Source organism: Pyxicephalus adspersus, chromosome 8 (assembly GCF_032062135.1).
Source record: "Pyxicephalus adspersus chromosome 8, UCB_Pads_2.0, whole genome shotgun sequence".
NCBI lineage: Eukaryota > Metazoa > Chordata > Amphibia > Anura > Pyxicephalidae > Pyxicephalus > Pyxicephalus adspersus.
The window spans coordinates 69,091,021-69,155,955 of NC_092865.1; the positions used below are offsets into that span (position 1 = coordinate 69,091,021).

Sequence of the window (64,935 nt, forward strand, 5' to 3'; positions counted from 1 at the left end):
GCACCAGTGAAAAAGCTTGCTTCTGCCACTGACGGTTAAAGGAGTATTTTTTGCTTTCATAGTGGCAAAAATGGCAGCACTTGTGCACCTAATATTCCAGTATCATTTTGGCAATTTTTTTTGCAATAACTTACTCTAAATGGGAATGTTTTTTTTTTTTTTTTTTAATGTGTACCAGATTCTGTGTAGCTTAACCTCCCTGGCAGTCTGAGTATATGAGTCGTTTTGAATGTCAAACCATGTACATTCTATTTAAATTTCCTATCTGGTCATGCCCCTCAGCACACCGCCGCTGGAAGCTCACAAGTCCCATTAATCACACCGGGGATGCGAGGCCAGGGGATACAGATGCCATGCGGACATCGCGGGAGGACACCACTGGCTATTTGGGACCAGGTAAGTCCTTTACAATACTATCCCGAGTGTGGCTCGGGGTTACCGCTTTTGGTACTGAAATTAACCTTTAGCCACTGTTAGCCCTGCGGGTCGTGCCGGCGCCACTGCTGCTAATTGCAGGCACGGGTGCCAGGTCCTATCTTCAGGTAGGGTAACCCCAGTACATGTGTTCCATGCCAGTTTCCTCCCTGCTGGAGACTTGGTCTGGTGTTTGAGCTGGCGTGGGTGTGTATCTCTTCATCCATGAGGCAACACATACACGCCCTCTGGTTCTACAGCCTATGGCTGGATCTCTGCTGGTATTTAAAGGCATTTCCTACTACAGGAAGGTGCCTGGGCAATCTTATGGTTTTAGCTTGTCTAACTCCTAGTGCAAAGGTGCTTCTTTTGTCTGCTTTGCTGTGTACCAGACCTTGATTATTGAACCCTTGGACTTTGCCTGTTTGTCGCCTGACCCTGACTTCGGATTATGTTTATGGACTTTTGCCTGATTGCCGCCTGACCCTGACCTCGGATTATGTTTATGGACTTTTGCCTGATTGCCGCCTGACCCTGACCTCGGATCTTGTTTTTGGACTTTGGCTGATTGCCACCTCCCTCTTGGCCACGCAAGACCCCTCGGTGCTTGCACCGAGTACCCTGACCCCTCTGGTCAGCTGCCACTGACCCGGGGATCGCTCTGGAGTGGCACCTGGCAGCTACCCTGCGGCCCCAGCCTATCCTCACCATCAAAGGCTCTAGTGAAGACCAGGTAGCGGCTTAGTTACCCCCCTCCGGAGCATACCCAGTCAGTGGCACAGTGGGTCCACACTGGCATGCATTACAGCCACAGTCAGGAATACCACCAGGAAGGTTAGGCCCCTCTCAACTCACACTTAGGCCCCTTTCAGACAAAACCGGAGAGGTAGCCATTACTAGGCAAACTGCTGTTATGCATAAAGGTGCAGCACGTGCATTGTAGGGCAACATCTTTGGACATGTGTGGTCCTTCCTCTGAAGGAGGAAAAGCATCCACAGAACCAGAAGCAAAATGTCACTTCCAGGAACCATGCTTCCGTGAAAACGCAATTGTGTGCCAACACTTTCGCAAAGTGTTTCCCAACTTCCCCCATATAAATTAATAGGGGTGGGTGGAAGTGCAGGTAATGCCATATAACATTACAATTTACTGCAAGTCTGAAAGGGCCTGCATCTTTTTTCAGTGTACTACTGGTTAGTTGACTTAATCTTAGCATGCAATATTCTAGATTGTTATTCAATGGACTTGGACAGCTGCTAGGGAATAAGCAGTGAGTAATATATCATATAGCACAGTAATCAATAAATATCTTGTCCGTTAGTGAATTATACCTTCACAATTTTTTGTTCTGTCAAACATTTTAGTGCTGTCGGAGATCAGGTAATGAAAAAACTGATTACAAAAGATCCGAGACTTCTGACGACGATAACAGTTCAGATTTTGATATAATTAATATTTTATTGTTTTTATCCACAGATAGTTAACACCATAAACATCACAATATAAAACAAGACAGTTAGGAGACTTTTGCATTGATTAAAAATAGAATGCTATGAAATGGAATTTCCTCTGATCTGATGTATGTCAAAATGCGGATGCACTTATACATAAAGCATCACAATACTAAAGATTCTTTTTCTGGATTAAATCCTTGTTCCCTACAAATCGTCAAAGATAAGGTTTTTCTTCCATAGTCCAAAATGAATTGCACATATTTATTTAAAAAAGGTCCTGTTCATAAGAATCTTTGTGTTATGTTCCAGGATTTCCAAGATGTAGGATCCCATTGCTATACAACCACCCAGTGCCAGAGCATAAACCTGGAAGTGTATTCAGTGAGGGCAACATGTCTACCGAGGCTGATCTCTAGGTCCTTCAGATTTTTCCAGACCAGCATTTATTGTCTATTGGAATACATATAATAGTTCTGTGTATTCAATGGTCTTTTTTCATTGATGATATTCTCTTCTGTATAGAGACCTGCTCATAAAAAGGATTCCAAGAAATGCTGGATCTGGAAAAGAAAAACAAAGCTTTCTGGTTGGAGTTTCTTAAAAGAAAGAAAAAGATGGATAGCGATACAAAGATATATAGCAGGGGTCCTCAAACTACGGCCCGCGGGACGAATACGGCCCGCTGAGGTTGTCCATCCGGCCCGCCGGCTGCTGAGGCTGCTTCTCCTGCCTGAGTTCTGGCTGCCTGCCATCTGCACTCCAGGGAACCCGGTCACTTGACACCACTGTTGCCGGGTTCACGCTGGAGCTGTCGGGCGGAAGCCATCAGGCAGAGAAGGTATGAGCAGAGACTCACTGCTGCCTTCATTCCCTGGCTGGTTCTCACTGCAGCATAATCAATGTACATTTGTAAATAGTATAAACATTCTATGCACATTGATCATGTACACATGTGCTGCAGTGTGATCCAGCCAATGTATGAAGGCAGCAGTGAGTGACAGGTAGCAGACACTGACAAAGTTTTTTTAGCAGCCCTTTTTTAATTAATAAAAAGTGTGGGGTAGTGTTGGGTGTAGGGTAGGGTGTATAAAAAAGAAGCAAATTAATGAATTGCTTGAGATTATTCATTTGCATGGAAAATGCAAGATAAATTTGCATTTTCAATACACACAGTGAAAATTCAAATTTAGCTGTGCATTTTCCATGCAAAGGAATAATCTCAAGCAATTTTAAAGCCAAAGTAAATGCCACTTTTTTTTTTAATGATCGGCAAGTGTGCTGTGCATATAGTATTGTTCTTTCATGTTTTTTATACAATAAATACGTTTTGTGCAGTGTGCATAAGAATCTTCTCCTGTTTTTTTTCAAACTATAGTACGGCCCCCCCACAGTCTGAGGGACCGTGAACCGGCCCCCTGTTTAAAAAGTTTGAGGACCCCTGATATATAGTAATACAAATCAGTTAGGATACATTGACTTGTAGTTGGTGGTTCTTAGTCTGACACATGCCATCAACATATGGTAAAGTTTTAAAATCTAAAAAAATATTCAGGAATACAATCTTAAATGTATGTATTTATCAACCAATAAAAGAAACTAAATCTAATAATAATAATAATATTCAGTGATCGGTTATCAGCCTTGATGCTACTGTACAGCAGAGATCGGGAGAAAGAACATGAGCAAGCTTTGCATATGAGAGATTGGAGTTACATAGGAATAAACTCTCCTTTAACTGAACAGTAACAGGCTTTAAGAGGGACAGGACCTGTAAATGGTACTAAACTGCAATAGAGAAAAGTCATGTGGCAGGGCTTCATTAAACCTAATGGGTAGATTGATAGAAGATCCTTTACCATATTGGCATATATGCTTCCATATTTTATTAACTAATTTATCTGTGGGCCTGTTGACCTCCAAGCATGTTTGTGTTACTGTAGAGAGAAGGGCTGGTGTTCCATCCATTTTTATCAATAGTGAGCCTAATAACGTTTTCCTGATTTAGTAGATTATGGCCAGATAGGGAACATACTATGTATATGTTAATGTCAGATCAATTTCACTGGGTGACCCTGATTAAGAAAAAGTTAATTGGAACTGATTTTTTTCCAGTTATTAATTATTAAAAATGGCTTCCTTTTCCCAAAGAACAAACATCACAACAAATTCACCTGATACAAACTAAATGTCACATAAAAGAAATCTTTAGTTAGAATGAGTGACCGGGTCATTCATAAAAATATTATTTGTACATGCAAGTGACAGGTCATCTTTAAAGTTCCAAGTTCCAAGTTAGATCTTTTATTATTTAAAAGCTGTGACATGGGCATGAACTATAATTCATTTATAAATATATAAATATTTTTTATGGTAAAGGATAGGCAAGATGGGTTTTACCTTACTGTTACTTTACATACTTAGTCAAAGTCACACTCCAAGTTAAATAGACAAAGATGGCCATTATTTTTATAAAAGGCCAATAATGGCAATTTTCCTATCCATTGTACAACAGGCATTCTGTAAATGGATACGTTTTAATTTGCTTGTTCAGTTACTTGCCCAATAATTTCTGCACTGACCTGAGACTCTGTACCCAGCTCTCCCTTTCTTCTTCATTGCTAGCAGACAAGCGATAAGATTGGTGATTTCCTTGCACTTTCTTCCCATCTGCTTGTGTCTTGCAAGCCTTGACAGTTTGGCCTCTTGCATGTAGGTCAAAGCAGTGCTAGGGAACCAAAGAAGAGAAAAAAGTACTGTAATTACTTTTACTTTGCACCTCCATTCTTTTCAGAAGAACAATTGTTACATGAACATCAACGTCTATCTTGGCCAAGTGTTTGGTCATGTATTGTGTAGACGTATCTGGTACCAGCCTTAGCTCAGGAAAGCAACAGGGACTGTTTGGGACTCCTGGCTAATTGAGCATTTTCTTCTAATCAATTAGTAAGCCTTGGGGTGTCCAGTCAAGTAATGCCCATAGTCACACAACCATTTCACAACTTCAATTACACTCCTATTCCACATATGAGTAGCTCTTGTGTCATTATGTGGTTGATAGCTACCATATAAGATTACAAAACAACTTACATCCTCCTTTCATTTTCACATGTAAATTCAGAGAAATAGGTAATTGCCTATGGAGGAGAACTGCTGAATTTACACATCACATAACCATTAGACCAGGGAGACAGAAGGAACATAGGTGACTCAACATTTCAGCGTTGGTTTATATCAACTTGGAGTGTGTAGGGCCAGAAACATAAAACCAATAGGTTATTTCTAAATTCTCAACAAAGTTGAGAGAACAATATCAGTTAATCATAAACCACCATAACCTACAACAACTACTTGGATCCTTCTCAAATAGTTCTATGGGTACATTGTAACTTTTTCATCAGACTCCACTTTGATTTGGCCTGTCGGAAACCTGGGCAAGTTAAACTAAGCATATAATAAATGGAGATACATTCAGGTCAAAATGATTTGTTGGGATATAGGCTGCTGAAGATATACAGTGGGGAAAATAAATAATGAACATCAACATCAATGTTTTTTTCTGTAAATATATTTCAATTAGGGCTATTGACGCGCAATGTAAATCAGATGTTGGTAACAACCCAAGTAATCCACATTTACAATGAATTAAAAACAAATATGCCCATAAATACATTATGTGTAATAAAGTGGAATGTCACAGGGAATAAATATTGAACTCACTTACTAAAATGTATTTAATACTTAGTAGAAAAGACTATGTTGGTAATGACAGCTTCAAGACGCCTCCGGTATGAAGAAACTAATCGTATGCATTGCTCAGATGTGAATTTAGCCCATTCTTCTACACAAACTCTCTAAATTCTTCAGGGTTTCCGGGGGCTTCTTCAATGAACTCTGATCTTTAGTTCTTTTAATAGATTTTCAATTGTATTAAAGTCAGATAATTGACTGGGCTAGCAGCTTCTTTCTCTGAAACCAAATGAGAGTTTCATTGGCTGTGTGTTTCAGATCAAGGCTGAAGAGGATACACTTTTATCAGTGAAGCTGGGTAATCCAGCAAACCTGGAATAGATGTCTTCAAACTAATTTTCTAGCAAATGTCTTGAATCCTGGACCAGATCCATTCCAGGTTTGCTTGGTCACCCAGCTGCACTGATGAAAGTGTATCCACTCCAGCCTTGGAGAGCTTTAACCACCTGGGCGTTACACTGACAGGTAAGTGATCGATAAACCCGAACTTTTCTCACTGTATTTTCATACAGTGAGAAAAGTTTGGGTTTATCGAAAATAGTAACTTTTTTTAGCCCGTACCAAGGTCGGGCTTATCGGTCAGGTGGTTAATAAATCAGGCCTAATGTGTTTCTGAAATGTCCACCTTTGCTTCATCTTCAGCATCCTGGCAGATGACAGGAGATTCTTATAAAGAATGTCCTGGTATATTTCTCCGTTCATCCATCCTTGAATTCTGCCAGTATTATAAGCTGTAAACAGCCCTGCATCATGATGTTCCCACCACCAAACTTCATTGTTTGTATTGTGTTTTTTGGGTGATGTGCAGTGCCATTTCTCCTCTAAACACGGTGTATGCAAAGACATCCAGGGAGTTTAATTTTGGTCTCATCTGACCGGACTATATTTTTCCAATATTACACTGGCTTGTCCAAATGTTGTTCAGCAGACTTTATTGAGTTTCAACATGCTTTTTCTTCGCAGAGGAGTCTTGCACAGTGGTCTTGCATAAAGGCCGATGTCAGTTGAGTGCATTACTTATTGATTTCTTTAAAACAGCTGTACCTGCTATTCCAGGTCTTTCTGAAGCTCTCCATGAGTTATCCTTGGTTCTTGGACAACTCTTCTGATTATTAGTTTGGAATTATATTCTTTCCACTTTACTGGAGCATTTGGAAGCTTAGAAATACGTCATTTGCATTTTTGCAACTACATGTGTTCAACGTGTTCCCTGTGCCATTCCACTTTATTACACATAACTTAATTTACTTAATTTGTTTTGATTTCTTTGTATATGTGGATTACTTACAGTATTTACTGAGAAAAAGTGTTCAATACTTATTTCCCCCACAGTCTGTAGATTTTATGTAAAAAACTCAGCTTGGCCCCTCATACTCCTCCTGCCTCTGAGTTTGGTCCCTCTATATTGGCCATGCTAGTCTCTCATGATGGTCTCAGTTTGCACTTGGTATTTATGTCACAAATTATATATAGATCTGACCAGCTTTAACCAGATTGAAAATCTATTTCCATGTCCTTAAATAACTGCTAACCTAATTAAAATTAATTAATGACCATTGCTGAAAATTTAAGCTAATTGCTTTTCTTTCCATTGAAAGCTGGCATGTTTTTTCTGTTTTCCGTTTCCCCATCCAATACATGCCAGATCATTCTGATATCTATGGTTAGCTTACAATGTGCCTGTACCCATATTTAAACAGTCTTAGCAGGCAGCAAAAGAGCTCCAAGCCATTTCTTTATAGCTGCATATAAATCTTGAAAGATCCACAAAGATCATAGAGACTCTCGTCAGGTTTTAGAAGGTTTCCGGCAGCCCAAAAAACCTTGTGCTTGATCACATTAGAAATCTAGCAAGCTACCGAGATTCTGCTATCATAAAAATCAATTGTGATATTTGATGACGTATTTCTTCACAATGTCTATAGCTTGTTTTAAATTGCTTTTACTGCTTGTTCAGATTATGTAAATATTGGCAATACTTATGCAAGTTAGAGATACCCTTAAAATTAGTAACTTAAATTGCACTAAATAAAACATATTCATCCCTAAACATCTAAAAATTCAGTTTTATAGTCAAAGATATCATATTGTTTTTTTATTGTTCCTAAATTTTTAACTAAAATGTCTGTTTCCATTCTATTGGTGGTTTATTTCCTTTTGTTCTGATCAGTGAGTCGTTTATTCTTCTGCTTTAAAATGCCTGGGGAGTTTTATATAGTGGCGGACATACAAAAGTACAACAGGGTCATATGAGAAGATTGGTTCTAATAAAAGCCAGACAGCATGATCAAACAATATAGATTGGAATCTTTCAAGGATAAATGGAGTCATGTCGGGGACTTTTGGCCATAAGGGACCTTTAGATCGTTCTGATTGTAAAGTCTTAGAGCTTCTAGTAAATGCTTGTGTTAGAAGTCTTTGGTGGTGGTGTATACTGAACATTATATGTTTGGGATGAAGGATGGTTTATGGTTGCTCTGAAGTTCATTTTGCTTTTGGACGATGGGAATATGCTAATTTAATCTAGTTTGGAATATAGAGTATATGCCATTTATTATATGCAATATGGATTATTATTATTAATATTAAACAATATTCATATAGCGCCAACATATTACACAGCGCTGTACATTAAATAGGGGTTGAAAATGACAGACAGATACAGACAGTGACACAGGTAGATGAGAGGACCCTGCCCAGAAGAGCTTACAATCTAGGGTGTGGGGGAAGCAGCACACACTAGGAAGGAGGAATTATTGTTTCATAAAGCAAAATAACTTTATATTATTTACATGTATCATTATATAGTGCCATATGTTGTACTGTAATATCTTAGGAAATATCCTATGATATCCCTATACCATTCACTCATACTCTTTTTATTTAGTCTTACATTTAAAACTATATTTTAGAATAACAGCTATGACTGATATCAGGCCACATGTATGTTTCACACTTCTTTCCATAATTATGTACTTAACCCGATGTACTTAGATATCGTAGGTTTATTATACTGATACACTTTTATACATTATAATGACACCAATTTTCTTGTACTACTCAGTCATTGCTACTTGGGTCTCCCTTCAATAAATTGAATGGCGAAACATGTCAGAACTGAGAATAACTTCATTCCATGAGTATTCCCCAACTAGCTGGAAAAAAAAAGCTATCAATGAATAAACTTTTTTCATGAATGTACCAATTGAAATATGTATAGCAGGTGATTTTTCTTGGGTAGAATGTTGTGCCATTTCACTCATTTTACTGTTATCTTTCAAAGATGCATTTCTCAATAAATAATTGCATTCAAAACTGCACTATATTACGGGTTCTGTGTCATACATATAAATAAGTTATTATGACTTACTGCCTATCCTTTTGAAAGGAAAAATGGATGATCCTAGGAGGAGTGCAGAGCCAAATCATAAGGGCATGAAATATTTTTCCAGCCAGAGTTTTGCATATGGTATGCTCCATTTTCATATACATAACATAACATCGCTATAAATACAATCTGTAAAACCTTCAGATTAAACACGATGAATAAATACACATTTCTCCCTTTATAGTTACCGGCTTTTTTGGGTCTTCCGCTAGTTCAACACACAGGTTTTCCAGAGGAATTATTCCTAGTGGATCTTTGTCCTGAAATAACATGAAACGCAACAAATTATATAATGTTACTATGATCATTTGAATCTTGTTTTGTGTGCTTCACTCACCGTTGTATATTCAAAATAGTACAGACAGTTATCTTTGAGAATGAACCATCGCTTTTTCCAAGTCTTAACTCGGCCACCTGTAACAATAAAAAAGCAAAATGCTGTTAGATACCTAAAGGGGTATATTTATAAAAACGCTGCTGAGCAAACATTGCAATATTCAATATTTCAACATTATTTTTTTAGAGTGATAGTAGGGCAAAATTACCACCAGTAAAATGAATATTTTACATTACAAAGGGCCAACAGGAGGTGAAAATATAATATATATATATATATATATATAATATAAATATAAATAATACTTACTGTAAACTTTGGCTTTATAGACGGTTAATTAGATAAAAAGGGGAATGCTCCTATTGGTTATCACAACCACCATACGATTTGCTCACAAAGTTTATTTGCCCATCACTGGGTAATATCTTTCACCCATTTCTACTTTATACCCTTCAAATACATTTAATTTTGCTGTTCACAACACTTAATCATCTCCATTTGCACAATTTCAAATGAATTATGCATTGCCCTTGACGTAGAATCATTAATGTGTAATTCTTTTGCACAAATAAACATTTTTTGCAGGGTATAATTTACAAAAATACCCTATAATGTTTCCATGTATTATAACTAGATATCATAGATATGGTATTAATTACAACTTTTCTATCCAGTAATAGAAAAAAAACATTGTATGTTATAAAACAATATAATTAGGTATAAAATAATATAAATACCATTGCCTTCAGTAATGGAAGTATATAAGAAAAGCAAATGGCACTTAATTTAAAATTTTAAAGTAGTAATGGCTATATGTAACAAAAGAATGGGATGGCGCTTACATGAAATATAGGAACACTAACAAGATAGGAGTAGGGCATTTGCCCCCTGGGGCAGTACTAATAAGAAATAGATTGGTGGTCCTGAGTAAAGATACTTTATCATTTAGATATTGATTAGAGAAGGACATGTAGTCGATGACACATGGTGGGCATTATATAGCTGTCAGAAGGAAGTCTTTCCTTTGTAGCTAGAGATGTCATGTGGCAAAATGATGATGGGAAATGAGAACGTGTGTTATAATAAGCCATGGCCTTTAGGTGTACCCAATTTTCACTATGACCATGTCAATAATGTGGATATTGACTTTTTAATGAATGTTTGTTACTCTAAAATACTGAGAACTAAGCCTTTAATACCAAACTCCAGTAATTTTTTCCAGTTCTGATATGGTAACTGACCCAAGGGTCAGTCCTTGGACCGGTCCTCTTTTCTCTGTACACCTCCTCTCTCGGTAGTCTCATATCCTTCTTTGGTTTACAGTACCATCTGTATGCTGATGACACTCGGATTTATCTGTCCACCCCTGACCTGTCTCCCTCAGTCCTGGATAAGGTCTCATGCTGCCTGTCGGCCATCTCATCATGGATGTCTGACCCATTCCTGAAACTCAACCTGGATAAAACAGAACTCATCATCATCCCCCCCTCAAATTCCAAATCCCCCCCTGACATATATCTAACTGTTATAACACTGTTATTCGGCCCTCCCCTCAGGCACGTTGTCTTGGTGTCACCTTTGACTCGGCCCTCTCATTTACCCCCCCATATTCAGAACATTTCCAGGTCCTGTCACTTTCACCTACGCAACATCTCCAAAATCCGCCCCTACCTGTCCCCTGAGACCACCAAACTCCTTGTACATGCTCTTATCATCTCTCGTCTGGACTACTGTAACCTCCTCCTCTCTGGTATTCCACTAACCCGACTCTCTCCTCTACAATCTATTATGAATGCTGCAGCCAGACTCATCCATCCTTCCCTCCGCTCCTCTTCTGCTGCATCTCGTTGTAGTTCTCTCCATTGGCTTCCATTTCACCTTAGAATCAATATCATCTCCTGTGCTTTGCCTTCAAATCCCTACACAGCTCCTGTCCAATCTACCTTTCTGACCTGGTAGAAAAATACTTCCCCAACTGCTTTCTTTGGTCTTCCAATGACCTACTAATGACTTCCTCACTCATAACCTCATCACACGCACGGCTCCAAGACTTTTCCAGAGCTGCCCCCATTCTCTGGAATGGTCTTCCTCGTCCAATTCGGCTTGCTCCTAAATTCCACTAATTTAAAGGAGCACTCAAAACACACTTTTTCACAATTGCCTACATGTCTTCTTCCGTCTCTTAAAACATTCACTACTTCCCATCACTCCATATCTATTGTGTGAGACTTCCCCCACCGCCTAGATTGTAAGCTCTTTGGGGCGAGATCCTCTTCTCCGCCTGTGTCACTGTGTGTAACTGTCTGTTATTTGCTACCCCTATCTTATGTACAGCGCTGCCTAATATGTTGACGCTATAAAACTCCTGTTTATTAATAATAATAAAATTAGGGTTATTTCAAGAAATATAGGCTAATGACTCAGCTAAATGAAATATTACTTTGTAAGAGAAGTTTCACTTAGATTAGTGAATGAGCTTAGTGAGTTAATCTTTGATAACTTCAACTTCCACTTGTTTGCAAACCAAAATCATCTTTTCTTGAATGTGTTTGGGTCATTTTTTGCAGAGCAAATTTTTACCACGTTCACTCAGCTAAGTAAAAATTCCCTTACTAAGTAGTAATTTCCATTGTTAACTCAGCCTAAACTTTTTGGGTATTAAACCTCATTGCTATTGCAGTAAAGATAAGTCTGAAAATGTTGTGTTAAATGGTTACAAACATTCAACCAACCAATCCAACTTACTGGATCCTCTTTAAAAGTAGAGAACAAACAGGCTATATGAATTTTTTACATAAAGCGGACCCAAACTCAACATTTTTACTTTACATAGAAGGATAGACAACTGTTCTATATAAAGATAAAATCTTGGAATCTTTAAATGCCTTTAACCTTTTTTTTAAGCAGCACCGCCCCTTTAATGGGAGCACCGAGCCTCCCAGGATACCTACGTCACGCATCCTGGGAGGCTCTGGCTGCACCTTCTGCGCATGCTCTAATCTCAGGCAGAAGGGGTATTTTTTCCTCCTACGGGAAAAAGATTCGGATCTCACTCATGGACAGTGAGATCGGCTCTCTTTTTTTCTCCCTTCACAGCAGCTATGTCACCCAATCTCACACCTGCGCAGTGCAAGATTGGGTGACGAAGAAAGAATAATGAAAGAGAAGTCGGAAGATGGCAGCCCCTGGCGCTTACTCCGCGCTGGGACGAAGGGGAATCCCAGGACACCACGGGACCGGATTGTCGGAGGGACCAGTGCCATTGAGGGACCTGTGGAATTAGAGGTCAGTGTAGTTTTTTTGTTTTTAGTTTAGTTCCGAGTTTGGAGATGACAGACAGAATAAGTTCTTTCCATCTCATTAGAAAGTGTGAAGCAAGCACATTAGCTGGTCAGTATTACAGAATGTAAGTACATTTAATTTAAATCTATTTTGCATACTTTGTAAAACCACAAGCTCAGGCTAGGAAATGGTTGAAAAAAAATAAAAATTGCATCATTTCTACTTTTCCCTTTCTACAAATTGTTTCCCTCCCCTCCTCCATCCACTAGTGAGAGAACATGACGGAATACTTCTCTTTTTCTGAGGCAAACTTCCCTAAACACTTTATCTCAGTCACATAAATATAAGTTTTTATTTTTATTCAAACCTTAAAATCAGGGGCTATAATTTTGCCTATTGGAAAGATTATTTGTTCATTTGACTTGGATAATACTCTAAAGTCTATAAAGAACAAGTCAATGCCAATTTATATCAAATTGGTGTCAATCCATTATATTCTATTGGCCCCTGTAAATTTATATTTATGTAAAAATAATATGCTTGTGTTATTCCTGCAATGTATATTACACAAAATATTTATATTATTGATAAGGTTAAATAAATTTCAGAGCACATGGAAAGGTATAATCCCTTCACTGTGCATCTGCAGAATTTACAAAGTACAACATTTTGTTTTACCCATCAAAAAGCCATGTCCAGCTGTGATATGCATCATGCCTGACTATATAGCACGGCGATCAATACATAATGAGAGTGCAGAGCCTCCCGGGATACCTACGTCCCGCATCCCAGAAGGCTTTGGCTGCTCCTTCTGCACATTTCTTGATTTCGGGGTATTTTTCCTCCTAGAGGAAAGTTGCCGATCTCACGCACATGCAGGGAGATCCGCTCTCTTTTTTCCCCTTCAGAGCGGCTATGTCACCCTATGTCACAGCTGTGCAGTGCAAGATCGGGTGACGAAGAAAGAAGACAGAAGTGAAGACCGAAGATGGCAGCCCCGGCGCTTTCCCAGGGCTGGAAAGAAGAGGAGTTTCCGGACGACTTGGGACCAGATCGTGGGAAGGACCAGTGCCATTGAGGGACCTGCAGGAATAAAAGTAAGTGTAATTTTTTTATTTTAGTTTAGTTCTGCCTTTAGGCAACCAGTATTTTGTGAATATGTTGCATATTTCTTTCTTCTTTTCCAGCAGACAGGAAAGCAAGCGCCACAGGGCACTGGAGTTCTTCTTCACATCATCCATTCTTAGACTGCACAGACACAAGATTGGGTGATGTTTCTTCAAATGTAAGAAAAAGTGCCAATCTCACTGACCAATCATGAGTTCTGCATTTTTTATTTTATTTTCTGGGACAGCATTTTCTTTCCATGCCTGATCTCAAGGATTAGCCGGAAGCCTCCTGAGATGTTTGATATAGGTATCTAATAGGCTGCAGATATACCCTAGTAAAGAAGGAATGGGAGGGGTCCTCCTCAAAAAAATGTATTCAATTTAAATGTAAAATAAGGGTTGGCCACCCTTTTATATAATGTTAAAAATGTCATGATAGGTCCACTTTAGGCAACAATGTAGTCAACCTGGCATGCCTGCTTCTTCGGGTGGTTGTTACGTCTGCAGAAAGCATGTGGAGAACTGACAAGCATCCCAATGTCAGCTGGAGGAGTGCACACGGGAGACAGACAACCCTGATCTAAAAGCAAAGCAATGACCTTGTTTTTAAATACCAATGCAATAGATTAACAAAAAATAAATCTAAGAAAATGGTATACAGTGAGACATGGACATGGGAATGATATTGAGTAAAATGTATTATTATTTTTTCCTAAACATTAGGTATCACATTTGTACATATGTCTTATACCTGTTCCTTTTATAAACTTACATATAAAATAATATACATATATGGGTTTGAAAATTTCCATTTAGTTACTTTCTGTATTACTCTGCATTCACACAGCCCACCTAATCCACAAAAACAGAATTCACACCACACAGTCTGATATGAAGCGGAAAGTACAATATATATATAGAGTATGAAATAAGTAGGCAAAAATAACAATACAAAGAATACAACAAGTGAAAGTTGCAGTAAAGAATAATTATTTCAGAGTAAAATGTCCAAGATGGTAGCTTGGTATAGATGATGGAATGTCCTCAAGAAAAACAGATGGCATGATAACAAGCAAGCTCTCTAAAGTAAAGAAAACCTCAGCAAGGAAGCCCTAAATTCCAGATTTTCCTTCATTTACTGTCCAAAGGACAATAGTCACCAGTAGTATGGCTGAATGTTGCCAAGCAGAACATTAGGATCAGAATATCCAAATGTGTAATGTAATTCACCTTCCCAAACGGTCAGCTGCTGTGTATAAAAAATGTAGCTAAATGACATTATCTTAAACAACGGGTTTGAGATAATTATTATTATACTATATTTATACTATACTATTAATATTTTAGTGTGTTTATAAAGCGCCAACATATTATGCAGTGTTCTAGAATAAATAGGGTTTGCAAATGATGATGACACAAGAGGAGAAGAGGATCCTGCCCAAAACAACTTACAATCTAAGAGGATAAATAAAGAGGCGCTCAGTCACCCTTTTTCTAAAAAAATAAAATCAAATGTAAGTTTTGGTTAATGTAAACTTTTATTATTCCCTGCAGATGTTCACTTGCCATTTGTCACATACAAATATTTAAAGCAAAGTGTCTGAACCTGCTTCTGTAGAAAGTGAAATATAGTGACAAAATGATCCACAAGATACTGTCAGTATGTACTGTACATCAATCTTCACAAAACTTTTCCAATTCCAGTGTGGCAGCAAATGGTTGAGGCCCTGTGACATAATGTCTGAAGCTAAAGTTGCAGACAGATTTAGTACAACAATTTTCTAGTTAAAAGTGGTAAATCCATCACTGTAGTCAGCTACAAAGAATTTAATAATAAAAAAGCAATCAAACATTTGAACTTTCTAATATTGTGTATCAAACACTGACAATCACGTTCAATTGGGAACTCCACCAACAGCTATGGCGGAAAGAGTTCAATACGAAAAGTTTTTTGATTTCCACTACTGAGAATGAATTTTATGCTGTTTTAATTTATCCAAACTGCAGTTGTTCCTTTAGAAATAAATGCTAAACTTTTGTGAATTGATGACAAACTGAACCCGATGGGCCCTGTGCTGGCTTAGCTTCTGTAAGGAACTTACCTGTCCTGCGAGCCCGCGGCGTCCCTGGGGATCCCAGCCGCAGAGGGAGGGAAGCGTGTCTCTCTCTGGAGGCGGAGGGATCCGTCCTGGCCAAACTACTGTTCGACCAGGCGGCATCCCTTGCATCTCTAAAGACGTGATTACAGAAACTCCTGTTCTCAGCACTCCTGTGGAGGTGCAAATTAGGGCACGTCCCAGGGGTGCTGTGGGAAGAGGTGCTCGTGCTACCACGCGTGCCTCTTGTACCCCCCGAGGGGCGGGACATAGTTTGAATTCCTTGCGGCCAATCGGCCTCAGGGGATTCAGTTACCATTCAATCAAATGGCGCCAGGTGGCGCAAGGTTATTGGTCACTCTGGCCATTTAAGGAGAACCTGTCCTGAACACCATTGCCCGGTATAAGCCTGTGTGTATGCAGTGTGCTTGGGTGGATTCTTTGTCTTGGTTAATGTTTCTGTAATTTGTCATTAAAATAGTGACCCGGTCTGATACCTGACTCTTGCCTGAACTCTGCCAGTCCTGGCCTCGGATTGTTTGTGACCTCCCTTGTCTGCTGCCTGCCCTGACCTCGGATTGTTCCTGACCTGCCTTTGCCTTACCCTCCTGTACTACGCTTATTGGACTTGATATCTGTAAATACCCCTGTCTTGTTTTATGACTTTAATAAAACTCGATACTAGGACTTTTGGAGTTGGCTGTGGTTTGTGTGCCCAGGCGCATTACAGCTTCCCTCTTCTTTCTGATGCTTGTTGTTCCATGTGGTGCCACCATCTTCTTTCATCTGTTTTTCATGTCACCTAAACTCATTCACTCAAGTAAGAGACCGGGAGACATCCTAAAAATGTAATTTTACTCTGTAATGAAGTTACAATATATCCTATTATATCCTATTATCGATTAAAGTTTTGAAGTTCCAGATTGCATTTAACAAAGTCAGAAAGCCAAATTAAAATGTTAATGGTGCATTTTTGTGGTTTGCATTTGGACTGCATTTCTAATTGATTCGGAGAGAAGAGGACCAAAGGCTGTGCCCGATTACCAGTACCACCATCTTCTCTCCCTCCATTGTAGTACAAGGTAACATTTTAAAAGCTGTTTTTTGGCACCATCATCAAGTTTCCCAAACTGAGGCTAATCTCAGACATACAGTTGACCGAAGTGGTTATCCACATGTTCAGCCACAACTACTCCTAATAAACTGAATGTGAGGGGTTGGAACCATTTTGTGCATTCATTTGAGTGTAGTTGCATTCGTATTGTGACGTGGTTGTGATGCAACTCCTTAACACAACATGTTGTTTCTAGCCACAAGGTTGCTTTTCCTCCTCTGGAGCAAGAATCGCACTGCCACTGCAAACACAAGGGCCACACATGCAAACATGCAGACCTAGGGTGCAGTTTGCCACTTCTGGTAGCAGAGCAGAAGTATGCTTCGTACTCCAGAGGGGCAATTTGTGCTTCTAAAAGAGGTTTAAAAACCTGGAATGGATCTTAATCAGGATTCAAAACATTTGCTAACAAATAGCAAAAGACATTGAAAAAGTACAATCCAGGTTTGCTGGATCACCCAGCTTTGCTGATGAAAGTGTATCCTCTCCATCCTTAGAGAGCTTTATTAAATCAGGGCCATGGACTCTGGTTCAGATTTCAATTGCCTTCAATGATATTTCATTTTAGATGTCATGCCTAATGTTATTTTTGTTCATATTTTGTTTTCAAGCCATACCTGATCAAACATTTTTGCAGTTCTATTGATTAAATTTATATAATGCAGATATAATAGCCACCACCTTACAGAGCACATTAAACTCTTCCTCATTTCTTGTACACCCAACAGCTAACATACTGATATAAATTAATTAGTAAATATGAGCAAATATGACCATAGCTATAAATCTTCAGCTCTAAAAAGAACATTATATTAAACGCTGATTAATCAGTGCTGCTCAAATTTGCATTTTTTTAATATTAACTTGTGCTTGGTCCATGCAGATCAATATTGCACTTTAATCTTTTTTTATACATGTTTAAATTACCATGTTACATAGAAAGAATACTTGATGGCTTCCGCAACACTATCATGATATATTACAGGAATGTTCTTGTGAAATCTAATTGCACATCCTTGTTTGCAAACAAAGGTATAGAAAACACATAGCGGTAATGTCCAAAATTGGCTAATAACCACGTTTGCTATAGAAACCAGCAACTTCACATTAAACATTTGTCACAGGAAGAACCCAAAGTTTTAGTCATTTCCCATATCCAGTATAGATTAAAGATATGGCTTCCCATTCAAGGTGGGCTAAAGAGGAAAAGGAAAATGTAAATTAAATGTTGGTAGGAGGTGGTAAGAGAGAGAAAAGGAGACCAGGGGGGGTAAAGGGAATGTCAATGTGTTGCTGGGGAGCCAGGCTACAACACATACAGAAGGTATGGAATTTGCCATTGTTGACTTCTCTTCTGGAACATGTTAGGTACATGATTTCAAATGTATAAAACTACCGGCCTATAATAAATACGATGAAGTCCTGGCCTCATGTTTACTTTTCAGACTTAAATGTCTGAGACAACCAAGCAGCCAGCATTTTCAGAATCAGCAACAGCAGCCTATGTGCTTCTATTAGTACTACGTGAGCTGTTTTTCCTGCCATAAAACTGGTATTTCTGTCCATCCAGATCCTAGATCTACAAAGCTGTGGTAAATGGATTATCAGTCTATCACATAGGACTGGACAGTAAGGATGAGCGAGTGAGATTTTAAAATTCAATCTCGAGGCGAATCGCTTACGGAACATGTAAGCGAGAACGGCGTGTGTAAATTCGGCCATCGAGATTGAATCTTTTGGGACCTGCAAGACCAATCAGGGGAGCGGAGCTGACAGTTCCGCTCCCCTGATTGCTCTTGCAGCCCTGTAGTATGTGTTCTTGGATGGAGATCCTCTATCCAAGAACACAGGAGTACTTGCGGCTGTGTTCATCATGAATGCAGCCAAGGGAATCCTCCTGTGTACGATCCCAGAGCACTGAAGGTTAAAAAAGGGCAAGACCTCTAGTGTTGGGGATCGCACACAGGAGGATCTTGTAATGATTTTCTCTTCCGATGGGCCCACGAAATCGGTTCAACGAAATTTCGCTGACCCATCGGAAGTTAGGGGAAGTTTTTGCGAGAATGTCAGAGGCATTCTCGCTCGTCCCTACTGTACAGTAAAAAGTAAAGAAGCAGAATGACAAGCTCATTGCTTTGTTACTTTGTTCTCCAAGCCTGGAAGTACATTACCACTGCAGCACAACTGTTTGATGCCTTGTGCTGGTATTACTACTTCTAGTGTGATTTCTGATGTACTTGGGATTACTGGAGGCAGATACCAGCTCAGATTCAGGTACTTGCACTGTCTGATCAGTCTGTATGCTTATCTGTATTTTTTTATTTGTTTAGCTTGAAATAGGAACTAAAAATAAGAATATAGAAAAAATTGCAAACAGGCGGGTCCAAAACCCAAATGAGGGCTGGATGAAGATATCAGTAGCTGCAACTGAGCCAGGGCAGATGAGTTTAATTTATTTAATAAAAAAAAACTTTTCCCTTATGCAATAAAATAAACTCACCTATTAGATTGCTATTCTTTACCTAAACACACCAGTCCTGTAGGTTCCAGAATTGTCACCTGGCCTTTTTTCAGGTTCTGGATCTTTGGCCATGAGCTATAGAAGGATTGTACACTTAGCTGTCCATGTGCAACTCAGAGTACATAACACATAAAGAATGGATTGCAAACAAGCCGTTAAAGCGGAAATAAACCCAAAATAAAAAAAACACACTTACTTTTAATCCTGCAGACCTGTCGAGCTGTCTGGAGGTTCCTTCGATTGGGTCCCACGTCATCCTGGTATCTGGGCACCGACATCTTCTTCTTCCTGTGTCACCGGATCTTGCATTGCGCAGGCGTGAGATCGGGTGGCGCATGCGTGAGATCGGCAATTTTTTTCCCATTTTCGAAATAAGGGAGAGATCAGGGCATGCGCAGAAGGAGCAGCCAAGAGTATCCCGGGATGCTTGACGTATGTATTTCCAGGGACTTTGCGTTCCATTCTGTCTTAAATGCCGCAGTGAAAAAAAAAAGTGTTGCACTTTTTAAAAGGGTTTTTATTTAAAGTGAAAATTTCGAGTTTAGGACCGCTTTAAGCTTGTTCAATTGCCTGTCGTGTTACAATAAATAATCTGCTACAATGTTTTTATATTTAGTTCTGCTTTAGGACCCATACTAAATGAAAGTAATATTTCTGATTCTACCATTACTCACAATAGGATTGTAAGAAGCAAGCAGACAATTTCTACTTGAATTAATCTTACTCCTGGCGGATTCAGAAAGAAAAATAAAGATCTGTTACTCTGATTTCTACAAGTACTAAGGGACATGACAGTGTAATATTCTCGGCTCCGTAATCTCAGTCCTGTACTAAATCATTCTATAATACAAAAAAGTCATCTAGGATTAAAGACATCCCTATTTTATAATGCCATGAAAAACAAACAGAGACATTCCGGTCAGGTTTGCATAATGAATAATATAGAACTATAATATAGAGATGTTGTGACGAAGAAGAACAAGTCAGTGTGGAAGTGGAGCATTTGCAGACCCATGAAGAAATGAGAAGTGAGAAATGTATTGCTGGAATGCAGAATTATTTATAAAAAGGGAACTGACCCATGAAAAAATGCCAGGGGTATGCTATGTTGTTTCTCAATGATTCATATTCTTGATTACATGTTATGAGTGATTTTTTTCAAAAAAATAGACATAGCAAAAAAGTCATAGACCTCGCCCAATGTAATAATTTTTGTTGGAAATGTTTGAATTCAGATTGACACGACACGAAAAACACGGGATTCAATTTTGCAAATTCGTGTGTAAAAAAATGTGTTAAAAAGGAGTTAAAGTAATGTATTGAATGTGCGTGATTTCTGTAACTAACTTTTATTTTTTTACAGGTTATCCCACAATGACAGGAGTGAATCCTCCTGTTATAATTTCCTCGATCTACCCAAGGGTTTCGCAAAGTCATTTTCGCCGGAATTTCGCAGAACCATCGGAAGTTCGAGGAAATTTTCACAAGGCATTCTCGCTCATCCCTATTCCTGGATAGAGTTTCTCCATCCAGGAACACAGAACTCCTGTGTTCTTGGATAGAGAAACTCTATCCAAAAACAAATACAACTGGTAAAGGGCTGCAAGAGCAATCAGGGGAGTGGAGCTGACAGCTCTGCTCCCCTGATTGCTCTTGCTGTTCTACACAGTCCCCAAAAAATTACCCCAAATTTTCCCCCAATTGACTTTAATGGTGTTCGAATTCAACGTTCGATCACCTGAACAATATCTCCCTATTCGATCGAATAACTGTCGAATCAAATAGTGAGATATTCGACCAACACTACTCACAGCTATACATCATCACATGTTTATAGGAACTGCTTAGCACTACAAAAAGTAATAAACATAAAGAAACTTTAGAACCCCTTTAAACCTATAACAGGCATTACTCTTCGTATTGGTCATTCATTATGAATGTGAAAAAGAGGGGAAAACACAACTGATCTAGCGCAATGAAAACACATTTAAGAATACAATGGATACTTGCCATGCCTGTCTGCATGTGAGTGCAATTAAAAGGAAAAAGCGCAATCACATGAGTACAGGCTTGCTAAGTAGCAGGTAGGCAGCTATGGTCTGTATGTAGCTGCTACATGATCCAATCCCAACTTAGACCTCATCAAGCATCCAACATTTCCGAATATGATGGATGGTGGCTCTACCACTGCACATTGGAGTTCCATCTGCTGACCCCTACATTATTACAGAACCCAAAAGCAGAGAGGGATAGAAGTATTCACAGCATACAATGGGGAACAATGCACCTGACACACTGGAAGTGAGTTGGGTATGAATATCCTGCCAAAATCCATAGCTCTCGAAGAGAGCAAAGTGACGACTCTCCACCCGTTAGAGAGGCTGTGGGCAACCATATTTTACATTTTTTTTTTGTAGTAGATTTTAAGATTTTTTTTTAAGCACAGTCAAAAATATTTGTCATAAATCATTTGTCAAAAAATAGTTGTCACTGAAACAGATATAGGTGAGAAATCTTCCAGGTTTTGGCTTTACAGACACTTTACTCTAATACTTAATCCTTTTAAAAAGCCAATGAAACAGTCACCAGTGTTGTAGGGTCCAGGTCTAACTTTGCAGGACCTCTTTATCATGCCACCAGGGTACCTCCAATGACAACAAACGATTATCTAATATATATGGATATCCGTAGATTACATACTAAAAATAAATGATGGCAGTGATCATGTCTATCATTTAGACTAGAAGAAGGAAGCACTTGTTGTACATCTGCTGTATCTGTCCATTCATTTCCACGTTTGCTTTTCTGACCCTGTTTCCTGCACATGGAATTCCCTGTCTGCCTTCAGCTTTCTACACATAAAACATATCCTGTCTGCCCCTGAGTCAGATTCAGCTACCCCTTTCTGTTGCAGGTTACAGTCTTTTTAGCATTTATAGTTGTTTTTATAGCATTTCTGCATACTAATTTCACATACTAAAGGCTAAGAGCGAAATATTTTCCAAAGAACTGGCCTAACAATCTAGAGAGATTCAAAAACCAATCTGTGGTATGTGCACCCAAAGGAATGCAGATAGTAGTGCGCTTAAATAAAATAAATAAAATAAAAAAAAATATATAAAACAAATTTTCATTGTATTATGCAATAACATAGGTAGCATAAAAATGAATAGTTAAAGTGCATCTATGGTAAGATTACATTTTCAACAAGCAGTTAAAAACAAGCCCTCACTAACTTATGAAGCTGCTTGTACTTTGATGTTATTCATTCTTAAGGATCACAGCAGAATTTTATTTTGTTTTTAACAGCTTACAGAACAATCTGTTTGTTTATGGTAAAAAAAACTGCCTACCACATGTTTTGGAACAAAGAAAATTAAAGAAGAGGAGCTATGATTTCAGCTTTCCTGTTGTGAATGATAAAGAACAATTTCTCCACAATACCTTAAGCTTAATAGGTGAGTGGTGGTATTTTTAAAAGTTATTGTTGGGATTAGGCAAACTCTTTGATTTCTACAGTCTTGGTAGAGGTACACTATGAGATACTATCACTAAATATATACAGGGTGTTCATAAAACAGGATGGTGTGTTGCAAGAGTTGCCCAATAAAACCTGTTCCTTTAAAGTTGCATGTGATTTAAATGGTTTCTGTTCTGACTGTGGTAAGAAACTGTAGCTCTGAATGTATGAACTATATGCAATGCCATGATGAGGGGGCAAACAATAACAAATATTAAATTATAACAAATAATATATTTTCAAAAAATGAATTTTTTAGAAAAAAAAATTACCCATTTTCAGAAGCCAACCCTCTCTCTGTGGCTTCTGAAAAGCAAGTGTGAGCTCCCAAGAATCTTCTTCTTCAGGAAGCCGGAACGGTTCTTTTTTCAGACTGTCATACATTTCCTGTACAAAGAAATTTAACATCAGCATTACAACTTTAAAGTGGACCTAGCCTAGGCTCAGACTGCAATTATACTAGGCACTCTGCAGCTTGATGCCTCAGAACAACTCTATTGTACAGCTATGTGTGGCTACAAGGAGGAGATGAAAGCTATCCTAAGCTATCCACCAGCCATAATCTAAGTCATGAGTGGATAGTATATATGCATTCAATGATTATTTTATTTCAAGGGTAGAATGGAGTGTGCCTAAGCACCCTTACATATATAGAAGTGCTGTGCTGTTGTCTAATCATGATTCTAACAATAGGTTTACATAGTTACATAGTAGGTTAGGTTGAAAAAAGACATAAATCCATCAAGTTCAACCACTGGGGAAATAAACATATCCCAGATATAAAACCCTATAAGACATAGTTGGTCCAGAGGAAGGCAAAAAACCCCGGGTACAATTTGCTTCAACAAATAAAAAAAAGTCTTTCCTGGATGTTCCCTGGATCAACAGTCTCTGTTATTTTTACTTTAAATCCCTAATCCCCAGTTATATTCTGTGCTTCTAGAAATCATCCAGCTTTTTCTTAAAGCAATCTATAGTAGTTGCTGAAACTACTTCCTGAGGGAGCCGATTCCACATTTTCACAGCCCATACAGTGAAGAATCCCTTCCTTATCCGGAGCTTAAACTTCTTTTCCTCCAGATGCAAAGAGTGCCCTCTTGTTCTTTGTAATGATCTCAAAGTGAATAATGGGGAAGAGAGTTCTCTGTATGGACCATTTATATATTTATACAGAGTGATCATATCCCCCCTTATACGTCTCTTCTCAAGGGGGAATAGATTCAGTTCAGCTAATCTCTTCTCATATACAATGAAGCTTTTAATTATTGATTTATTTTTTTATTTTAAAACAATTGAGCTGCTTTTATATCCTATTTTTTGTGAGAAAACCACACCATCTTTACCAAAAAAATCATTAAGTTTTGTATATGTGATAGTGATTCTTTGAGTTATTGATGCAGATTCAGATTTTTACCATGCTTGTTCTGGGCTGATAACTGAGACATAACTGAAGCCAGAGGTAGCCGACATTTCCAAAAGATAGTCAGCAACAGCAGCCAATATTTTTATGTTACTACAAGCTTTATTTAACACAATATATACATTACAGTTGTACTTACGGTCAACAACTCTGTAGGTAGATCACCACCGGGGTGTACACCTTTGTGTATAGAAATGAATTGTTGTGGGTCGGGCTTTTCCTTAACACTTGGATTGTGTAGACTCGTATTTAGGATGATCAACGAGAAGGAGACAATATAACAACTATCTGTAGACATAAAAAAGAAATATTCATGAAAAACTAATTGATTGTTGGTTTATTCCTACTAAAACTTGCCCATATAAGACATGGGGGTGCTAAATATTGAATATTAGACTTGGGAAAAACAAAATGACAAATTCAACTTGCCTCTTCTATATTGCCCCTAATTACACAGACTTTTACATGAGTCTAGATTTCCTTTAGAGTTTCCTAGGTTACTTCAGGTTTTAGAATTTTCTTAAACTACTGAAAACATAAATTAGAGGTTTGGCTATAACAACTGTTTTGAGCCAAGCAGTAAACTATAAAACTGAAATTCAGTAGAAGCTGTAAAGGTTTATTGTAGGGTCGGGCAGCACAAAGATGCCTTAGAGGGCTTGTTGGATCGATCTGCTCTATCTTCAGAAAAATTGTAGCTGTAGTAGGAACATTTATAGGACTAATGTAAGACACAAGACACCCCGAGTACCTATTTCAGATTTGTTTGTGACTTAGACCTGGAATGAACATGTAAGTCATTAAAAAGTTTTGTAACCATCTTGCCTAAATGCAGAAACAACCAACGTGTTTTACATTTTTATTAGTCAGAAAACTCTATGCAGTATTCCACAATTAATTTAAGTTTCATCTCTGGGCTAAACCGTTGTCCTCTCTAATTACATTGCCTTAGTATCCAACAAGAGCACTCACTCTGGAGAATGGCAAGTGATAGGACGTAGTCTGAATATAGGGCTCATAAAGAGACCATAGATAGGCTGGCATTTAGATGTGAGAATGTTACATTTATTCTAACATTACTTAGGTTACTACTCACAGCCAGCCCTACCCTCACCTGAAAACCTGATCTAATCCATAAATTAGGCTTTGATAATTGACCGCCTTAGGCTAGGTATACACCTGCAATAATAGCTGTAAGAAAACAAACGATAAACAACCGATCAGCAATTATTCATGATTATTTTGAAGGATCGTATTGTGCACAATTCTGCACATGGTGTGATGATATGATCGTTCAAATATAATCCACCAATAATGTACAAACACTAGATACGATCGTTTGAACGATGTAGGAAGTGACATGTACCGGAGAAAGTGTACCGCAGAACAATCCACGTTCACTGAACGACAGTACACACAAAAGAAAGTGAACGATCATCGATCAATCAGATCCGCCGGGGCGGTCATTAGTTTCCAGTGACATTTCTCGTTCATTGGCGAGTCTTTGTGCACTTTTTTTTGTAACGCTTATTGGACAAACGGACGTTGGTCGTTCATTTCCAACGATAATTATTGCATGTGTGTACGTAGCCTTACTGTTAACAGCCTTTGAAATGCCTGTCTCTTTCCTTGTCTTGGAAATCTAAGAAATATCTAAAAGAAAAATGTATTCTTTTGGGTTTTGTGGATAGAGAGACCCCATCAAAAGATCACCCATCCATTCTTTTCTGGTGACATCTTAATAATTTGGATTTGCCTTCATTATCCTTCTGGTGACATTTGTGATCAGGATGATTAGAGTAAGTGAATAACCACAGAGAGCAATGAAAATATGGTACTACTCTACCAAATCAAAAACAAAAACATATTTTGCCTTTAGTTACGCTTTAACTAGCTGTATTAACCTGCCCCCAACAACTCTTGGAAATAAAGCTTTACCTAACCCTAAAACCTTAGCAAACACTTAAACATATAACATACCTTTAATCCCCATTTTGTGAAAAGTAAATCTTACCCCTTACTATTATCTAACTCCCTATAACTTTTTATTTACCTAGTCACCACTGAAAGCAACAAGTCATCTTGTACTGGGATCAGCAAAGAAAGCTCTTTGTCCCTTTAAATACATACAAATACAAAATTCCTACAACAAAGCCATTACTCTGAACCTTTTAATACAAAAGTAACCATATATTATTAGCGACATTATTTCATATGCTGTCCTACCAGAATATTCTACATGTATATGGAGGACATGTAAATTCTGTAGCCAGCTAACAAATTCAGTTTTACTAAATGCTGGTTGGTACCTGTTGCCTATTATTATATCCCATTGGTGCATACACCTAGCTACCTCACCCTAAAAAACACCTCAGTAAATAATAAGCAATGAATGATGGCATGCCGTCATCACTGCTTTATTAAGAGTTGATGATCTATAGTATCTGACACTGTAAGGGCTGATCCTAAAGTGAGGCCTGTAACGAGCGAGGAGGGAGCATAGGGGAAGGCCGTCATGACTGGGCAGTCAGGGGGCAGATAGCATAGGGTTAAAAGTTTTGGACGAGAGTGAGCGAGAGGAAAGACAGGGGGGAAGGAGGGGGAGGAGGTTTAAGGAGGGACAAGAGTAGTTAAAATGGGCAGGAGGAGGAGGGGCCCCCCCTTTTTAGAGCGAGACAGCCTTCAGGAAAAGTTTTTCCCACCCTCCCTTACCTTTTAGTGCTTAAGTGGTTGGCAGTTTGGGTTTTTGATTGCTGGTTTGGCTAGTAGGGCGGGCCATTGAGGTCCTCGGGGGGAGTGTGCTGTTGGCAATATTTGGTTAGGGTTCCATCTTTGGTTTGGAATCCCTGGTTTGGGTTAATGGTCTGGTAAAGTGTTGTGGGGAGGGTCTGCACAAGAAAAGGATATATTCGCTCCCGAGCTGGGAGTATGGGCGGCTGGGAGCAACTGTCTTTCAGGTGCAGACCCCAAAAGGTGTAAAGTGGTGGCCTTCAAGGACCTGCAACCAGTAAGAAAGTTGTAAAGGCAATATGGTTAGGATGTGTTATTGTTTATCTGGTACTTATTCTTTAATTATGGTGTTTTTAAGTTATATTGTTTATTCTATGTATGCGTTTATTTATACTGTTTTATTGTTATATTGTTTTTATATTTTATTGGATATTAAGTTAATTTTGGTTATAATTCTGTTAATAAAAGGCCTACGGGCCATTTAAGCAATGCTTGGAGTGGTAATTCATTGGTGGGGGATTAGGATGTGGGGGTATTTAAAGGGGTGGGGATGGGAGATTGGAAAAAAGGGGAAGGGCAAGTTTGTAAGGTGCATCTGCATGGCTATGGCTTGCCACAGTCATGGTTAATGAAGATGTGCCTGTGGGTGGTAGTTGGAATTATCCTGTTGGCTTAAAACTTTCACAACAGTTCATTAATTTAAATTTCCTTTTAACTGGCTATCCTAATATATATTCTATAAATAGAAAGTGATGGAGTCGAGGTGAAAAAGTTATTGATGAATGAGATTCTATAAAACTTATTGGCACTCAAATAATAGTTTAAAGCTTCCTTCCAAATGCAAAAAACATATTTATAATTTGAAAGGTTTTAAAGCTGATGGTAAAACAAATGTGCAGAACCCAAAGCACCAGACTTTACAACTTAACTTACCTAATTACAAATACGCCATTATTAAAAATAAATATTGTAAAGTAATTTTCTTGAAAAATATTAAATCTGATAAAGGTCAAGACTTCTATTGTGCATCTGCCTAGCAAATTACAAATTGATTGAGTGCTTGCAGTTTTAACTTTTTATTATTTTTATTTATTCACAAGAGGTCTTACCAAGCAATCAGCAAGCAATTAATGCACTTTAGTAAAATGGCAACAGAACTCCAGAGAATATACTCATTGTACCTCAATCTTAGTTTTATGTAATTGCCTGCAGAATAAACACAGACAAAGCTCAATAGAAGACCATTAGAAAAGTAGTTGGAATGTACTTCTTTATGCCTGTATTGTGCAAACTCCTCTTTCTGCTTTCTCTGCTTCCTGCATCTCCAATTATACTCATACATCAGGCTAGTAGCTTTAAGAAACATCTAATACTAGCATTTTTTGCAGTAGGCTTTGGGTACATGAATGGCAATAGCGTGTATGTTTGAGCACCATCAACAAATATATTTTAGACTGTAGGGCTGAACTTTTGGGTTACAAACTGAACTACTCAGCACAAAGCCAATGTATCCTATGTACATATCATGGATTATTTTCATGTTTACTGGATTGGCAAACACAAGCTGCCAAGTCAGTGCCCCTTGCAAGCATTCAGGTCAGAATGGTTGACTTCATTTGTGATTGGTGGGTTGGTTGTGGTTGTTATTAAGGACTAAAGATTAGTAAGGTTGCTATAATGTATTGTGGTTGCTAATAAGAATTTGTGTATTTTCTATACACAGGTTTCTTTTTAGATGCTTTAGCTCAATATCGTAGGTGCCCAGTAATCTAACACACCTTAAGATTTAATATAGTAAGGCAGCAAATGAAGACCAGACCAAAGCTGATTTTTCTTTATTGTTAGGTCATTTTTCAGGAGTCTAGAAGCACAGAATATAACTGGGGATTAGGGATTTATAGTAAAGATAACAGAGACTGCTGATCCAGGGAACATCCGATTGCCTCATGGAATCAGGAAGGATTTTTTTCCCCTGTTGAAGCAAATTGTACCCGGGGCTTTTTTGCCTTCCTCTGGACCAACTATGTCTTATAGGGTTTTATATCTGGGATATGTTTATTTTCTTAGTACTTGAACTTGATGGACATATGTCTTTTCTCAACCTAATCTTCTATAGAACTATGTAACTATGTACTGTACAGTTATATTACATGTTTACCTACTTTTTCAATTTTTTTTAACAGATTTTTTTTTCCTAAATCCATTAAATAGGCCGATGTACAGGGAATGGAAATGTGATTAGGTTATCACTGGACATTCTAAATTCTAGGCCTCTCCCAAATTTACCTACAAACCTTTCTTTGACACTGACGTAGGTTATGGAGATGAAAATACTGTAGTGTGACTAGACAGGGCACCTTTTGTTAGTTTAAATAGGAAGTTTGGATTTCTGGCAGATTGACAGGTATTTTATGGACAAATGTACTAAATATATCATTGTATTTTTTTATCTGACATAAAATGTGCTTCTATCATCTACTCCTCCTATATATGTCCACCTGGCAAAATGCTGTGCTGTTTTCTGTGGGAATAATTTAAACTCAATAAGCAATAAGACACTTTATAATGATAGCTAGGACATATTTCTCACCTCAGAGCCTCCACTAATCCGAGTTTGTTAAGGTCATGACATCTCACAAATGCCTGTAAAACCTGGATATTCAGGGGATCCCTGGAGAGATAGAACAAAGAAGAGAATTGAGAGGAAGGAAACGGGAATTGGGGGGAAGGGAGAGAAGAAAATAAGAGGAAAAAATACACAATGGCACATCTATAAAAGCAATGTTTTCACAAGACACACACTCTGTAATATATCTTTTAATGTGAATGCCGGAAGGTGCTTTTATGTTGAGCGATCACTACAAAAGTATAAAAATACGATACTCCTTTGTGAAATATGTCAAATGAACAGCAGGTCAGATAAATAATTTATCACAGAAGTACATTTCCATGTTATAGTAATCCCAGTGGTCCTGACGATATATATATATATATATATATAGCACCTACTTTAACTTATAGGCTTAGCTTTACAAATTAGCTTAGAATGGGTTTCTTGGAAGTGGATTTTTATTATGATTCTGTTTTTGGGAAAGCAGTAGAAGTAACAATTCCCAGAGGAACAATTCTGGGAAGTCCATCCAATAGAATAGAGGAGTTGCTAAAAGACGAGCTGAAGCAGAGGAAGGTTCAGACCCTCATACCCATATCTTTCATTACTTTGAATTGACAAAAGTCATAGATTTAGGGGAGTGGGGAAGTCAAGGAAAAATATGTGTTTCCCTTATTTGTTGTACAGGAACCCATTTGGTTAACTAGACATGGATCTTCTACTAGCAGAAGTGTTGCTTACCTATTTGCTCTATGGCCCTGATTTATTAACGTTCTTCAAGACTGTAGAGGATACACTTTCATTAGTGAAGCTGGGTGATCCAGCAAACCTGGAGTGAATTTCATAAAAGGTATTTGCTATTTGCTAGCAAGTGTTTTGAATCCTGGATCAGATCCATTCCAGGTTTGCTGGATCACCCATCTTCACTGATGAAAGTTTACCTTCTTCAGCCTTTGAGAACTTTAATAAATCAGGCCCTTTGACTTTAAAAAAGATACAAAAATAAAACCCTAATGTGTTTAGAGTTTATACTTTTTGTTTGACCATTTGCAAATTAATGCTACCACTTCCTATGGCTCCTTCAGATAAGAAGTCTTCAGGCTGGCACTGGTTGGCCCTCGGCAAATTACTCATGTCATCACATTATGACTGTTCTGTTCGGCATTATGTACCTGTACAGGTGTCATGGTGACACAAGGGGCCTGCTTTATGACATCTCTCCAAGGCTGGAGAGGATACACTTTAATCAGTGAACCTGGGTGGTCCAGCAAACCTGGGATGGATTTCAAAAAAGATTGCTATTTATTAGTGTTCTCAATCGTGGACCAGATCCATTCCAGGTTTGCTGGATCACCCAGGTTCAGCAAAGAAAGTGTATCTTTTCCAGCCTTGAAGAGCTTTATTAATTTAGGCCCAATTTCTCTAAAAATCTGATTTAGAATTGAACATGAATACACTTTGGAAGGGTAAAAATGGATCCTATAGTAGTTTATCCAACAGTGATAAAACCAGCAGACTAAAAGCAAAGTAAAGTACATTAGGTAAAAAAATATTCAGAGTGCAGTAACACATTGATTGTTTCCCTGATGGCTCCTGTGAGTATAATGTCCTTTCCATTTACGGGGAAAGGGCATGATGATCTAGAATGTGTGAGGTCGCACATACATAGGGCAATACCCTACAGGATAATCTGAAATATTGGTTCTCTGAAGATAATAGGCACAGCAAAAAGGCATGAAAAGTCTGTTATATAGTTTATGTAAAGCATATTTTTTTCATTCCTTGCATACGTTGTCTTAGATGCTTACCTTAGACCGAGATAGTCCCCAATGGCAGTCTTGCTAAGTCCTTCACCATTGTATAGGAAGTTAGCAATCTGTTCGGCATCTTTTTCCAGGAATTTTCTGCTGAATAGCAACTGAATTCCCTAAGTTATTAAATGATAGAAATAGCTATTACTATACTATATATACTATATAATGCCAATTGCCTTACAAGCATCTTAAAGGATGACTTCATGAAAAAATCAGTAGTGAATATGTAAAATGAAACACTTTTTTGTTAGTTTTCAACACAATATGGATGCAAAGTCCCAGTGAGATTTTCATACACATCCTACCCCAGAGAACAAAATCTCCAGAGATTGAAGGTCATTAGGTGTGACCACTGGAATATTTACCTAATTTTTGTTTTAGTTTCTACTGTAAAATTTTAAGTTTCCCTTTGCAAGCATATTTTGCCCCTTCCTTCTTTAGCAAACCAACTTCAGAAGGACCTTTAATAGCTAGGAGGGGGGCACACAAGCTTGCTACTCCCAATTTCCTATCCAGGTAGACCCCAAGCCTATGTAATTGACTGTTTTTGTTATTATTATTATTTTGCAACCGCATTTTTTCATACTACTTACAGGCATGTAACAAATAATCAATGTATTTACATCTTTTTCTGAAGCTACAACCATCTCCCCAGCCCATTGCAATGCAATGCCAACATTAAACCAATGTCTATTCCTCCCTACACCTATTCATTTTTGAGTTTGATACAATTTTTGAGATTACAATTTCTTTTTGGCATAAGCTCATGGCCCATACATAAAAAAACTATTTAGGTGACAATATGATTTATCACATGTGGAATTCAAACTATGAAACTTTTCTTTTCAATTTCAACCTTGAAAGTTTGGATTTTAAGTAGAAATAAAGGTGCACAAAATTTCTCCCAAGTAATTTATAATGGTCCTGATTTAATTAAAGATCTCCAAGACTGGAAAGGATTCACTTTCTTCAGCGAAGCTGGGTGATCCAACAAACCTGGAATGGATTTCTTCAAAATCATTTGCTATTTGTTAGATAATGTTTTAAATCCTGTACCAGATCCATTCCAGGTAATATATATATCCTCTCCAATGAACAAGCATTTGAACAAGTTTCAAAAAATGCAAAGCTGTGTGCTACTACAGTATGTGTTTGCAACAGTACAAATTAGTGAATATAGGATATTAAAAAAGAGTAGATGCGATTTACCCAAATTTTGGCCAAGTTTGTAGATGAGATACATAAAATGAAGAATAAATGGTTTGAATGTAGTTCTTTACATACTGTATATACACATGAGGTCATCTGAGCAAATGAAACCAGGGAAACTGGTTCTGGCAATGAGAGGTCTTGAGACAAAAGGTCTGATTTATTCAAGCTCTCCAAGGCTGGAGAGGATTTATTTTCATCAGTGAAGCTGGGTGATCCAGCAAACCTTGAATAGATTAGTAATTTGCCATTTTCTAGCAAGTTTTTTGAATCCTGGACCAGATCTATTCCAGGTCATGTAGGTTCTCCCATGATAGTCCCCTTCCCCAGTCTTGGGGAGCTTTAATAAATCAGACCCTTTGTGTTTGAGATTTACACACACTTCACTTATAATAGATAATAGATAATCAAAAGACAAAACACAATAAAGATTTAGATGCATAGTCATGCATAATTGTCCATTTCTTTCACTCACTTTTTCTGGATCCATGTTAAATTTCCTGCTAGCACTGAGCAATTCATTCTCCCTCTGCGTTTTGCGACTGAAAAAATTATGTTTTTCATAATTAGATGTTAGATGTTATTACCTGAAAATATGCCACAGATATATTTAACTTAAACGTGGTGATACCTACTTACCTAATTTCCAGACGCTCAAAATCATCTATTTCTGCCACTATTTCTGTTATTTCATTTTGTAGATTCTGTAAGCAAGGTCAAAAAGTTTGTAAAACAAAACAGAGATAATATATAACAGGAATATATAAACTAGAGTATAGTAAATAACAAAGTTTAATATGGGAAGCTGAGTCATCTTGCAGTGTGGGAACTACAGGTCTGCACAATAAAGTTAAAATTGGTATTTTAATGTCCAATAAACTGTCAGTAAAACCCACAAGTCATTTCTGTATGATAGACGTCTATTAAAAAATTCACAGAAAATACAAAATATTTAGTGACCCTGCTTGGGGGTTATCACCAATATGAAAGAAAAAATAATATAGGCATGTTTTTATGTGTTGAGTATAATGTAAAGATCCCATAGGATCCTCTTGGCTCACCAACGACCCAAAGTCAGGGATTGTCCTAGGTCCAGAGGGTCTCCCAGTGGACACAATGTAGCTAAACACCTTTGTCCACATGTCCTCAAAAATTCTGAGTCCAAGAGCATTTAATTTATATTCAGTTAAAACGTAAATTGCCTGAAAACCCAAAGGATTGCATTCTCAATAACACAAGAAGTGATTTACTGTATTTCCAGAGGAAGAATAAGGAATAGAAACCAAAAAAAGGAAACTACTGCAGACAACACATCTAAAGCTCAGTAAGCTGCAACATATTAAAGATGGTTTGATCTTGGGTTTAAATATACGTTTAAGCAGGAATGAAAAGCTATGAAATAAAGTAGAACAATATAAATTTGGGTTGAGAGATGGAGGAAGGCTTTTGGAGCTCAATGTATACCGTACTTTAATGTGTTCAAGAAGCTCTTCTCGAGTAGATGATGTTATGATGGTATCTTCTGTTGGTGTTATGGGATGGTCTAGAAAATGGACAAATAAACATATGAAGAAAATTAAGATAGTAGAATATTTTCGGCAAGAAGCAGACATTGCATATAAACAGGAATATAATGTTTCTGTTGGTATCTTACTGACAGAATGAAACTGGAATATTGGTTCAGAAGCCTGCAGTGGCTGTAAAAACCTTGGTTGGTAGCATGGGGAGTTTTGTCAATACTCTTGTTATATTGTCAGTTTACTACTGATATTTAGAGGTACTTGGTATGATACAGAAACACAATATTTGGTAACCTGTTTACCCCACTATGACAACCCTTATGATTATTAAGGATCTTCGAGATTATAATGTTGTAATATGATGTTGTTATGGCTCAATGTCTAAACCAAACCCAAAATTGCAAAAAGTGTAAAAAATGAGGAAAGAGGTTTTTTTTGTGGCCTAGGATGAGATGTATTGTGAATAGTAACTTTAGCCGTCACTATTCACAATACATGTCATCCTAGTGGCTTTACTCTTTATTCTAAAACACATGAGCAAGTTCCTGGCAGTGTGAATAGGTACACAGCTACATGATGGGGGTTTGAAAGTGTAACGCTCAGTTGTAATATATTATATAATATATATAATTTTAGGAATTTTTGTTCTGCTTTGGCTTTAGTTGTTGGCTGCATGCTGGTTATTATTGTATAGAATGTATCTATATGTAGATTATCCAATGGAAGCAGAGAGAATCAGCCATTATCATCACAAATGTGTTGTCTTCAATTAGCTGGCCACAGAATATATTTGTTTTTGGAGAAGGAGCAATTAGGGTAAACCACTGTATAGCAGAAAACAAGTGCAGCTTCCAACAATTACATATTCAATTACAAACTACAGACGGGGTTTCTAAAACATTACCAGAAATGAAACTATACCTATACAAGCCTCTTCTTTTAAATAAGTAATTTCTAAAAAAATATATATGTTGATTTACATATTACACAGTCTACATTGTTTTAAAATTATAAATGTGTGTTTTAGGTCAAAGCATTAATTGTCCTAAGGTGAACATCCCTTTGTATATATACAATAGTACACAGCCTCTTTTAAAGATATGGAAAAGATCAGATGTTAAACAGAGGAAATATGTTCATTACTATTTGCCATTAATAGACATTCCATATTTATAATCTATCCCAAGTGACCTGTTACGTCTTGAAGAACAATGCACGGCAGCATACCGATCATGCACTACTAATGTAATAGGAAGCATTCCTACAGAGCATTGTTTTTGCTATAAAAAGCATTTATCCTTTTTACAATGATTGCAAAACCTATAAATATATATAACTAAGGATTTTTTTAGCAGTATACTATTGTGCATTCATTCATCTACTAAAACATGGGAAGGATGTGTACCTGATCTAAATATTAAGATGGCAGTGTACAGTCATGAGAAAAAGCAAGTACACCCTCCTTCAGTTTTGGTTTTGCATATCAGGGTATAATAAAAAGTAATCTGGTTCTTAGCAGGGTTTAACATTATCTAAATACAACATCAGATGAACAATAGCACATAACATATGACACAGGTCAATTGTTTATTCAGCAAATACTAAGTCGAAATGCAGAACAAATGTTGGGTACACCCTTACCACTTCAATAGGAATTAGGAGGGTAAGTAGTAGCTAGGTCTTTCTAACCTTGATAAACTGATCATCAGTATTGACTGTTTGCCAGCTGGGAAGGGTTATACAATTTCCACACAATTTGAAGTCCATCATTCTTCAAATGGAAAACATTTAAGACAATTGCCATTCTTGCCAGGAGTAAACATCCCACCAAATTAACCTCAACTCAAAGGTCACCTCCTTCAATGTTCAGAGAAATTGCAAAAATGCCAAGAACTACATCTCAGACTCTGCAGGCTTCAGTTAACAAGTAAAATGTTTATGATGGTAAAATAAAAAAAAAGAGGACAAGTATGACTTGCTTAGAAGGACTGTTAGAAGAAAACCTCTTCTCTCTAAAAAGAACATGGAGGCATGGCTTAGGTTTGCAAAGTAAACCTCAAAACTTTTGGAACAATGACCATTGGACAGAAGACATCAAAGTAGAGATGTTTGGACATAATGCATAGTGCCATCTATGGCAAGAAAACAAACACAGCATATTAGCACAAACCTGTCACACTAGCATGGTGGTAGACAGGTGATAAATTGGGCTTGTTTTGTAACCACAAGGCCTGGGCACCTTACAGTCATTGTGTTACCATGCACGTCTCTGTATACCAATAATTCTAGACTCATGAGCAGGAGCACAAATGGTTGGCATGGTGTTGTTGCCTTATTAGAGAAATGTCTGAACAAGGCACTTTATAGGATCAACATAATTATTTAACAATTTGGTGACTGAGTTTACAAATATTTCAATTCTAGTGGTTCGTAATTCTAACTTCTAAATTTACATGCTTTTTTCATTGGGTTAGATGTCAGACAAGACCAGGTAGAGTCCAGTCAAGGAGGCCTCAAACTTTCCAAAAGCCAGTTTAATGTTCTTCCAACATTAGGGGGCCAGTCTGCAATGAGTGGGAGTAGAAAATGCCCTGGCATCAGTGGCATCAGAGTAAACAGCACTCCAAACTTGATCAGTGGTAATAAAAATTCTCCCAGAATTGCTGACTGAGAGTAAAAAATGACAGTGGGAGAAATAGTGCCCCTTCATTGGTATCGGTGGGAGGAGTAGACCAAGACCTAAGGTCGGAAAAGGACCATTTGGGGACCACTGGTCTAGTATGTAAGTTGCTGCGTGGCAGATCAGAGTTAGATTTTTTTGCCTCCTGTTGCTGTTTTTTTTCTAATTCTAAAAATTAATTTAAAAAGTTTCTAATTTCTAAGAATACCAATAAGAATAATTTATTCCAAATATTAAGCCTGTTACCTTTATGTTGGTAAATATAACAGTGAGTTTCGACTGCTACCGATGCCAACAATTCTATTAGGTAAATAACAGTTTGCCGATGTTAGTGGTCAGATCTAAAAGGAGAAATTCCGAGTTGTTGCTATATTTTTGTAAGCCCACTGCAAAAAATTCCCCCAAAAATTCTTTGCAGAAATACAGCTAAATATCATTATTTCCCAGTGTTCACAAATTAAGCTTCTTCTTTGTAAAAGTGTTTCGAAATCAAATGGTGAAAAGACGCAAATGAAAGGTTTTCTTTATTTAGAATGTGTACATTGATTTGTAAAATAGGAAAAGAAAGCTAACAACAATTCTTTGCTTTCATATTTTTCCACTTTACAAAGGTACCCCCCCCCCCTTTAGTATGGAGGTTCCTTTAAGGTGCAAGGGGTTACAATTCTAGATGTGAGATTATTCAAGACTCTTCTTCCTCAGGAGTGATGGTTGGGAGAGATGTTTGCAGGGTACATTTGTCTGACCTTTGGTTACCATTGGCATCTTTTTAGGCAGGCACTTCCAATAAGATATATGTCTGAGGCATAGGGGCAGGGAGAGAGACCCCCATCATGGAACACTAGAAACTAGGGTCAGGCGATATCCTGTCTGCAATAAAATAACCTTACATGCCTGATCACTCATTTGCCACCATCTTCCTTCATCTCTTCCTTGGTTCGATCTTCAGTCATCTTGATCTATACAGTAGCGGCAGCCACACGGGAAGGCTGGAGGTGATGGCTATTTGTGGAGGTGAAGCAAAATTATTTTTGACAGTTTAGGAGAGCAATCATGCAGGTAAGTATGTTTTATTGCAGAAAGGACATTGTCTGCCCCTTTCTGCAATAAAACACTGCCTGATCTCAAATTTTGAAAGTTGAACTTTAATTTTGATTTAAATCACATTCATGCACAGGTTCCTCTCCTATTATAAAATTGCTTACTATTTCACTGCATACTATACGTTTTTTTCAAATTGCCCCTAAAAAAAGGTATGTAATAAAAATGAAAGGTTAATAATAATAATTCCATTATGATGGTGATGGAGGAGAAATATATAAGCAGATTAAACTTTAGCTTTAAGCTATATTACAGCAGGAGTATGAAAATCCACCAGAAAGAGTTTTTACTGTTATGGTCTATGAGCCATGTCTAACTTCCATGTCAGGAACTCAGCCGAATGCTATTTGCATCTCAAAAGTGAGTGAAGTGAGTGAAGAAAAAGTGAAGGCGTATTTGAATCCCCCACAGTTAACTTAGTTAAGTATAAAATAATTTAAAAAGTCCTAGAAGTATTTTGAATAGTTTCATAGTAAGTCTTTATATTAGACTTTTGATGTTCACTGCATAGTGGGATTCGGACTGGGTGGGGAGGGTCAGAATTGTAGGCCAATTCGAATTTAGGCAACACGCATTGTTCATCGCTATTCACTCTGCACAGTGCCATCAGCATACACAGACCGCGGCTGCGGACTCTGTGGCCTTTCACTCCAGGACCACAAGGTCCTTCTTCTGGGTGCTTATCTCAAGCCCCTGTCCCCAACAAGGGAGGTGGTCACCCCACATTTTTGACTCGTTTGGGACACTGATCCTCTCAGAAGCTTTACACACATATATGCTCTTTCCTGAAGGAATATATACTGCCAAGTAATCGTGCTCAACTTCGCTAAAAGTAACTGCACTCCTGAAGAAGCCTAAATTGGGCGAAATGCGTCGGGTAACCTACCAACGTATGCGACACGATTGTTATTATGTTGTATATTGCTGTCTGAAGCTTATTGTCTAGTGCCCCTACAGGGCGAAAACGGTATTGATCTGGAGCTCTATCTCCAGTCATATTCTTCTACTTTATTTTCCCTTCTCCATTATCATAGGCTGGGTAGTCATTGGCCAAGCTGTATTACTTTTACTGTAGTACAGAAAAACAGAATCTTGTTGTACCATGTGACAAAAATGTCTATATAAGGAAACAGGTGGAATGGAATTACAAATTTGGAGGTGGATGTGGTCAACTTGGATTTTTTAAAAAATTATTATTTGTACACTAGTAGTGGATGTTGTCAACAGGGGACCTGTGCAGAACTGACTTGCCAAACTAGCTGGGGGCCACTGTGGGAACCAGTGATGCTATCACTTGGCCCACCTATAATTCGGTGGAATTCAGTTCTTTCAATCAGCATCAGATATGGACATAAAGACATAAAGTCATACAACAGTCTCCCTTCCACCTGTCATGATCTACCTGCTGCTGTCACTCAATCACAATGTTATGATATGTCAGATGTTTGGTTGAATATTAGTAGCTCTGATATTGCACGTAAGCCGAGAAAGTCTTTGTGGCTGCACTTTCTGAGATTTTAGCAGCTCCTCTTTTGTAAACTGTTATCCTGCTTTCCTATAAAATCCGCAGTTGCTCTCTAATCTCTAGATTTATTTATTCCAATCCATTAATTTGTCCTGAAAGTGATTGCATAGTCTAGAAGTTCAAGATAACAGCTCCAGACCTATTTGTTTTATCATTATCATGTGTTCACTAATTGTTAGCTTTAGATAGCAAGAAGCTGTACAATATTATTTAGGGTAAAAGTTAAATGGATTTTAAAAGACTGAATAAATACATTAAAACTCAACTAAAGCCAAAATCAAACAGACAAATCTTGATGGCTATGTGCATAGTAGAATAATTGTCGTTGGAAGGATCTTACACGATTTATTCCATCAACGACTGCACGATGCATGAACGAGCTCTGTACATACAGCATCATTCTGGAACGTGACACAGAATCGAGGTGAAACAAGCCAGAGGTCAGGGCAGGTGGCAAACAGGGGTAGTCAAAGCCTAGTCGGAGTCGGGACACAGGAAATCAGTAGCTGGAGATGCAGGCAGGAATAGTTCAGGCAACTTCCTGTTGCCAGTCACTTCCTTATAAAAGGAAGGTCATGTGACGGTCAGGGCCATGTAACCTGCAGACATCCTAACCCACCACTAGAGGGAGTGCTGGAGAGGAGGCAGTTCAGGTGCTGTTCGCATATTTGCCAGAAGGTGGAGTGCATCTGAGGAACATTCTAGTCCTCTGAGCCAAAGGGGCAGTTGACAGGGAGTCTACTATCTACTGACATGCTCATCAGGTAATAAAATATGTTAGAAGATTTAAAAACAAATGTTTAATCCCATTGGCAGTCTCCAGTATATATACAATGTAATTTTTTTTACTGTTCCCATAATTAAAGCTGAATATAACCAGTTCCCCTTTTGACTACTAGTAGTTCTCCTAGAACTTGTTTTAGTAGTTCTCCTTCTAGTTTTAATATGCTATGACATGTATGTGTTTGCCACAATATGAAAAAAAAGTTATATAATTTTATATAGGGGATAACTGTCCCTCTTTGACATATGTAGTGCACTGAGAAGCAAAGAACAGAAAACTTGTAGTATTGGAGAGCCTAGAGCAAAGGAAATCACCAAGCAGGAAGTAGAGGGATTCACAATGCAGGGAGTGAGCACAAGAAATCTTGGAAATGATCAAAGGAAAATTCACAAGGAAAATGAATAAGCAGCTTCGCAATAGTGGCAACAGAAAATATTTAAAAAAGAGAAGGCAAACAATTCCCATAGCTTAGCGCTCATAGGATCATCAATGATTTAAAGAAATACTGGAAAGGATGACATAGCATCATAAAATGTTAGTTCCTAGGCTTCATGCTTCAATAGGTTTAGTAATTTTGAAGTACTTCAACTGGAATTAGAACAGAACAAACTGAGCAGAAGGAGATCAGCAAATGCATCTTCTATACTGCTATGATTTTATAGTCTGTGTACACCTTAGATAAGAATAAATAAAGAATAATAAAGGAATTTTAATTAGACGGTGTTGTGCCCAACTGCTTTCTACAATTTACTGATCTGAATTTAGCACTATAAATATCTTGATGTTTTGAAAAGATTATAGTAACATTATCTGTAGCACTCAGGTTTAATAAATACAACCCATACATTTATAATGTAAAATGTTAAAGCTTAGCTATAATGTTAGAAATTAAATCAAAATAAGGCTGTTAAGAAAGATTATGAAATATGTTTTCTTAAGGAGACGTATAAGGGGGGATATGATCACCCTGTATAAATATATAAATGGTCCGTATAGAGAACTCTCTTCCCTATTATTCAATTTGAGGTCATTACAAAGAACAAGAGGGCACTCTTTGCGTCTGGAGGAAAAGAAGTTTAAGCTCCGGATAAGGAAGGGATTCTTCACTGTAAGGTCTGTGAAAATGTGGAATCGGCTCCCTCAGGAAGGAGTTTCAGCAACTACTATAGATTGCTTTAAGAAAAAGCTGGATGATTTCTAGAAGCACAGAATATAACTGGGGATTAAGGATTTAAAATAAAAATAACAGTGACTGTTGATCCAGGGAACATCTGATTGCCTATGGAATCAGGAAGGAATTTTTTCCCCTGTTGGAGCAAATTGTACCTGGGGTTATTTTTTGCCTTCCTCTGGACCAACTATGTCCATAGGGTTTTATATCTGGGATATGTTTATTTCCCTAGTGGTTGAACTTGATGGACTTATGTCTTTATTCAACCTAACCTACTATGTAACTATGTAAATCAGGAAATCAGCACGAGGTTCAGGCACATATTGGGCATTTCCAAAGATCCCCCACTGAGGAGACCAAGGCATACCAGTAGCCTATCTGACCAGGGGTTTTAACATGTCACACCTTATAATTTATTTTATCATTAATTACCTAATGGTTAAATGTCAATGGGAAAATGGTGCTTGCTTTAAAGTCCCTTGGTCTTTCATGTAACATCAGAGATTTTATGAGATCCTTTATTCCAGTTTATTGACTGGTGATTTGACCTGATTTTGACCTCATTCCAACCTGTACTTGACTTCCTTCTAAGCTACATTCTATATTTTAGCAAAGCAGTATTTCTTCCTTTAAAACTACACAAAAATAAAAAAATTCCCTTACCTACCTACCTCAGATCCCTCAATCTCACTGGAGATGTCTTCGATTGGGTCCCCTGCTGTCTTCATCCAGGCGCGGAGGAAGCATTGGGCACCGCCATTTTCATCCTTCTTCTTCTGGCTGCTACACCCGATCTTGCACAGCACAGGCGCGAGTTTGGGTGACATAGACTGCTGTAAAATTTGGGGGGATACCAATCTCATGCCTGACATCTTTCCCCCCTCAATGTAATAAAATGTCCCTTCTGCACATGCCCAGAGCATCCTGGGATGGTGACATAGGTATCCCAGGAGGCTCAATGCTCCCATTCTGTCTTTATCACTGCAGTGATCAAGACAAAAGGGAAGGAGATTCACCTTTAAAAAGGGGTGTTGCAGAAAAAAGAATAACATTTTTACTTTACATAAAATGGTTCTGCTTTAAGGCAATAGAAAAAACTGTTTTGCTACCAAAGTCTGTTTTTTAAAATGTAAAATTAATTAGGTTGATGGATGTTTGCCTTCTACCCTCTTTTATCTTCTCGTGCTCCTGGGAATAACAGTGCCATTGTTAAAAATATAAGGAACAGTTAAGTGAATAACAAAACTCTGGGTCCAACTTCTTTTGCCAACTTTGTGCATTATTTTCAATAACACAATGCTCAGCTTCAATGCATTTAGGCATGGGTATTTGCATGGGCAGTCGCCTGTGAATGTTGGCAATGTTAGTGCTCTATTGATTGAAAAGAAAGTTACAAATTGCTTGTTTGCCACACCATTAGGCACAAGGCCATACAAAAACTGTAAAATTGAATTTGTTAAAAGCAAATATTGAAAAGAAAATTATATAATCCCAATTTCTAATAATTTAAATGTTTAAATTCAAGAGCTGCCAGGTGGTGAGTAGCTGCAGGATTGGAGATACAGGGCCATAGGTAAAAGTGGCAGATCATTAGCAAATAAGTGAGCTTTAGAGAATAATTGATAATTGTTGCTAGGAAGATTATCAGCATAATAGTAAATAATCATTGATTAAAAATGCATTCAATAATGTCAAAATAAGGCAACCCACAAAGATTCTTGTTTGCAATAAACAATCCATTCTGGGAGGGGGAATACATTTGGGGAAGTCAGTAATGGAGGATCTGGGGGTTCTGGTAGATCATAGACTTAATACCAGCATGCAATGCCAAGCTGCAATATCTAAAGCTAGTAAAGTACTTTCTTGTAATAAAAGAGGAATAGACTGCAGAGATGGAGACATTATCCTGCCCCTGTACAAAGCATTGGTCAGACCACATCTGGAATATGCAGTCCAGTTTTGGGCACCAGTTCACAAAAAGGACATTGTAAAATTGGAGAGAGTGCAGAGAAGGCAACTAAACTAAGGGAGGACATTTTCCCCAGACCTCCATTGTAAGAAAACACTTCTCCACTGACCACCAATGAAAGACGGATGCTGTTCACTAACCACCAATGAAAGTTGGACATTCTCCACTGACCACCAATGAAAGATGGACGTTCTTCACTAACCACCAATGAAAGATGGACATTCTCCAATGGCCACCAATGAAAAATGGATGTTCTTCTCTAATCACCAATGAAAGATGGGCATTCTCCAATGACCACCAATGAAAGATGGACATTCTCCACTGACCACCAATGAAAGATGAACATTCTTCACTAACCACCAATGAAAGATGAATGTTCTTCACTAACCAACAATGGAAGATGGACGTTCTCCACTGACCACCAATGAAGAATGGCATTTCCTTATTGACCACTAATCCATGTAAAAGGAAACGTCTCCACTGACCAACTTACCGAATACAAGAATAAAGCACAACTCTCATCCATTATATTAAGCTAACATGTACTGCTCCTGGTTTTTCTTCCAGCACCACCTTATACTGATGTTCTGTTCCACCTTCCATGCATGTAATGTTTTCAGGATGTTTTTACCCTGCCAGTCCTTTCCATAAGTCATGGTCTGCCTGCATTGAATGCAGATGGACAGTGACCCCAACATAACGTCACAGAAGTAAAAAATATTGTATGTGGACATGATGGGCAGTTTATGCTGTTTATTCAATGTATGCTTTCTGCTTGCAAAACAATTAAATATAAATGTTGGACGCATGCTAACTGTGGCCACAGCAGACATATCTTCGCATGTGCAATGAGGACTATGACATTTGTACTTTTTTACAGCTGGCTTTAATATCACAAAATGCAGCTGCTGAATCTCATAAAGGCTCAGATTTGTATTGTATTCTATACATGATTCCCTTAATTAGATTACACAAAAGCAACACATTTGTTGTTTTCCTCCATTTATACTTTTTATTGTTAGTACTTTCTGCAAATATTGTCATTATTTTGTTTAAAATTTAGACCCTAACATTAATATTAGTTGCCCCCTGTGCTGGATAAGCATCCCTCTAACTGCAAAAGCAAAATATTGTGGTAGCTTTCCATATTACAAATGTACAGGTATACCTAGTAAGCCAGTGTTTCTTAACCAGGGTCCAGAGGTTGCTAGAGGTTCCTTGACCATTTTGTGAATCTCGTGTCAATTTAACTGACACCAATGATGCTTTTGGCTATCTATAAGGGTGACATTCAAACCAATGACCAACAATGTAAGAGGCATTCTTCCTACTGACCACCACACTAATATACTTCAAGCTGTAGTATACTGATGAGTCTGTACAGCCAATCAGATTTTTTTTTCCCCATATAATAAAAGGTGATTTCAGACTGGTTGCACTCATCTTCTTTTTCTGTATTATTACATTCGTTTTTTTGGCCTATACACTACCATGCCATATTTAGCAAAAACATAAATGACCTAATTATTAAAACTAAAAAAATGCTATTGTTAAATAATCTAAAAAGGAATAAAAGAAAAACATTAGCTAAGGGTGGAAGTGGTAGAAGGAGTTAATTATGGCGTAGATTTGAGGAAGTCCTATTGATGGGAAAATCTTTCCTGAATTTAATTTGTATTAAAGCCTATTCGGGTGACTTTTAAGTCAATTCCAAACGCTTGAACATGTTTTTGACACCAAAATCACTGGAAAGATCTTAGGCAACTGTGGGATCATGTCCCAAGGCAAACAAAAATCTGAAAATAATATGTTTTTACATAAATCACAGGTATAGCATAGGAGGGAAAGCCCATTTTTAAAGCCAACGAGTTAGTGTGTATTATAATTTGGTATATTGGCATTCATCTAAGCCAGCGAAATGAGTGCAGAATATAAAAGGTCCTCCCCATCCCTCAACTATGGACCCCACTGTGTTGGGAAAAGGTATGGGACTTTGCTAATAAACTGAAACAATTGGCATCCATACACTTTAGTTTAAGTGGAATAAACTAACAGTGTTTCTGCATGTGCATCTGATGAAGTTGCATTTCTAATAATACTTTTAACTGAGGGTTTATTTGAAATAAATAAAAAAATACTAGTAGTTTGTATCGTCCAACATTTGGTTTGGTTCTGAGCTACCTGGAAGTTGGCACGGTTGGCTTAAGTTTAGGTACATTTTTCTGTGCACAGAGCAGACAGTTACTGTCCCTGTGCTAACTGTCACTACCATCAGTGAAGAACCAATGATAAACCCATTGTCAATAAATATGAGCTCTGTCACTGACTGGTGATCATCAAGGGGGCAAGGCCACCCATGGCACTGCCACCATCGATGAAACAATCACTGCTAAATTAGCAAATTCATTGCCTGGTGGTAACAGGGCAGTCTTGGCACCTGATGATAACTAGCCAATGAAAATACTCACTACCATTTTTATGGCTTTGGACAACAGTGGTATAGTAGTGGTGGTGAATAATTGCACCATGGGAAACAGCTTTCAACTGTGTATATTTAGGAGCTTCTAAATGTAGTTTACATTGCCAACCATGCAGAGTTTCTTTAACAGGCATCATATGAAGATTTAACGTTATGCCCTTGATCTGGTGATAAATGAAACCAAAAAAATACAAGTAACAAAAATGTAGCTATATTTAAGCTTTTAATGTACTAAATGGAGTCCAGAATCTGTTTTACACAGCAGCCACATCCCAGCTGTCATTTTGACAGCAAGGAAATGCCAGAAGAGTGGAATCGGGAAGAGAGGGATACAGAGCTCTCCATATGTACCTTGCAGAAGATTTATAAATCATTGTTAATGTAACAAAATCCAAATTCCTTTAAATAATTTGCATGTATGTTTGTACACTAAGAAGAGTTAGATCCTGTTAAGCAAGCAGGTTCTGCTTAATATTCATTTGCTAATCCTTATCAGATGTCAGACAAACATGGCCGGTCTAAACCACAACAACAAACTCAGCAGTCTAATGAGACAGCAACTATACAAATACTAAGAGTAAAATAATTCAGGTTGGCTAGGCTTTAGGTAGATCACAAACAGCACTTTTTTTTTTAACCAGAAACAAGATGTGATTTTCCACACACAATAATAGAAATCCCACCAATTGAAAAAAATCTCCAGTTCAATATATGTTACCAAGCCTTATACAATTAGACAATAAAATGATGAGAAAAGAGGAATAAGGCTTTTCAGCAAAAATTTTATATAACAAAACTCTAACTATAACAAAGTTGATGTGTGACCTATTGATTTATGTGAAGAATAACAGATCTATCCAAAAGGTGCATTATACGTTTGTGATGTTTTTTAGGTGCATGTTTGTGCAATAAATTCAAATGCATTCAAAAATGAATGAAGACATTGGGATCTATTTATGAACCAGGGAATCAGACGTTCCCTCAAAAATTGCCTGGTGGGATTCTTCCAGGTCCATGTGTTTTAATGGCAGGGAATGTTTGAAGGAATGTCAGTTTTATAAATAGATCATTACGTTAAATGATAAATGTGCTCACCTGTCTCACCGTTCTCCATTATGAGTTCTACCTCTCTCTCCATGGAAGACTTTTGTGGCAACACTAGGTATCTTGCTGTATCTTTGCTCCCCATTCTAAATGGTCCCCTTGATGATCACTTCTCTCCTAATCTTTTTAGTAGCAAACAATTTTCTCATCACTTGTAAGTTCTCCATCCAATGGAATCTTCCCGTCTTTATTGGTTTTTATGTGTTGAGCACCCAGTTTGTTGACTTGTCTTTTCATTATTAATATATCTGTATATACTCAATTCTTCCAGTACCAGTTTGTAATTCTTGCCATTTATTCAGATGGTCTTCATCTCCCCGTGTAACATGGCCCGTCTCCTCCAGTTTCACTTCCAACCTACCTGCACCATTATTCTACCAAGTCCAATACCCAGCTGTAAATGATCTTGTCTAAGGTCTGTCGAAATATGAGCACATAAAGCTACTGGAAGAAGTCTGATCCCAGCAACAGGAAGGGGCCAGGCAGACTGTGGTCAGTATTTTGTTAGCAGAAGTCACACTTCCTAACTCTGCCTGCTATCACCTAGAAAAATATATAAATAATTCATACAAGAGACAACAGCAACAATGTGCTACAGAATTCGCCCGCTGTTTCCTGTTTATCCATTCTCTGTGGCTTTATTGAGAAAGCTTTTTATCTTTCTAACTCTACATTTAACCCTTTCTTTTTTGTACCTCTTTCACATCCACTCCCCCACCCAATGTTACAAGTTCCTCTTTCAGAAACCACAAGTTTTCGGAAACCAGATGTTGTGTTATTTACTAAACTTAAAGCATGATCTTCTTGCACGTCAGTCATTTATCTAAAAGAGTACAAGAAAAAAAAAGTGGACAGTGCAAAAGGTAGGAAGGTGTTACCCAAAAACAGAGGCAACAATACAAAGATTTTGTAATAACTGTATTGGGGGTAGGCTTATCATGCACTGATATCATTTTTAGTTGTATAGTTTTAAAAAGTTTCATCATATAGCTGCTTTTTCTCTTCGTTTCAGCAAGTCTCTCCAGCAAGTTAGAGAGTGTGCCCAAAAATGAAACTTAATGCAAGCTTTATTTTTTTTAAACTATAGTCAGCAGATAAAAATAAAATGTTTCAAAATATATTTTGATTAGCCAAGGATGTATTGCATATGAAATTTTGAATTTTCAGCCAGTAGGTGGTGCTCAGTCTCTTAACCTCCTGAGCGTTACACTGAGGTCTAGATTTCTGTACCAAAAGTGATCCACTGTTTTTCATGAAATTTTTTTTTTAAATTGTAGACCTGTAACTTACAGAAATATGTCCGAACAGGGGTTCTAGTAGATATTATGAATATAAAAAATGTTTGAAACACACAATCATTTAAAAAAAAAAAAAATTACTTTTAATAAAATTAAAGGAAAAACACAAAAATCAGCTTAAACATGACTACATAAACAAAGCTTGAAGCCATGGCAGGGGGGGTCAGGCAGGCGGTGATGTCCAGGTCCAGGCAGAGATGTCAGAGTCCAAGCAGAGGTCAAAGCAGGCGGAGATGTCAGAGTCCAGGCAGAGGTCAGGGCAGGCGGCAGGCAGAGATGTCGGAGTCCAGGCAGAGGTCAAAGCAGGCAGCAAATGGTCAAAATTAGGCGAAGATCAGCAAAGGTAAGATAAGACACAGTGTTACACACTAGCCATCCAGGGAATAAGTGGCAATTTTTAAAACTTTGATTCTGTATTTATTGGGGTTTGTTTTTAATTATTTTGTATTGATTGCATACGGGAGTTTGTATCCAATCCAATACAAAATAGGAATTTGAATTTCCAAGTTATTTACTTTTATTTTATTTATTTTTTTATTTTTTGTATTGGATTGGATACAGGAGTTTGTATTCAATCCAATATAAAATGAGGGTTTGAATTTACCAGTTATGTACTTTGTATTAATTTTATATTATTTTGTATTGGATTGGATACGCAAGTTTGTATCCAATCAAATACAAAATATAAATTTGTATTTATAAGTTATTTACTTTTTTTTAATTTTTTTTTATTTTTTGTATTGGATTGGATACGGGAGTTTGTATCCAATCCAATCCAAAATGACAGTTTAAATTTACAAATTACACACTTTGTATTTATTTGAATTATTTTGTATTGGATTTAATACAGGAGTTTGTATTGAATCCATTACAAAATGAATGAATGAGTTTCTATTTGAATTTCCCGCACACGCGCCGACGTCAGGGAGGAGCCGTCCGGGTTTTTTTTTCTCCGCCGGACGGCTTCTCACTTCAGAGATCATCCGGCGCTGGAACGAGATGGACGTGGGACGATCAGCGGGACCAGGTAAGAAGCCGGCCGGCATCTTGTGTTCCGCCGGCCGGCATCTTACCGGTCCCGCTGGCACCCGACGCTGGAGAGGGAGATCGACGGACGACGCTGGACGGAGGACGACACTGGAATACGAAAACGGCGCTGGATGAGCACAGGGGGACCAGGTAAGTATGGATGGGAAAAATCTCGGGGTTAACCATCCTAGCCGGTTTTTTTTGCCCGTACGAAGGTCGGGCTTAACGGCTAGGTGGTTAACTGGGTAATGTTACCTGCTGTACTGCTGCAAGAAATAAATTCACTCAAAATAAATAGAAGGAGTAATATCATCCCTGGTTTTTAAATAAAGAGGCTGTCTAAAGCAAAAATTTTACTAAAAAACGATACACTGTGAATCTGATGCCATCGAGTTTTGCTATAGCAATATTTATTATAAATTCTGCATGTATGTGTACAATGTGTTGGGTATGGGCAGATTTGCCCCAAATACTCCATGATGTTATTGAATGACACAACATGCAATGTCTATAAGTAATACCCAAGCAACCCCAAGCATGTGCTAAATGCAGTATGCATAAGACTTATGGGCTTAAACAAAATTTATATGCAATTTACAGAAGGAAAAAGAAAAACACTGGAGTTCACCGTATGTAGTAACAGTTATAGCAAAGACCTGCCATAAGCCTACATTTCAAGATGTGAAGATGGTAAGGCTGCGTACACACGTTCAATATTTGTCGTTGGAAAGGATCTTTCACGAACATTTCCAATGACAAAAGATTGGGGGGGGGGGGGGGGGGCACCTCACTACGCTCTCTCCCCTTCACTTCCATTACACTGGTTCATCGTTCGTGGATCTGCCAGGACGGATCCATGAACAAAGAACGACAAGCGCTGTACACATGCCAGTTTCTCGTCCGATATCAGCCCTGAGCTGATTATCGGATGAGAATCATCTGACGTGTGTATGTAGCCTAAGAAGGAGAAGAAAAGTCTACCAAAAAAATCTAAAAATATTACTAAAAAAATAAAATAAATATAAAAAACTCATTCTCATCATACTCATTCTTCCACAAAATACAATATTTGTCTTCATGTTTCTGCTGTTTCCTTGCTCCTGCCCACCATTTTGATTTCTGGCAAATGCTCTTCTTGCTTCTTCATCCTGAATGTCTCTTCTGGTCCTAATGACAATGTGGCTGAAGTTCTTCCTTACACTCTGTCTGTAAATTCATTTTATATACTGTATCAGTAGTGATAGTAAAAGTGAGGATGGGGGAGTTCATCACAAACATTTCTGAAAGAGTGACATGAGTGTCAGTGGGTAATGTTGGTGTCACTGGAACTAGGGAGAGTTGTTGTCAAGTTGTTTTGAGTTAGAGGGAGATGCAGGTCAGCAAGACAGGAAACAAGCCAAGTTCATGGACAGGTGGGCAATGCAGTACTAAACCAGCAGGAATATATGGAGTAAGGAACAAGCTGAGTCAGTTAATTGTGGAGTAACTGGCAGAAAATATTGTTAGACAGAATTGGATACAGGAGGTAAGCAGACCAGGAAGAGTTGCAGACAGGTTAAAGAATAAACCAGGTCATAGAAGAACTCAACAGTCACATTACAGATCACTGGTATACTACTAAAGACTCTATAGCAGAGGTCGGCAAACTCTTACCTTTAGGCCAGATTTGGCCTAACCAGTAGTCCGTTCTGGCCTAACGCCCCCCTGGTCGATTGGCTTAATCCCAGCCAGTAGGGGTCGGCAACCCGCGGCTCCGGACCCACATGCAGCTCTTAAACCTCCTCGTTATGCCTCTCTTCCCTATTTACCGCGGCTGACGTTAACACTTCTGCCGCCGAGGTAAGGGAACATTCCCTCTCCTCCGTATGCATTGCAGAGGAGAGAGATTCCCCTTCAGGGGCGTCCCTGGTGGGAGCGGAGCCATCACCGTGGGACTCGAAAGAGAGTCCAGCTTAGCGTGCCCTCTTGACCTCCTGAAATGACCTAGTAGCCAAAAAAGGTTTGCTGACCTCTTCTCTATAGCACTCTATTTTTGGGAACCTGTTTGGCACTACTTAAGCAATGACGTGCATGTACAACAGCACATTTGCTTCAAACTATTTGCATGATCCGCATGCATGTGCATGAGCAGTGGACACATGTTTGCACATGTGCTAGAATTCAGCTATACAGGCTGGTGTGATCACCTTGACTTGTCTTTTGTTCACAGTTAGATTTTTATTCTGTTTTATTCTCCTCCTTTGAGTTTAATTATGGAGGCCTGTCTTACCATATTTATTGTGACTAAATCACACTTTTTGTGTATGTATCACACTTTTTCCAAATGTATCCTCTGTGTAAAATGTGCTTTAACTTATATAATCATTTCAATCTTGTGTCCCTAAAAATTTTCTATTTGTGTGAGCTTAGCCAAGCATGGGGGCTCATAAAGATTCCATACGGACCAAGATTAAAACGTTCCAAGTAGATATTGTGTGCATGCAAGGAGTCACAACATCCCCACCCAGTCAGTGAAAAGGGCCAAAGGCCATACCTGATCCAGGCCAACCCGAGAGGTGGCCTGGATCAGGTAAGTGTGGGGGATGCAGCAAGGGGTGAAGCGTATGTTTGTTTTGAAGGGCCACTTGGGGCGCATTTAAAACAGGAGGTACTGGAAAAGATTTGGCAAGGGGAGTTTGTTGATATATTTTTCTTGTTACAGTTGGAACGTTTTAATTTGGACATAGGTGTGGGACTGGGTAAAGGTGAATAGAAAAAGTGGGGAGGAGGAGCAGAGGGGGTTTAGGAGGATCACAAGGACCTTTGTCAATTGCTTGCAGGCCTTTGCAATTTTGGCAAGCGTCATTGGGGAGTGGGTGCCGGAGAAGTAATGGGGTTTATTTTATATGGGGGTTTGGCAAACAGTTTTATCAGAGAAAGGTGGCGCTGCCGTCCATTGGCTGAGACCATAAGGACATTGGTCTATGGATGAAGTTGATGAAGCCTGCAAAAGTTGTAAGTTCCCCTTCTTGGGGGGCAGTGGCCCAGCAACCTTGGGGTCCCCGGTCCTCAGTAAAAATGGTTTGTGCTGGCAGTTCAATGAGGGAGTATGCAGGTTCGGCGGGGTGTGTCGGTTTTGACATAAGTGTTCCGGTTGTGGAGGAGCGCATGCACTCTCCAGATGTTTCAAGCAAGGTAAGAATCGGATTGGAAAATACGCTGGAAAAGGGCTTGACTCCAGTGATGGTAGAAAGGATGGTTCCCCCACGAGCAAAGAATTTGAACTCGCCACTGGCTCCATCGGAGGTGGTTTCAGCAAAATTGGGCAAAGAAGTAGAGTTGGGGCCGGTGGGTGGCCAGTTCAGGGAATGCCCGGTGGAAGGATTGGTTGTATCCCCGATGGGTTTGGTAGCAAAGAAGAGCCTAACAAATTTAGGCTCAGTCATCATCTGTCCTATCAAGTTGGGGGTTCGTTGAACGTGGCTGTGACCCGGAAATGTGTTCCATGTCTTATACTTCTTTAGATTGCACACTCAAGTGGGTGCGCAGGTACGGTAAGGGCGCCTTGTTAGTGAAGACATTGAGGCGGCCTTCTGGTTGTTGCTGGTTCATCTGCAGAGCCAGCGTTTCTTGGGCTTTATGTGGCAGGTCTTCTTTGTGGACAGGTGCTTGCCCATGGGATGCCCCTAGTCTTGAGTGCAGTTTGAAATGTTCAGCTTCTTTTTGGAGTAGATGGTGGAGGATTTAATGGAAGTTCCATTTATTGTCCATTATTTAGATAACTTCTTGTACATTGGGCCGACGGATTCCAAGGTATGTAGGGTCTTGTTGGCAATACTGCAATATATCGCGAAGAGGTTTGATGTTCCTTTGGCGGCCAAAAAGAAGGAGGGGTCCATGACCGAATTGGCATTTTTGGCATTGTGATTGATACACAAGCTATGGAATGCAGGTTACCGGAGAGTAAACTGGGAGCGCTAGTTGAGGAAGTGGTGAGGGCATGTGATTTGAGAAAACTGCAGTTGAAGGAATTACAGTCATTGTTGGGTAAGTTGCATTTTGCGTGTGAAATCATGCCAGTTTTCACAAGAAGGTTGCCCGCTGCTACTGCGGGTGTGAAATGTTTGACCCATTACATTTGCCTGACTAAGGAATTGCGGGCAGATTTGGTGGTGTGGAAAACTCCTGGAGGAATATAATGGGCGGTCAGTGTGGATGGATGGGAAGGTTGAGAGTGTCAATCTGGAATTGTTCACAGATGCGGCTGGATTGGTAGGTTATGGCGCTTACTTTTAAGGTGCGTAGAGTATGGAGACTTGGCCACAGGAATTGGTGGAGGAAGGGCTGACGTCCAACTAGGTTGTGCTAGAGTTATTCCCCATAGTGCTGGCGGTGGAAATCTGGGGTAAAGAAGTAAAAAAAAAATTGGTTTTGTTGTGATAACATGGGTGGGGTCCAGGCAGTTAATGCTTTCACTGCTTCTTCCACTCCTGTAATTAAGTTGATGAGACAGTTGGTACTGGGTTGTTTGCGCTGGAACATTGCAATTAGCGCAGTGCATATACCTGGTGTGAATAATAACATTGTGGATGCCCTAACTCACTTTCAGTGAGATCGGTTTCGGCAGTTGGCTCCAGAAGCGGATTGGCAACAAGTCGAATGCACGGCAGAGCTATGGAGGATTGTATTGGGCTCTTAGCTGGTATGGTCAAGCTGCCCATAAGCCAAACAACCTGGACAGCCTATTCAACAGTTTAGGCAAAGTGGTTCCGTTTTTGTGTAGAACATGGGGGAAAAGAACTCAAGAGAGTCTGTTGTTGTATTTTTTATGTCGTTGCTTTGAGGATGGGGTATCTGTGTCGGTGGTGAATAGGAAGCTGGCACCTTTTTAGTTAAAATGTTGGGTAAGAAGGATGTTAGTAATAATTTTTTGGTGCGGCAGGTTTTGAAGGGTTATAGGAGGGGTAGGCGTGTAGTGGATAAAGGTGTCCAGTGTCCTTCATTTTGTTGAAGGTGGTGGTGGACAGATTGCAGCATAGTTGTGAGTCACATTAGGGTTGTTTTTTGTTTCGGGCGGCGTTTGTTGCGGCATTTTTTGGGGCAATGTGAATTGGGGAGTTGGTTAGCCCTGCGACCAGAAGGCTGGGTGGTCTATGCTTTGGTGATGTGGAGTGGCCGGGGCGCAAGATGAGTATTTGAGTTCCAAGGTTTAAACCAGATCATTTGGGGTGTGGTTTTGGGATTCAGCTGGAAAAGGGGATGGGGGATTGGTGTGTCCTGGATGGTGGCAGTTGGGGAATTTTTGATGGTGCTGCCTCAAAGTGGGGGGGTCTTTCTTGTTGCACAAGAATGATTTGGCGCTGTTGAGGTTCCAAGTTCTGGCAGTTTTCAGGAAATGTTTGCGGGCAGAATGTCTGAATGAAAAGGAGTTTTCTTCTCATTCTTTCTTTCCGGATTGGTGCGGCCAAGGAGGCAGCTAGATGGGGTTTGGGGAGGAGGTCACTAAATAGGGCGTTGGGAGTCGCAGAGGTTTCAACTGTACGTTCGCCTGCATTTAGTTGTGCGTTAAGCAAAGAGGGGCGGATTGTAGTGGGGGAAGGGGGATGTAGCTGGTTTAGTTTTGTCTGTTTGTCATTGGCATTTATCAATATTATTTTTTTTTATAGGTGGCAGCCCCAGCCTTGTGTGGATTTTAGGGCATTCTTTTGTGTCAAGGGGAGCCAAGAGAGTGGCTGTGGAATGCAATAGAGTCGTGTTTTTCCTGGGGTTTAAAAAGTGTTTTGGTTGGGACAAAGAGTTCAGAGTCCCTGAAATTTTAGGTTTGCATGCTGGAGGGAAATTATTTGGGTATCAGGCTGCTGAGGGAATTGATTAGGGATATTACCGGTAAGTGGTACTTAATGCAGTTGCATGCTTATTACCCTAATGTATTAGTGGTGTGGTCAGATATGGTTACAAGGTTGCGGTGGAGGGAGGCAAGATCGGTGGAGAGGTTCAATAATGCTAGGAAGAAGGTAAATAAGGCTGTGGGAAGGGTTTTTGCTCGGAATAGGGACCTTGTGGTGCGCCATAGGCATTTGGAGGTGGACTCACATTTGTTTTTGAGGTTGGATGGGGTGCAATTAAATGAACATTGGAATTGATCTTTGGTGCTTGGGTTTACATGATGGTATTGAGGGGGCACTGCAGGTGTGTTGGAGCGCACAAGCATGAGGTATCCTGGGGGTTGCTGGTATTTTGGTTAAATGTAGTGGTGGTTTGGGGACCCATCGTTGGTGTGGAGTCCGCATTGTTTTGTGAAATAGTTTAATTTTAGTGGATGTCTGTGAGTTGAAAGATAGGTAAATGTAGATCATGAGCTGGGGAGGTTTTGCGGCTGGGAGCAATTACATATACCTTTTATTATAGTAAAGCAGACCAGCAGTGTAATTGGTTGCCTTCGAGGACCAGCAACTTGTAAGGCTAAATTGTTGCAGCAAGTTAGGTAATGTTTTATAAGGTAGAAATGTTAATTTATTTGTTTGAGTTGTTTATTTATTTAGCCCCAGGAGCAGTAATTGCGAGTGTGGCTTGGGGTAAAAAAAACCTGCTGAAAGCGGTAACCTGGCTGAAAACCGGCAAAAATCGGAGTAACTAAAAACATTAAAAAAAAACACCTTGTCCCATCACGGTCCTCATCCTCGGGCCCCATCCTCTTGTTCTGATCTTCCACCAGCGAGTGCACTGGCGTTCCCCATTAGATCCTGGTGATGTCAGTGCATGCATCGGTGCGTGCGGGAGGCGTGGGGGGAAATTTAAGGTATTTTGTACTGGATTCAATACAAAATAACTGTATTGAATCCAACACAAGCAATCATTATATATATATAATTATATTATATATATATTATACATGCTACTGTACAGTTATATTACAGGTTTCAGCATTTTATGCACCTTTGTTTTAACAGATTTTTGTGTTTTTTTATTTAAAGTTTAAAAATAAATGTATTCAATATTGGACGTATTTCAGTGAGTTATGCCTAAGAATTATAGTCCTACAATGTAAAATAAATTTCCATGCAAAACAATGTACCGCTTTTGGTATACTGACATAATTAGACCGCCAGAGAGGCTAAGTTATATAGTTTATGTTAAAATGTGTACTTCTTTGATTTTGAATATTTCATTGTTATAATAAAAGGTCTACGGGCCATTTAAACAAAAACATTATTGTGTGGTTGTTTAATTGAGGTTGGAAGAAGGTTGTTTTTTGTTTTGGTGGGGTCATTGGGTTGTGGGGGTTTAATAGCCTGCTGAATCAGTTTTGTGACAGTCATGTTTTTGTTTTATCCTTGGGAGCCAGAAGATCCCCCTTTTTCATTGAATACCACTGGGTTATTATATGCATTTTTCCAATGCATACAAAAATAAATAACCATCTACAGGAAAAACCATCTACCTCATTTTTTAAAAACATTTAATGTAGGAGAAAGTATTTAAATATGCTTTATCTTAAAAACAGTATTCAGCAGGAAGATGAGTTACTATCTAAAGATAACAGTGGCTGAGCACCAGCAACGGTCACAGGGTGCATGCTAAAGTTGATAAATATTCTCTAAACTTTCCTCAAAATGACAGTACATCAGTAGTTAGTACAGACGGCCAGCAATATAACGTATAATGAAGATCAAAAATTATCTTCCTATGTTCAAAGTCTGGGTTTGGAGGGCTAGAGATAAACTGTAAATAGTTGTTATATCGTAGAGACTAATTGCTGGGTGCAGAATATACAACTTGTTTTAGGGTTATTGCAGATAGCTGTCAGATAGTCATGACCCGGGTAGCTCCTATGTCACCAGTCCCTCCCATATCCACCCCAGCCAACAACCTTCACCCCTGCCCCCCAACTCCTTCAAATAAAAGAAACAACCGTGTTTGGAAGAAATTGGCTGGGGTCAGCCATTTATTGAACAGCATTTTATATAAAACAGTGTAAATATATAAAAATACAAATACATATAAAAACTTGTTAGAATATAAACAATTTTACCAGTCTAATTTTCCCTTAACCTCTAACACTCCTAAACACCCTGATGGGTTGCAGATCGGGGAAGGCCCCCCGCAACAAAAACCAACACGCCACCAAAGACCAACAGACTGATATTTTTGTCCCCCAGGCACACTCTTTGCCTAGGGTTCTGATATCAATCCTACTCCAGGATCCTCACCGTCCAACAGTTGCCACAAAATCTGCCTTTACCATGGACACCATCCCACTGCTGAGTCCTTTTACCAATATTCCATCATCAACCAGACCCTGCCTTCCCCCGGACTGACAAACTACCCCAAGTTCAGGACGGGAAGCTCACTCTAGCTAGCCAACTACTGATGCCCCCCTCTTTCTGCTCAGCCCTTTTACCTCCTCCAGACTGCTCTCCACCCCTAATGATCACCCCACCATAACCCATTCCCTTCTTTTCCTGCCTTAACTCTAATATGACTGTTCCCATTAGCACCCAGTCATGAGGCCCCTGTGCCTATGCTGTCTTTTTTTTTTCGTCTCCGGGCCTGCCTTGATGATTCATGATTGAACAACAGCAACTTTTCATAACATGCTGTGTCTTTAACTACTAGGAGGTGCATGAGCACACAAACTAATGATCCGTTTTAATCGTGGTGTATAGGTCAGATATATAATACTAACATTTTCTGTAATATAATCTTGTGTGTGTTCTACAATGGCGTGGGATTAATATAATGCAATTGCAAAATTGCAATGACAGTTACTCAAGTTCCAGGAAACAATGCATAAACTATATAGGTTTAAACAAAAAAATGTACAAATATGCAAAATTTATTATGAATATTGTTAATCTTTAATAAGGTTTTACTAAACAAATCCACAGGAAACCAGTGATATGCAAATGAAAACCAACCAATAACCATCATTAAATGTGTATACTTCTCCAAACTTTATGAAAGGTGAAACAGAATTGGATATTGTGGGATACTGACATTGTTTCATCAGTGATTTATTACTTTTGCAATACTTTATTAAATCAGAATAAATTACGCAGCAAAAACTGAATAGACAGAATGAGAAAAAAGTAAATTTTAGTGCAAGAATTTTGCTCATGAAAACTATTACAAGTACTGTGGATGTTAAGCATAACACTAACTTTAATAACACGCTAGTAACACCTAAAACCCAAGTCCAGCAAGTCATCCTGTGATAATCATAGTAAAACCACCTGAAAACCTGAGTTTTTTTCCGTCTAATAAGTCTAGGAAAGTGGACAAGCAACAGTTTACTATTGCACCTGAGGACAGTTGGGAACTCCTTGAGAACTAAAGTTCTCTTTTTTCAAACTTTTAGTGTTAGGTCCATGTGGCACAAATCTGCAATCTGCAACATATAAACCAGCTCATTGTCAACAGCAGAAAACCTAAGTGGGGACAAACCACACACATGAATACTGAATTACCATGTAGATAGCAATTACGTCTACATCTCCATCTGCATGACCACAAAGCTGCACTTACACTAAGACCACAAGGGATCTGTATCTTTAAACATGTCGTCCTCACAGACTGCATAAAACTCTATTTTCTGGTTATCTCATTAAGGCATCTTAGAATGAACATGTGGGTTGTGAAATGTTCACAAACCACCATCATCCCTCCATAGAGACCATCTAACCTTCCTTTCCCGTAAACCTAAATAAGAGTGCAGGTCACAGATGAACACCAGACCATAGACATCACAGCAGAAGATGTAGTGGACAGAACAGCAAAGTGGTCTTCTCTACCTGTACCAAAATCTTCTGTTTTATGTTTTCAAGCTATGGTGGTGCCTTTGGCTTTTGTTCCCAAGGTGGACACTAGTTACAAGGTCCTCCTAATATTCTCTGCATTATGTACTGGTTATACCAATAACATCTGACATCAGACAAGGTTACTGAAATAAATATTCTAAATGGGCCCTTAGGGTTTTTAAAGTAGAACTTTAAAACTGGTATACTTGCACTAAAGTCGTTGAGCCTGACTTATAAAAACCTTTCCGAGGCTGTTGAAGATATACTTCATCTGCGAACCGGGGCATCCAGCAAATTTAGAATGGATCTGGTCCAGGATTGAAAACATTTGCTAACAAATAGCAAATGACTTGTAAGAAATCCATTCAAGGTTTTCCGGATCACCCAGGTTCACTGGCTTTAGTGAAGTTTAATATTTAAGGCCCATTAAATAGAGAACACTTGGAGTGCATCTTGAAGACTCATATCCTTTTAGGCAAGAAAATTGTCCCTTGGAAATAGGCTACATATACTCAAAGAAGTGAGGGGTGGGTTTATAGTAAGTAGTAAAAAATGACAACAACATGATTTCTGATATAATATACATGTCAAAATATTGGAATGCACACATGGTAAGATGTAAACATTTCCTTATATTGCTCTGCTTAATTTACCTTAGATCATATAGGTCATTTATGCTTTTATACCTATTTATTCAATTTTACAACACAATAGGCAGCTATACTTTTTGTTGATCAGGACATATTGTACTGAAAAGTGAGCGTAAGGCAGACAGACTGGGATCTAGATATCACATGCTGCTGTACCCCAGATTATATTTATGCTGGTGACTCACCACACTGTAGCTAAACACACATTTTCTAATTATGTCCACAAAATCTGCCTTGACTCCTTCCTTTGCCTTGTGAGCTAAGCTGTTCTCAAGTAATATTATTGCCATAAAAATCAGATTTACTGTATAGTTTTGTTCTTCAAGACAATATTTTGTGATACATACATACTTTAATTGGTGAGACATGGGAGGGGCGGCCTCAAAGGTTAAAGCGTACCCAAGCTCAACATTTTTATTTTACATAGAAGGGTAGACAACTCATCTATGTAAGGTAAAAATGCTGGGTTTTTTTTTTTGTTTTTTTTTTAGCCGTGGCGATCAGAACTTAACCTCCCTAGCGGTTCATTTCTTTCCGGTTTTATATGTCTAAAAGCGGTAAAAATTTTTTCGTGAAAATTTATTTTACAGTTTAATATATTAGTATAAGTATAATAAAGTTTGAAACACAAAATCATGTAAAAACAATAAATTGAAAAAATTAAAACATCTATATATATATAAAAAAAAAATTTAATTTGTTTAAATTAAAAAAAAAATACACATTATACTCATAGTATTATATATACTGTAAAATAATTTTTTTTGAAAACAATGTACTGCTTTTACACATAAAAATCCAATGTATTGCATTCAATACAGTTATTTTGTATTGAATGCAATACAAATGAATTTTGAATTTCCCGCCCCGCCGGCAACGTACACACGCACCGACATCACCGGGAACTCCCCGGTGACTCATCGGATGCAGAAGCAGGAGGAAGGAAGAAGAAAGAAGACGGAGATCGCAGTGCTGGACGACGCGGGACGCCGGCGGATCAGGTAAGGCTCTATTTACTAATACCTTCCCATAGGTTTACATACCCCGAGTGTGACTCGGGGTTACCTCTAGGGAGGTTAATGAGAGTGCAGAGCCTCCCGGGATACCTATATCATGCATCTCAGGAGGCTCTAGCTGCTCCTTCTGTGCATGCCCTGATCTCAGACATGCGCAGAAGGGGCATTTTTCCTCCTAGTGGAAAGAGATGCCGATCTCACGTATGCGCAGTGAGATCGGATCTATTTTTTTCCCCTTCACAGAACCTATGTCACCTGATCTCACACCTGCGCAGTGCAAGATCAGGTGATGAAGAAAGAAGACCAAAGAAAAAGAAAGAAGTGAAGATCGAAGATGGTGATGCCCGGCACTTCCTCTGCGCCGGGACGAAAAGGAATTCCAGGACAACGCGGGACCAGATTGTGGGAAGGACCAGCCCCATCGATAGACCTGTGGTATTTAAAGGTAAAGGTAATTTTTTGTTTACAGTTTAGTTCTCTTTTAAATCTACTGTTTTGTATCTCTTTAGAGTACCCAAAATGCTATGCAAAACCCGAGTCACTAGGAAACCCCTATAGTAAATACAGTGAGGAAAGAAGTATTTGATCCCCTGATGATTTTGTACGTTTGATCTCTGACAAAGAAGTTACCTGTCTATAATTGTATTGGTAGGTTTATTGTAGCTGTGAGAGACAGAATAACAGCAAAAGAACCCTCAAAAACCCAGTGCTCAAAATTCAGAGCTCGATGTGCATTGTAATGAGTGAAATATTTCATCCCTTCATAGGCAGAATTTCTCCTCCCCCAAACAGGGCGAGTTGAGTTGATGCCAATTTTTGTCTCATCTGACCACAACACTTTCACCCAGTTCTCCTCTGGATCATTTAGATGTTCATTGGCAAACTGCAGACGGGGCTGTATATGGGCTATCTTGAGCATGGGGACCTTGCGGGCTCTGCAAGATTTCAGGCCTTCACGGCACAGTGTGTTACCAATCGTTTTCTTGGTGACTATGGTCCCAGCTGTCCTGAGGTCATTGACAAGTTCCCCCCGTGTAGTTCTGGGCTGCTTCGTCACCGTTCTCATGATCATTGCAACTCCACAAGGGGAGATCTTGCATGGAGCCCCAGACCGAGGGAGATTGACAGTTATTTTGTGTTTCTTCCATTTGCGAATTATCGCACCAACTGTTGTAAGCTTCCCACCAAGCTGCTTGGCGATAGTCTTGTAGCCCAGTCCAGCCTTGTGTAGGTCTACAATCTTGTCCCTGACATCCTTAGACAGCTTTTTGGTCTTGGCCATGGTGGCTAATTTGGAATCTGATTGATTGATTGCTTCTGTGGACAGGTGTCTTTTATACAGGTATTGTAACAAGCTTGGATTAGGAGCACTCCATTACAGAGGTTCCTCCTAATCTCAGCTCGTTACCTGCATACAGGAGACACCTGGGAGCCTGAAATCATGCTGGTTGATAGGGGATCAAATACTTATTTCACTCATTACAATCCACATCAAGCTATGACTTTTGAGCACTGGGTTTTTGAGGGTTCTTTTGTTGTTATTCTCTCTCTCACACCTACAATAAATTTAGCATTACAATTATAGACTGGTCATTTCTTTGTCAGAGGGCAAACATAGAAAATCAGCAGGGGATCAAATACTTCTTTCCCTCACTGTATAAATATATATTACAGTAAATTTAAAAAATACAAATAATTACGAATATGAAACAAAATAAAAAATGTAAACCTAAAATAACTATTTTTCTCCAGTACATTATAGCTTCACTTTTTTTTTGTGCACACCAAACACACATACTTAGTATTGCACATATTTTTGTAGGGTCACTTTATACTATATGTAGTACATTTTAAAAAATGTATACAAAAAAAAGCAGATATTTTTGTCTTGAAGTTGGTTTTCTGTTTTTTTTTTTTCCATTATATGGTTATCCGCAAAAATTAGAACATATAATAATATTAATGAATAAAATCCAAAAGAAAAGTGCAAAAAAGAAATAAATGTGACTATCTACAGTATATATTTTTTAAAAACTAACTTACATGCTTTCCTGTCTTACTTTACTCAATTTACACTCCATGCTGATCAGTCAAGATGGCCAAAGAGCCAAACCAGTGCAGCAGAGCGGTGCCAATGAAAAAATAAGGGGGTAAGAAGGAGAGGTGAGTTTAGTTTACCTTGAAGCCTTTGGATTAGTATTTTTTTTACTGTGTACTAAAATTGCTGTCAATAATGTGGAGGCCAAAAGGTTTTAAAAGGGCAATGTGTAAGATTTGTTTGGGGCTGCTTACATCTTTTATTGATGACAAGTGAGTGAGAATAAGTGTAAAAGTAATTCTAGTTAATAATGTAATAAAAACAAGATTAAAATTTATACATCATGAAAAGATAAAGTAAAAACCCAGTTTATGCTGACATATTGAACTTCAATCACAAAAATTCCCTGCAGTATTTTTGGCCACTAGATGCTGGTCCAATGATTATTCCGCCTCTTGTGAACCCGTGAGACACATTTTGTGCTTTAGGTTTATACTTGGGTCAAGGTAAAATTAAGTACCACATTTTATATTTGAGAATATACAGCATCTGTTTAGGGTTTATCAATTTTTTATTTACCCCTTTTCAATAATATACAGTTTATAGACCCTTATTGTGTAATTATGGGTCTTATTGTGCTGCACTTCTATCTGGTGTTGTTAGACTCACACAAAGGTTCAATACCTAGGTAAAAAAAAACGTAAGGGCAACAAGTACTTCAACATAATGATACTGTGAATGATGTACTCCATTTATATCTCCCTCACTGAAATGCAGCAGTACATTAGTTATGCCTAGAGATGGCAGCTTTTTAGCACAATATGATTTTTATATATATGCATCTTCCTGGGGTGTCATCTGTTCCTAAAACTGTATTTTTGCAATTTCATGCAGAGCATTGGTTCATTAACTGAATATTCAGTAGTATACAGACATGTTTTCAAAGCAGAAGAGCAGGAAAAGGAAATGTTGGGTTGCTTTAGTTGTTTGCAGCAAGACACATGGGGCTATATTTATAAAACATAGAATCTGACACTCCCTCAAACATACCTTTTTGTTCCAGGTGTTTCAATGGCAGTATTTGGTTCCCACCAGTGAATGTTGGAAGGAATGTCAGATTCCCTGTTTTATAACTAGATCATTATGTTAAATGATAAATGTGCTCACCTGTCTCACTGTTTTCCATTATGAGTTGTACCTCTCTCTCTATGTGAGCAGAAGACATTTCATGCCATATTTCCTGTCTTATAGAGATCATGGAGAGTTCTAGACCCTGAGTGGAGAGCTTACGTAGCATGAAACACTTTTTACTATGGAAGGTAAGAACATAAGAGATCACCATGACTGTGATAAGGCAGGGACCCCGCATACAGTGCCCGCCCCCCTGAACAAAAAAACCCTCAAATGACAACGGCACTCGAATGATGGTTAAATGGCCGAAAGGCCTTTTTTTAACAAATTTTCTCAAAACAATAAAAAATAGATAAACATTTTCCATTCCATTCCATTTTCCAAAAAACAAACAAATAAATAACCAAATAGCAAATAACTAACATAAAAAACAAGTCTCAATAACAATACAAACACATAAATAACACATTTTCTTATAACCTTGACTCAATGAACCCACTCTCCTGGTTACTGGTCCTCGAAGGCCCCCTCTACTATACCCCCAAATTTTTTTAGGTCTGCACCGCTGTGATATGTATGCTTCCAGCCGCACCACAAGCTCAGGAATGATATCAGCAGTACTCGCAGCCCATTTCAACCACGACCCATCTACTACCAATAACCAAGTTCCAGAGAGACCCATACCAAAGAAGAGCCTCTCACCCCCACTGAAATAGACCAGAAAACCATCTTCCTTCGAGGACCTCACCGCAGCCACAAAGCTCAACCTAACCAAATCCCTACCATCATCCAAATACTAAGGAGAGTGGGCGGGAAACTTTCCCACTCTCCCCGTCCTGCTGCAAAATGATCCTCCCCTTCCGTCTCCCTCAACTACGTCACCCCCCTCCCCCCCTC

The 64,935-nt window shown here is 38.6% G+C and overlaps 1 protein-coding gene across 1 annotated transcript; it reads right to left on the minus strand.

Annotated features, from left to right (window-relative positions):
* Positions 1-1,853: 1,853 nt before the first annotated feature.
* On the minus strand, positions 1,854-47,709 carry CYTH4 (cytohesin 4). The gene is made up of 13 exons (XM_072421240.1): positions 47,092-47,709; positions 34,237-34,310; positions 33,407-33,471; positions 33,243-33,309; positions 31,553-31,671; positions 29,724-29,804; positions 29,632-29,654; positions 24,543-24,724; positions 23,256-23,370; positions 9,342-9,418; positions 9,193-9,264; positions 4,449-4,594; positions 1,854-2,429 (listed from the first exon to the last, which is right to left on the minus strand). Exons 1-13 carry the CDS (start codon positions 47,183-47,185, stop codon positions 2,351-2,353), a joined length of 1,194 nt encoding a protein of 397 aa, XP_072277341.1. The 5' UTR covers positions 47,186-47,709; the 3' UTR covers positions 1,854-2,350.
* Positions 47,710-64,935: the final 17,226 nt, after the last annotated feature.

Coding starts and splice junctions, on each gene's coding strand:
- CYTH4 (XM_072421240.1), bottom strand. CDS start 47,185: ATGGGGAGCAAAGATACAGCAAGATACCTAGTGTTGCCACAAAAGTCT. Junction 33,310..33,406: donor TTTGAGCGTCTGGAAATTAG/GTAAGTAGGTAT, acceptor TAATTTTTTCAG/TCGCAAAACGCAGAGGGAGA. Junction 29,805..31,552: donor GGGGACTATCTCGGTCTAAG/GTAAGCATCTAA, acceptor CTATCTCTCCAG/GGATCCCCTGAATATCCAGG.